The sequence below is a fragment of the Gymnoscopelus braueri genome (genome assembly GCF_963280865.1).
Source record: "Gymnoscopelus braueri genome assembly, contig: SCAFFOLD_99, whole genome shotgun sequence".
Lineage (NCBI taxonomy): Eukaryota > Metazoa > Chordata > Actinopteri > Myctophiformes > Myctophidae > Gymnoscopelus > Gymnoscopelus braueri.
The window spans coordinates 97,239-169,327 of NW_027660693.1; the positions used below are offsets into that span (position 1 = coordinate 97,239).

General features: G+C 42.5%; 1 protein-coding gene across 1 annotated transcript; it reads left to right on the plus strand.

The window, feature by feature from the left end:
• Window positions 1–2,881: 2,881 nt before the first annotated feature.
• On the plus strand, window positions 2,882–56,932 carry LOC308081301 (NACHT, LRR and PYD domains-containing protein 3-like; the record flags this gene model as incomplete). The annotated part of the gene is made up of 11 exons (XM_080457684.1): window positions 2,882–2,955; window positions 4,813–5,092; window positions 5,407–5,487; window positions 7,779–7,862; window positions 30,585–30,674; window positions 31,013–31,253; window positions 35,833–37,584; window positions 41,286–41,459; window positions 44,445–44,603; window positions 46,011–46,060; window positions 56,385–56,932. Exons 1-11 carry the CDS (start codon window positions 2,914–2,916, stop codon window positions 56,930–56,932), a joined length of 3,501 nt encoding a protein of 1,166 aa, XP_080313810.1. The 5' UTR covers window positions 2,882–2,913.
• Between the last annotated feature and the right edge of the window lie 15,157 nt (window positions 56,933–72,089).

Consider the following 72,089-nt stretch of genomic DNA (forward strand, 5'->3'; position numbering starts at 1 on the left):
CTGCTAGCATCCACCTTTTTCTCTAATAACACTTGACTGTTGCTGTTGAACTTGTCTTTACATTGTTCTAAGTTTTACTTAATTCTTCTCAATCTAAAATGACAAAAGTACATATAAATCTAGGAGCTCATGTAATATCTCTCTCTCTCTCTCTCTCTCTCTCTCTCTCTCTCTCTCTCTCTTAAAGGTTGTCTCATTTGAGGAGATCTTTCCTGTCCAGAATGCAGAGTTTACACACAACATTTTGAATTGGTGAGTTCTGAATACAATCCATGCAACTCTGTTTTATATTTTATTTAAAAAAAACAAAATTGCGGTTAATTGGCGGATTGTGTTCGTTTCTTTTTGTTTTTTGGTGACTTTATTTCGGTTGTAGAGTTAGGATTAGGGTTAGGTTAGGGTTATGTTATTTAATTCTTATTTTTGCTTGATTTTACTTTATTTGTTCTACTTTATATTTTATTTTAGGCCAGATAGGTTTACTGTTTAAATAACATTGCAACAGTAATAATAGTGAGTTCTAAATATATATAAAACAAAACGAAAAATATAATTTGTGTTAGTTGTATTTTGATTATTGCTTGTCAAACGTTTTAGCTAGCCTATTTAATCTGATTGTTAATTAGCTCTGCATGGTTGCTGCTTTTGCATCCTGATTAGTTACTAGACCAATTTAAAATGGTAGATGTTTTTCGTTTGTAATAATCCATGCTAATTATTATTGAACCATTGTAGATGTTCATATTTCACGAATATACATAGGAACCTATTCTTTACTATTGCTCCATTTATAGGTCACGTCAGTAGCTCCATTTTACGGCGACCTCGTCACAGTCCATGTTTAATATCATAGCGCTCACTTGTCGATCAAATGATCTACACATTGCCTACATGCATACGATTATTTGTTACACTTAATATACAGCTTCACACTCCACAGAGAAACACGCAAAACCAGCCACCAACAACTGTCTGCTACGGGCAGTGTTGCCAGGTTCTATGAGAGAAACAAACAACCAGGTCTAGGAAAACAAGCCCAAAAGAAGCGACTATGGGCCACATGAGCTCTTTAAACCTACTGTATACATCGGCTATTTGAAAATAGTAGATCTACAAGCTCACAACGCGTCACGAATCACGATGCGACGTGTTGTAGCAGCGGTGCTACAAGTGCTAGCACTGACAGCAGCACTATGGACCGACATTAACACTCTTTTCAGCAGACTGCTGCTGGGCAAACATCTTTGTTATTTTTAAACATTTCCCCGCATCAGCCTCCAGACATTTTCGGTTTTTAGCTCGTACTTTCTTCGCATCAGCCTTTACTTTTTTGTTTAGTTTTCTCTCCATTTCACCTGCCAGTAGAATCCACCTGCTTGCATTCTATTGACGTATTCCCGCCCGGCTTTTTTTTTAAGTGGTTTACGTCAAATGTACGGAGCAAACCACTTGAGCGGGGGTCGGGGGAAAAAATATGACTATGACTTCCTGCAGACCATTTCTTAATAATCATAAGAAATGGAATCCATGAAACATACTTGACTATAGACATGCAGTATATACATAGGATGGGGGCAGGTTTAGAAACTTGAGTATCTTTGGTACTTGCATTCAGGGTGTCTTTGAGTGAACACTTCACAGTTTAAAACAAAACTAATCTACAAGCTATAATAGGCTAGTACCTAAATTATGCTACCACTGCGCCATCCATCCAGCTAATCCTAAAGTTCTTATTCATATTAAAAAAGGAAATGAGAAAAATGCTGCAATTAATTCACATTTAGCCTTTTTTAAAAGTGAAGCTCACAACGTGTCTTCTATTTTAACTATTTGAAACCGGGCTTAAATTGTTAATTCATAAATACACGTTTTCCCTTTTCACTACTGGCTTATACTGTTCCTAACATTAAACAATGACCCAAATGGGTCATGATAGTGCAAATTACACTGTGCAAAGATCTAAAGTGCTCAAACATCATGAATAAGGGTTACAATACATTTGCAAACATATAGTAAGTAACAGAGGATCTCTCTGTTACACTGTAATCATTGCTATAGTTTTTGTTCAGGAACAGGAGTCTCCATGTCTCTCTGCTCTTTAGTAAACACAATCTGAGCACCTGCAAAATTATAAATCAATACTGTAGTTCTATTATTTTATGTCCATCACTATTACACTGGAGTACCATTGCCTGTTGTCTTGGAAGATACAGTTCACAGTTTAAACATTGAGCTATTAATTCACATAGAAAGTGTTTATGGAAGTGAAATGTTGATTCGTAAAGCTTGTTCCAAAATAGCTGATCTACAAGTTCACAACACGTCGCAGTTGTGAGCCTGAGGATTAGCTGTTTTCCTGAAAAAACAAGATGGTACTGTAACAGTAACCTAAAATCAAAATTACTTGAGTAAAAGTTATTATTCATATAAAAAAAGGAAATCATAAAATATGGCGCTATTAATTCACATTTTAGCTCTTATGAAAGTGAAGTAGATTTATATAGATCTACACACATCAGCTCACAACATGTCTTCTATTTTCATTATTTGAAACAGGACTTAAGTGGTTAATTCATAATGCACTTTTACCCTTCCTAGAAATGTAGTATTAAAGAGTCAAAAGTACAATATCTGTCTTTGAAACGTAGTGGAATGACAGTTATAAATATACCAAATACTTGTGTAAGTCCTAAAATTTAAATTACTTGAGTAAAAGCTTGAGGCTGTCTTGGAGATAATAGTCAAAGCAGAATAGCCGATCTACAAGCTCACAACGTGGCACGCTGGATTTTTCCATGATTTTTCCAGGGTGGGATGTCTGCTGTATGAACACAAGTACACAGTTAGTATAAATGTCACTTTTGTTTTGTTGTTGTCTGTCACCAGAACCATTAGAAGAAGCAGCCAGGAAGAATGGGGAACCCGCTATCAGTCACAGGGAGGACACATCAAATGGTATGTTTATTTATACAATAAACTAATTTAAGATCAGAGTTCAGTATTTCATTACATTGTAGACATTCACTGTAAGAACGAAGACATTAGTATTGTTTTTTAATTCAAAGAAACCAGTCCTTAATAGGATACTCTATTGTATCTGACGTTTTAATTTATATGTGCATTTGCACACATGCACGCTCATAGCAGTCCAGCCTCATCTAATGCGGCTGGACTCCCATCTAATGCAAAGTTCTACATTCATACAGTAACAGTATTTAAACTATGAGGGGCTTATCCACAGAGAACGCCTTTTGAGCTGAGGAGCACTTTCCATATCATGACCATAGTGCTCACACACACACACACACACACACACACACACACACACACACACACACACACACACACACACACACACACACACACACACACACACACACACACACACACACACACACACACACACACACACACACACACACGCCCCGTCCCCTCTGTGTTCCTATTGGCAGGTCTTTAAACAGCCATAACTCCAGTTCCCAGCATGCTAAACTTCCCAAACTTAGCAGGTGCTCTTAGACGGCCAAAAGGGAAAGGTTGTAATTGCTTAAGCCCCGCCCCCTCTGTGTTCCTGTTGAGCAGCCTTGAAATGAATGGACAGGGATTTAACATTGTTCCTCTAGTTCATATAACTTTATGAAATTAACTCATTGTACGTTTATCTACCAATTACACCTCCTATCTGATAGATCTCCCTCGCACAGGGTTGTCAAGCAACCAACTTTAGCGGACACGACTCAAACAAGTGCTTTTTCAGATTTATTGATGTTGTCTAAAACACACAACTCACTCACACATCTACACTCTACACTCTATTTGTTAGGTTGTAAACCTGCAAACAAACACAGAAAACAATACAACAACAATTACTGACATGAAATATAATACACACAAACTGTAACATATCAGGAATAAATAAGAAAACGTCGTGTAAACACGCTCATGTTTATACACAACGTTGGTCGGTCGGCTGCTTGCAAACGAATGTCGCAGTTACAACAACATCGGAACTAAAGCCGGAAGTCGTCACACAGACGCATGCGCAGTCCACATCGTTACTGCTGTATATATTGTCAAACTACTAACTTATCCCTCTGAAAATTACACAGTAAACATATAAATCACTCAGTCACTTAGACAACACTTTCCTCATGCAGATACACACGCTAATCCGCCTAAATAAAGAAACTAAATGAAATAAACTTCCGCGAAACCGGAAGTGACGTCGCATTACCCGTAAATCACACAGTCCTGCGCTCAATACTAACACCCACTGGGTGGCGCTAGAACCCTACATAAGCAGGTAATATTCATGCAACAATTGTAATAATAATAATAATAATACTTGGAAGTGTACTGGAAAGTTCTACACTCATCAAAGGCACCACTCACTTCACACTGGGTGTGATTTAAAAAAAAAATCTTGTGCATTATTGTGTATTATGTTGTGCTTTGTTATTATTGTTTTTATATTAGCACAAATAGCTTCACTGAAACAATGTAAACATGGACTGTCTTCATTCTCTGTGGACAAGGCCCCTAATGCTGCTTTCACTGACCTACATGTGCCTATATATATATATATATATATATATATATATATATATATATATATATATATATATATATATATATATATATATGTATTAAATAATTAATCCTAATATGTTTTAGAAACATTGCATGTATAATTGTACATTAATATGTATTTGCTAATGTATATAAAGCATGGTTAAGCTTGTGTTCAGTCTGTTCATAACGAACACATGAAGAGAATGAAGCTGAGATGTTATCATCCTCTGTTTGTACCAGGACTCAACCATTGAGCCACTTGAGAAACACATCTTGAAAACTCTGGATAAGCTGGTATACTTGGAGTTCGAGGCATTCAAGTTACATTTGCGGCACCCTGATGTCCTTGAAGGCCTGGCTCCGATCTCAAAGAGACCCCCGAATGTGGAGGGCAAGAGGACCATCGCTCATCTGATGGTGAGGCGCTACTCCAGTGATGCAGCTCAGAGGATCGTGGTGAATGTTCTGAAGAAGATCCACAGGAATGATCTAGTGGACAAGTTTCCAGACACATCCCAAGGTAGGTGAAGAGAGGCTGCATACAGTAGGTTTACATGATAAACCTACTGAAACTATGTTGTAATTGGATATGAACAGCAGGTGCAATTCATTAATATCCATCACACACACACACACACACACACACACACACACACACACACACACACACACACACACACACACACACACACACACACACACACACACACACACACACACACACACACACACACACACACACACGTACGTGCATAATCAATGTAATTTAATGTAATTACTGCCAGGTAATAGCAGGTTTATTATACAAGTCTGTTGTCTTTTCTGACACAATAGTTGTAACATCAGAGCAGCATGAAGCTACAGACGCTGACCCACCAACAACTTCTACAACGAGGGGAGTCTCTACAACTGAAGGTGAATAGATGTGTTCAATAAACTGATTCAACTGTCTGGTCGGTTTACACTATTTACCTGTAGTCTGTAGAAACACACAGCCAGTGTTGGGCAATAACATGTAACTTAGTAATATATTACCGTTAATATAATTACTTTACCCATGCAGTAACAAGTAGTGTAATATATTATAGCAGCTAAAACAGTAATATTATTACACATTACTGATCCAAGTAATGCTGCTTTACTCATTAAAATGAATGTGATTTGTTTTAGTTTCTGACCGAGATAAAAGCGTTCTCTCTTCTCTGTATCATTGTCTCCGCCAGGCCGAAAGGCATGGCGAGAGAGTATGTTTTCGCCCCTGTCCGTCCGTCCGTCCGTCCGTCCGTCCTGTCTGTGTGTTACCACCAAATCTCCGGCACCGTTGGCCCGGTCGCTGCGAAACTGTGCACACACACTCCCTGGTAGATCTGTTCTTTTTAAGCATGCGCCATCACGCAAAGTTATGATTCATACTATACAGTATGTGCAGGTCTGTGTTCCTCCGTATGTGGCTCTTTTATTATTGTGAGCGGCAGTGGCTCAGGAGGTAGAGCGGCCGTCTTGGAATCCGAATGTATGCGTGTGCGTGTGCGTATGTGTGTGTGTGTGTGTGTGTGTGTGTGTGTGTGTGTGTGTGTGTGTGTGTGTGTGTGTGTGTGTGTGTGTGTGTGTGTGTGTGTGTGTGTGTGCATGTGTGTGAATGTCTGAATGTATGTCTGAATGTGTGTGTGAATAAGTGAATGTGAAGTACATTGTATTGTAAAGTGCTTTGGAGAAAAGCACTTTATAAATGCAGTCCATTTATCATTATTGCTTTTTAGAAGGAATGATAAGTAATTAGTAACATATTACTTATCTAATAGAGTAATATTGCCCAACACCGCACACAGTGTATACAAATGGAACTACTTTAATATCAATACACCTTATATCATGAGATGTTGGTCCTCCACTCACACTTAATGAAATGAAAGACTGTTTATTGTTTTTATAATCTGAAATGTCTAATATTTTGATGTACGTTGTTGGTAAACCATTATTATCATAGTTTAATAATTAATTAGACAGAGGTGACATTCATATTTCTGTTATAGCTGCTGGAACTTGCTTTGACATGAGGGGGAGGCGGGGCCTAGCGTTGACATGAGGGGGAGGCAGGGCCTTGCTTTGACATGGGGGAGGCGGGGCCTTTGAGTTATTTGCAGAGCCCTCTGTAACTAATGTAGTGAGTGTAGGAGTCAGATCATCTGGCTCACAGACGCAACCATTTTTTCGAACAGTGAATAATAGTGGTTATTGTGGTGATTTACAAACATAGGCAGTTTCATTTCATCCATGGTCCTTTTCAATCACTGGAAGGGAAATTGAGGGGAAATGTGAAAGCTAAATAAAAATGTATACATAAAAATGGTACATGCATCTGAGGTGACAGAACACCTCCTACATTTCCTGTAGCGCAGCAGGCAGGCTCTTGAGTCAAGCTCCGGTACAAATGAAGCCCTGAGCATCCAGACGTTATTATAGTTTGTCTCAGATTTTTTACTCATTTCAGTGCCTGGTTATCTTTCCTGCTACTGTACATTTCTCTCAAATAAAATCATTCTAATGTCAAGATAATTACTGGGAGGTAATATCAGGTTTCTTATGTATGTTCTCTTTTCTGACACAATAGTTGTAACAACAGACCAGCATGAAGCTACAGACACTGACCCACCAAATTCAAGATCAACGTCAACAAGTACAAAAGTCTCTACAGCTGAAGGTGAGATGACACTATGAATAGATGTATTCAATAAACCACTTGAACCCCAGAATCCATATTCTAAGGCGAATATTAGCCTAGAATAGCAGTGGCCCTCGCATCTAGAGTTCAGGTTGCTACGAGGCCCTCACATCTAGAGCTCAGGTCACTACGTGGCCCTCACATCTAGAGTTCAGGTCTCTATGAGGCCCTCAGATCTAGAGTTCAGGTCACTACTTGGCCCTCATATCTAGAGTTCAGGTCACTATGTGAGGTGTGAGAACACCTTCTAGATTTACCCGGAACGCAGCACGCAGGTTATGGAGTCGAGCTCCGGCACAAATCAAGCCCTGAGCACCCAGACGTTATTATAGTTTGGTTCAGACGTTTTACTCATTTGAGTGCCTGGTCATCTTTCCTGCTACTGTAAATTGCTAAAACTCAAATAATATCAATCTAATGTCAGGATAATTACTGGGAGGTAATAGCAGATTTCTTATGTCTGTTGTCTTTTCTTACACAATAGTTGTAACATCAGACCAGCATGAAGCTACAGACGCTGACCCACCAAGTTCAACGTCAACAAGTACAAGAGTCTCTACAGCTGAAGGTGAGATGACATTATGAATAGATGTATTCAATAAACCACTTGAACCCCAGAATCCATTTTCTAGGGGAACATTAGCCAAAAATAGCAGCGGCCCTCACATCTAGAGTTCATGTAGCTAGGTGGCCCTCACATCTAGAGTTCAGGCTGCTACGTGGCCCTCAAATCTAGAGTTCAAGCTGCTACGTGGCCCTCACATCTAGAGTTCAGGCTGCTACACGGCCCTCACATCTAGAGTTCAGGTCACTACGTGGCCCTCACATCTAGAGTTCAGGCCTTTATGTAGCCCTCACATTTAGAGTTCAGGTCACTACGTGGCCCTCATATAGAGTTCAAGCTGCTGAGTGGCCCTCACATCTAGAGTTCAGGCTGCTGCGTGGCCCTCAAATCTAGAGTTCAGGCTGAAACGTGTTCCTCACATCTAGAGTTCAGGTCGCTACGTGGCCCTCATATCTAGAGTTCAGGCTGCTACGTGGCCCTCACATCTAGAGTTCAGGTCGCTACGTGGCCCTAACATCTAGAGTTCAGGCTGCTACGTGGCCCTCACATCTAGAGTTCAGGTCGCTACGTGGCCCTCACATCTAGAGTTCAGGCTGCTACGTGGCCCTCACATCTAGAGTTCAGGTCGCTACGTGGCCCTCACATCTAGAGTTCAGGCTGCTACGTGGCCCTCACATCTAGAGTTCAGGCTGCTACGTGGCCCTCACATCTAGAGTTCAGGCTGATATATGGCCCTAACATCTAGAGTTCAGGATGTTACGTTGGGGTGAGAGAACACCTTCTAGATTGCCTGGAGCGCAGCAAGCAGGTTCTGGAGTCGAGCTCCGGCAAAAATTAAGCACCTCCTAGATTTCCCGGAGCGCAACAGAGATAAAGTCACTACGTGGCTCTCACATCTAGAGTTCAAGCTTCTAGATGGTCCAAACACCTAGAGTTCAGGCTGATATGTGTTCCTAACATCTAGAGTTCAGAACGTTACGTGGCCCTCACATCTAGAATTCAGGCTGCTACGTGCTCCTCACATCTAGTGTTTGAGCTGCTACGTGGCCCTCATATCTAGAGTTCAGGTTGCTACGTGGCCCTCACATCTAGAGTTCAGTTCACTATCTGGCCCTCACATCTAGAGTCCAGGTCACTACGTGGCCCTCACATCTAGAGTTCAGGTTGCTACGCGACCCTCACATCTAGAGTTCAGGTTGCTACGCGACCCTCACATCTAGAGTTCAGGTTGCTACGTGGCCCTCACATCTAGAGTTCAGGTCACTGCGTGAGGTGACAGAACACCTCCTAGATTTCCCGGAGCGCAGCAGGCAGGTTCTGGAGTCGAGCTCCGGCACAAATTAAGCCCTGAGCACCTAGAGATAATATAGTTTACATATAAAAAAAGGAATTAAAAAAAATCCAAAAAGGTAGCACATCCAAAAAAATTCAATTAAATGGAGGACAAATTACTCACATTTCCACTTTTTTTATTGGCACACCAATAAATTGAACGCGTAAGCGTTCAATTTATCCAATTTCTTTGGATGTGCTACCTTTTTGGAATTTTTTTAATTCCTTTTTTTATATGTATACTGAGTTTGGGTCTAGCACTCCACTGAGAACCCATTGTTGATGCGCAACCTCTTTTTCTTATTTAGATAATATAGTTTGTTTCAGACTTTTTACTCATTTGAGTGCCTGGTTATCTTTCCTGCTACTGTAAATTGCTAAAACACAAATAATATCGAATAATGAAAATTGGCTATGATGCCATAATGTCACTGCAGAGGCACAGACGCACCTCCAGTTTTCGCTCCGCGGGTATTAATTCATAATACTGTCGGCTAGGCTACTGTATATTGATCACATGAACACCACACACAATAGCCTAATACATCTTACCATATGATGAGAAAACTAGTTTATGAAAGCTGTGTCCAGAAGATCCATTCCCCATTCCGACAGTGATATATTAATCCAAAATTAACTAATTTAATCAATAAGTAATCAATAAGCTCTGGTCCATAATCGGATAGCAGCGTTCCACTTGTATGCCCTGGATTTCAACATCATCTTTTTACCTCGGTAAACATGAGCAATGTTCAGTAGAAAAGGCTTATAAAATATCCTTTCCAGGTTATTATAGTCTATTATTTGCTGGCGGGGTTAAACCTTGTAAACATTACACATTACGTTCAGCTGATCCATCGAGCAATAGTGGGACTCGCTTCCAGACAGATCAGAATGATGTTCAAGTTGTCTGTCAGTGTCAAGGCAATGCGGCCGACATCTGTAAGTTTGGACGAGAAGTTAAAGGAGCATTTCACCCCTGGAAGAAACTGCAATCACTCAATGTTAATAGTATTTGTAGTAGATAACAGTAGAACAATTTAGAATGTGCACCCTATGGCCAGAAAAATAATGAAATATGTGTGTTTGACTAGGATTTGACTGGAACGCTGCAATACTACAATGACCATAATGCTTTGGTGCACTGCACCTCCTTGTGGGGGAGTGGAGGCTGCCTGTGGGCGTGATCTTCAATGACAACACACAACATGTGTGCCAGTGTTCAGTGTTGCCATGTCTGCTTATTATAAGCGGCTTCTTTCTAAAATGTAGTTGATATTTGGGCTTGTATCCTTCCAAATGTTTTGATTGTTGTTTAAACCAGTAGTTCTCAAACATGTTCATGTATTTTTCCACGGACCCCCATCTGAAATTATAATTTGTGCCAAATATGTGTTGTTAAAACGATAAAAAAATACTCCACATTTTGCACTTTTTTCCCCTCAAGATTTTTTGGAAAATAGCAGATCTACAAGCTCACAATGGGTAACATCGCAACGTGTTGTGAGCTTGTAGATCAGCATTTTTTCAAATATATAATATCCCATGTCTAGGTTTAAAGTGCTCTTGGCTTAGTTATCTTCTTTTGGGCTTGTTTTCATAGACCTGGTTTCTTATTTCTTTCACAATATCTGGCAACACTGGAAGTCAAAAGCGTCCATCTCATCCTTCATGTTCAAGGATTCGTTAGTGATGTCACATCACTGACAAATCCTTGGTATCTTTAGCCGTTCTACTTCCGTGTAGTAGCGACATAACTGTCGAATCCTTGATATTATGATCCTAGCCTTTCACAGTGTTTGTTTACCGTCGCGTCGCTCCACGTTGTATTTGGATTCTTTCACGCTTGCGCTTATGAAACACTACACAGGATTATTATTTCATGTCAACATTCAAGTACAACTATCAGAAGATAACTCAGGTAAAGTAATGCCTCACTCTGCAAGGGGGGTTGCCCGCTGGCCGCAGCTAATGGGAGTGGCCGAGTGGGGAAAGAAGGTTGAACAAAGTGTTACGGGGGCTGTCTTTGGAGCTGGTCTGACTGAGACGCGCCGAGACATGTAGTGCGGAAAGGAATGAGACCTAGCTCTCGTGACGTAAATAACGTCACGAAGACGCGAAGATTACGCAAAGATTACTAGATATCTAAAAATACAGATTTTACACACAAAAAAAAACAGGATCTTGTTTCTTGAGTCCTAAACTTCATTAAAAGACCGAAAACTGCTTCCAGGGGTGAAATGCTCCTTTAACTCCTGCAGCACCGGTTGCCAGATTTTGTGAGAGAAATAAGCAACCAGGTCTATGAAAATAAGCCCAAAAGAACTGTAAACCATATGCCATATGAGAACTGTAAACCTATATATACTGTATACATTGAAATGATATACTGTATACATTGGAGATAGCCGATCTACAATCCAATCTACAAGCTCACAGCGCTTCGTGATGCGATGCGTTGTGAGCTTGTAGATCTGCTATTTTCAAAACAAATTGAAATAAAATGTGGAATATTTGGAAGATTTTTTAAACATTCTATCAACACAAATCTGGTAAGGGGCTCCAGCTGGCACAAAACATTTTCAGATGGGGGTTATAGGGGTAAATTAGCCTACATATTAACTTGGGGGTCCATGACATAAAAATATTTGAGAACCACTGGTTAAAATAATTGAACAATTGTGAAGCAAGCCCAAATAATGAACTACACTTTAGAAACAAGCCCAAAAAACTGCACCCCACAGCTACCAATATTTACAACCAACTTTACAGAAAAATACGCCCAAATTTGCTTATAATAAGCGGACATGGCAACACTGTTCAGCACGGTGACGTTGAAGTTGGATGCTGTTGGATGCAGCCTTCCAGATTAATCATGTCCTACACCTGGTCATACGCACATCTCAGGGATATACAAACCCCTTTGAGAATTGCAGGTCAGTTTGTGCTTACTGAAAATACGACCTCCTTTATGAACTTCATTTAAGCACAAACTGACTTGCAATTCACAAAGGGGTGTAGATGCCTCAAACGTGCGGATCAGTGTATATTATGACGGCTGCCAGCTGGTCGTAAAACGTCAAGCGCGTTCCCGAGAAGTTAATTTGCATTGTTCCACTCCCCTTTTCACACCATAAAAGGCAACAGGAAATGAAAATCCAACTTCAACTTCACCGTACCGAGCAGTGTTGCCATGTCCGCTTATTATAAGGGAATTTGGGCTTATTTTTCTGTGAAGTTGCTTGTTAATATTGGTAGTTGCGGGGTGCAGTTTTTTGGGCTTGTTTCTAAAGTGTAGTTGCTTATTTGGGCTTGCTTCACAATTGTTCAATTATTTTAACTGGTGATTCTCAAATATTTATGTCATGGACCCCCAAATTAATGTAGGCTAATTTGTCCCTATAACTCCCATCTGAAAATGTTTTGTGCCAGCTGGAGCCCCGTAGTAGATTTCTGTTGTTAGAATGTTTTAGAAATCTTCCAAATATTCCACATTTTATTTCAAGATTTAAAAAATAAATAGCAGATCTACAAGCTCACAACGCGTCGCGAGCTTGATGAGACTAAATAAGTTTACAGCTAACCCCACCACCAGATAATAAACTATAAACATGGAAAGGATTATATAAGCCTTTTCTACTGAACATTGCTCACCTTGACCGAGTTAAAAAGATGATGTTGACATCCAGGGCATAGCTACAAGTGGAACGCTGCTATCCGATTATGGACTAGAGCTTATTGATTACTTATTGATTAAATTAGTTCATTTTGGAATAATATATCACTGTCCAACGTCGGAATGGGGAATGGCTCTCCTGGACACAGCTTTCATCCACTAGTTTCCTCATCAGATGGTAAATATTAGGCTATTGTGTGTGGTGTTCATGTGATCAATATACAGTAGCCTACAGTAGGCTATTATAAATGAATACCGTGCAGATACTGGAGGTGCGTCTGAGCCTCTGCAGTGACATTAAGGCATCATAGACTATTTTCATTATTATGGATAAAATAAAAGATTGGCTGAGATGGCACGCTTGGGCGACACTAGCCTCGATCTCCAGGCTTTTGTTTTCGTTCTCGTTTTGCTCAAAAATAAGAGCCTGGACCAGCCTGTTGACGTTCCTGGCATAGGAAGTGTTTCATTTCCCCAACCAACCAGAGTGCAGTGGGCGTCGCTCCAAATGTTGTGAAGTCAGGGCTCTCAATGCTGCACATTGGGGGAGGAGGAGGGGCGCGGGGCGGGGCGGGGGCTGATGGACAGATCGGTGAACCAATGGGCACGGCCAGTGATGAGCTGTGGATTTTTGAACTAGGGGGGCTATATTTTCTGACGTCACGTGCACGCGCACGTGCACGCATGTGCACATAGTCAATCAGCTCAGTGCTAGTTGAAATACTGTATTCAACATGTGATTTTTAATGTAATTATATCTTATTATTTAGTTGCATTGTTAATTTGTTGGTTTTATTTTTGTTTCAATTAATTAATTATTTTATTTTCCTTTTAGTTTTATATAAAAGGCTATTGTTTAAACTTTAAAGTGTTAAAGACCGCAGCTGACGGTGACGGTGCATGCTCGCGCGTGCATGTGGAGCTCCCAGCCCCGCAGCCCAGCCAGAACTAAGGGGTCGCCGACCCCCCATAGCACCCCCTACAGCTCATCCCTGCACGGCCATTTTTAGGGGGGGGGGGGCGAAAATAAATGAAAATAAAAGTCTACTGGGAAATCAAACTTTTAATTATTAAGAGTAGCCTACGACTCCACGTGTTGTCTTGATTTTTTATACTGAGATAAAAAATATTTATACATGTCGACGCATAATCTGTAGTAACAGACACCCGTGCAACAGAATGTTGCAAGTTCGCTGAGGTTAAACTTGCATGGATAATGGATTACTTTCTTGACTTCCACAACTGGCTTCTGCTGTCTAGAGATGTCCAAAGTATTTAGCAGACAAACTAATGTGATACCGAAGAACCTTTTCCTAAAACTCAGAATAAAGGTAGAGTAAAACCAGCCATGAAAGGTTTTATATTGAATGAATGAAGGTAGAGTAAAACCAGCCATGAAAGGTTTTATATTGAATGAATGAAGGTAGAGTAAAACCAGCCATGAAAGGTTTTATATTGAATGAATGAAGGTAGAGTAAAACCAGCCATGAAAGGTTTTATATTGAACTAGCCATGAAACATGGCTAGTATTGACCAGTGGTGTAAAGTAAATGAGTACATTTACTCAAGTACTGTACTTAAGTACAATTTTGAGGTATTTGTACTTCACTTGAGTATTTCCAATACTTTAAATTCTACTCCACTACATCTCAGATCCAAATATTGTACTTTTACTCCACTACAATTCTTTTAAAACTTTAGTTACTAGTTACTTTGTAGATTTAGATTACTACAAAACATACATTAACCACTTCAGCCCTATATACAATTTGGCCATTTGAAAATAGCAGATGTACAAGCTCACAACGTGTCGCGATGCGAGATCATGCGACGCATTGTGAGCTTGTAGATCTGCTATTTTCAAAAGGTTTTTATACATTTGAAAACTTGTGAAATGGGACATTCTGTAATTTGCATAATGAGTATTTGAACGCCGACGCCATTGCTGATAGCAGAACGTTTTCGATTTCACACAAGGAATCAATGACAGTCTGAGACCATATTGGAGTACATTGCAGAGCTCCCTAGGTTAACAGAGCATTGTCAGTTTGGGGAGGGGCTATCGGACGCTCTGAGAGACAGATTTGTGTGTGGGATGCACGATAAAGGCATCCAGAAACGTCTCCTGACTGAAGACAAACTAACACTAGCTGGTAAATTGGAAATAGCCATATCAATGGAAACGGCAACAAAGGATGCAAGTGAGTTACAAGGCAAACACAATGAAGCAAGATCAGTGCACAAGTTCCAAACAAACCAACGCAATGAGAAAACACAGCCCTGCTTCAGACACATACAGAAAATGTGTAAATAAGGTGCAGTGATAGACAAGGGAAGAGAACAGGAAAGAGCAGCCAAAAGTGCATGAAGTAACAGAGACAGACTCAGAGGATTCAAATGAAGAGAATTTGTCCTGTCTTGATTTATAGTCCACAGAAGATGATGACAATGAAGTCATATGGCTGACACCTAAAGTTAATGGAGTGCCATTCAAAATGGAACTGGATACTGGATCTGCACTGTCTCTCATATCCTTACAAGACTACAAGGAGCATTTCCCTAAACTGAAACTGAAACACACCAGTGTGAGACTGAAAACATACACAGGTGAGCGGATCACTCCACTGGGAAAACTGAAGGTGAAAGTGACATATGAGGGCCAAAGCGGTAACCTTGAGTTGTATGTACTTAAGTATGGAGCCGTGCCATTTTTCGGACGACAGTGGTTGAGGCACATCCGTCTGAACTGGCATGATATAAAGGCCATGCAAATCGCCACCAAGGAGGAAAATCTGTGTGCAGACGTGCAACTGACACGGATAATGGATAAACATGCTCAAGTGTTCAGAGAGGGCATCGGTACCCTAAAACACATCAAGGCACGGATTGAGCTTGAGAACAATGCAACGCCAACATTTCACAAAGCTCGTCCTGTCCCATATGCCTTACGCCCTAAAGTGGAAGCCGAGCTCCAACAACTAGTGGACAAAGGAATATTATCCAAGGTGGATTGGGCTGAATGGGCAACGCCTATAGTACCTGTGGGCAAAAAGACAACTGACAAAGTAAGGATTTGAGGGGATTTTAAAGTGACATTGAATCCTGTAATACATGCAGAGCAGTACCCACTCCCACGTATAGATGATATTTTTGCATCTTTGTCACACGGTGAGCGTTTCTCAAAGATTGACCTTGCACAGGCCTATCTACAAATGGAAATGGAAGAGTCTTCACGGAAATATTTGACCATAAATACGGGCCTGTACCAGTATATTAGACTAGTGTTTTGCATTACTAGTGCCCCAGCGATTTGGCAGCGGGCCATGGACCAGGTGTTGCAAGGAATACCAAGCACTCAGTGTTACCTAGATGACATTATTGTGACTGGCCCAGATACTACCACTCATTTGGCAAACCTAGAGGCTGTTCTAACAAGGCTGGAGGAGTATGGCCTGAGAGCTAATAAGAAGAAATGTGAGTTCTTCCAAGCCTCCATTGAGTACTGTGGACACAAAATTGACAGACAGGGCCTTCACAAGATCAAATTTCTAGGTTTAATTAACTACTACCATTGCTTCTTGCCAAATCTCTCAACTGTGTTACAGCCACTGAATGCACTGCTGCAAAAGGACACCAAATGGAGGTGGACCAAGGAGTGTGCACAGGCGTTCACAGCAGCAAAGCAACTGATAACCTCCAATGAAGTGTTGACACACTATGACCCATGCCTTCCTCTGCGCCTGGCTTGCGATGTGTCACCATATGGCATAGGGGCTGTATTATCACATAGGATGCCTGATGGCTCAGAGAGACCAATTGCTTTTGCTTCTCGGTCCTTAACATCTGCTGAATGCAATTATGCACAAATTGACAGAGAAGCTTTGAGCTTGGTATGGGGTGTGAAAAAGTGTAATCAGTACCTCTATGGACAACATTTCACTTTGATTACTGATCACCAGCCCCTAGTATACATCTTTAGTCCCCGAAAAGGTGTTCCCGCCATGGCAGTGGCACGCATACAGAGATGGGCTTTATGCTTAGGAACGCACACGTACACAATTGAATATAAAAGTACTAAGCTCCATGGAAATGCTGATGGACTGTCCCGGCTTCCACAAGTGAAGTCTGAAAAAGCTACTGATCCTGCTGTAGTGCTACACATGTCACAGATAGAACCTCTGCCTGTTACTAGCGCACAGGTACAAAGAGAGACAAGAAATTACCCTGTCCTAGCTAAGGTCTATGATTTGACAGTGAATGGATGGTCAGCACACAGGGATGCCCAGCTTCTGGAGTACGCCAAACAACATCAAATCTCTGTGTGCCAAGGTTGCATTATGTGGGGGTCCCGCGTTGTTGTACCTCCAAAGCTACGTTCGAGAGTTCTTGCATCATTGCATGAAGGACACCTTGGTGTAGTTAAAATGAAAAGCCTTGCCAGAAGTTATGTATGGTGGCCTGGCATGGATAGCCAAATTGAAGACCTTGCCAAGTCATGTACAGGTTGTCAACAGACCCAGCGACAACCCCAGCCAGCACCTGTCCACACATGGGAATGGCCCTCCACCCCTAGCAACACATACATGTCGATTATGCTGGGCCGTTTTTGGATCACATGTTTTGTATTGTTGTCGACGCCCATTCAAAGTGGCCCGAAATCTTTATAGTTAAGAAAACTACTGCTGCTAAGACAGTAAACCTCCTGCGAATGCTTTTTGCTCGTGCAGGCTTGCCCCTGCAACTGGTGAGTGACAATGCCAGCTTGTTCATGGGGCAGGAGTTTCAATGTTTCCTCAAGAGCAATGGCATTAAACATATCACGTCGACCCCTCACCACCCAGCCACAAATGGGTTGGCAGAACGTTTTATTCAAACTTTCAAACAGTCAATGAAAGCAAGTAGTAAGGAGGAAGTGCTGCAACAGAAGGTAGCCAACTTTCTTCTGGCCAACAGGAACACTGCACATGCCATCACAGGACAGACACCTGCAATGCTGTTCCTAGGAAGACCCTTGAGGTCACGCTTAGATTTGCTAAAACCAGACATTCGCAAACACGTTCAAGAAAAACAGTGTTCTCCCAGTCAGCTGCAAAGGAAGATGAGAACCTTTGACGTCGGACAGAAATTCCTGGCCAGAGACTATCGCAGTCCCACCCAGAAATAGAAGTCTGGTGAGATACTGTCACAGACAGGACCCTTGTCGGTGTGGAGCCCAACTTGATCTGGCGCCGACACGTCGACCAACTTCTAGATGCATCCACCAGAGAAGTCACCACGGAGCCAGCGAGTTCAGATACTCCTCAGGACGCAGATGACACCTTCATGCCACCAGCTTGTGGCACTGTTCACAATGACACTCAAATTCCAGAGACTGTGGACATTACTCTTCAGAGCGTGGCTGACCCTGTATCCCCAGTATGCCACTACCCTGAAAGAAACCGTAGACCCCCTCAGAGTTTTGAGTTATAGTTAACACTGATATGGACAACAAGACCCTGGAACTTTAGCACGCACACACACACACACACACACACACACACACACACACACACACACACACACACACACACACACACACACACACACACACACACACACACACACACACACACACACACACACACACACACACACACATTATTGGGCCCATTGTCAAAGAAAAGAAACAAAATCAAAGTCAAGTTTCTGTATTCTGTATCACATTCATAACTGTTTGTTATGGGGCCTTAATTTCTGTTTGGTTGAGATTGGCTTAGAGTACATACAAATTAGAAGGGACGAATTGTTATGTATTTGAGTCTTGGCACTACTGTTATATTGGCAGCTCACTGTTCCTTTAAGAGAGGTTGTTACGTCATCATTAGCGGACCGTGTCTGTAGTACAAGCGCGCTGAATAAGTAAACAATGTATACACTCTCTAACCTTGTTTCAGTCGTTATTATGCTGTTTATGTAAGTGGACAAACATAACAGTGACCACCCCCCCATTTTGCCCTGGATTGTCAACAGTAAAGCCTGTATTTCTCCGAACATGTACAAATGCTAAATATAAGGTGTTTACCCGCTTGCCCCAAATGTTAGCTAGGGGTCCGGTGTGTTTGTGTAATGTATTAATCCATATTTGTCAATAAAGAAGTGTTTTAATCCAGTCTATGGCCGATTCTGTCGAAATTTCCTAATCGGCAGTAGTGAGGGAGCGCATCAGGTGAAAGCCGGAATTACACTCAATTAGGCCTGTCCCCGACTAAGGATTTGTCTAGTCGAATCAGTTTGGCGACTAATTGCCAATAGTCGACTCCAACCACCCCCCCCCCCCCCTTTCCCGTTTTTTTTTTTTGCGACTTTGGCTTATTAAAAGAAAAAGGTGAAATACCCATTTAAACAGTATGTCTTCTTGACGTGACATAAGGATGTATTTTTTTAATAGATAACTCATATCTCATAATTCTCATTCATTATTTAAGGTTTGCATTAAGTTAGTTGACCTTATGAGGCAATCAGAGGCATTTAAGCTAGGGTTTACAGTTGTGGTATCTTTAGGTATGGCCTTGGAGAGGAATAGTGGCTGTAAAATGAGTCAGGCAGTCAGGCAAAAGTGGGTAATATTAAAGATAGGGTTTATTGAAGATAAGTTTACATGGTCAGTGTTCTGTCCTCAATGTGCGTGTTGACACAAATAGACAGACAGCTAACAATTGACTTGAAGTGATGGTCAGAGGCAGAGTAAAGTTTTGAGGGTTTTTACTTCTCCAAACCGATGACAAGGCAAATTTTGTAAAACTGAAATGACATAACAAAGGATGGCACTGATTAAACAATGCTCAGTTGTAAAAGGCATACATTCAATAAAATAAAACATTACAATAAGGCCACAAGCAATGTGTTTGTACCACACAGTAGACTGCATTACTCAAAAATGACATGAAATGACTTAAGTAGAATGTAAATAGCTTGTAAATCTCTGTAAATAACGTTTTAACCTATTTATACAGCACTGCACATTACTGTGATATGAATTGGAAAACATGAATTGAACCATGAAATACAATAATGAAATATTCTTTCCTTATGAATTGCTAAGAACCATAACACACACACATGAATTGACATGTCAGAATGCTTCTCTAGTGCTTGCATAAAGCTAATGTTAACCAACAGTGAGACTAGCATAACCAATGTACAGGTAAATGGAAACTAGCTGTAGCTTAGCATAAACAAACAAACATGATGCAACATTAGCAGACCTCTTGCATTGAGGAAATTAAGAAAACCACATGGCTACAAATGCAAATACACATCAGTAATCATTGCAACTAATGTACTCACAGATGATACTTTTCAAAGCACATAAGAAAGGGTGAAGGTACACTGTAGCTGAGCAGCTGCTCTGTGACCGCATGTCATGGTGTCTCACTTGAGAATGGAACGATACATAATATTACCCTATTGTCCACTAGAGGGCGCCAAAACACAAAGTTCAGTTCTGAAAGGAACATGACACTCCTCGCCTGGTATTGTTTTTAAATACCACTAAACATTGAAACAAATGAAAATTACTCTGAGTCCAGTTTCTTGATTGTCATAAGGAGCACTGTCTCAAGACAGAGCTTTTGACCAGGGCGAAAGAGCGTTGAAAGGTACTGTTGCATCAGTCTATTCTAGTAGACGTTGGCGAGATGATGTACCCGTCTCCACCGCTGGCGGTGGAAACCTCCGCCGTCGAATGTTCCTGGAGGAGGCAAGGGGGCACACAACTTGTGTGTCAGGAGTATAGCAGGTGACATGAGAAAGGGGGTGTCCTGGGTCTCATAAGTGAGGTGTGAGGGACCGTGTAATGAGTGGGGAGTTAAATGGGGAGTTGGAGATGCTGTCCTAACGGTAGACAGATACTCTGGCTGGTCGGTAACCTTTCTGGAGAGCTGCAGGAGATTCTTGTCTGCAGGTGGTGGGAGAGTTGGGTGGAAGAGATGATCAGAAGGCTGCGTGGTGTTGCCAGCCGGTCTTCTCTGTGTCGAGGCATAATCCTGAGAGCTTGTCTTAGACAAAGGGTTGTTGCAGACTGAAGTTGACTTTTTGAGAAACGGTGTGGGAGTTGTAGGCGGTAGTCCAAGGAATGACTCAGTGTCGTTTTGAAGGGCAGACGCAGAGTGTGGCAAGGGGCTACAGAGAGGCTGAACATGGGCAGTCATGTTTGGAGGGGTGACTGATTGAGTGGACAGTGATCCAGATGTGCTGCAGACTGTTGTGACCGTTGGTTCCACATTGCTACTGACTGGGTTGACTGTTAAGCCCGCTGTGTAGCTTCGCTGGCTGGAAGTCATGCTGGTCGACGAGGCGTCTGCCTGTTGTCTGTCTGCTGTGGAGCTGAAGGTCTTGTCCTTGACTTGTGCTTTGGCACTGAACGTCTCCTTGTCTTGAAGCTGATTTGAGCATGGAGTTAAGAAGGATGGACACCCGTTTTCTTGTACATTAGTGTGGAAAGAGGTGACAACTGTTGGCCTGTGAGATGAACCCGTGCAAACGTCGCCTATTACGACCCATCCCAGGTCTAATCGTTGGGCGTAGGGGGCGCTGTGAGGACCATTGCGTTGCTCTCTGACTTTATGTACTTGGAGGATGTCACGTCCCAGGAGGAGGAGTATCTGGGCCTCTGGATCCAGGTGTGGTATTTTGTGCGCTATGGGTTTTAGGTGAGTGTGATGCTGTGCGGCCCCTGGGGTTGGAATGTCCTGGCATGAGATTGCACTCGATGAGTGTGGGGAGCATCACACGTGCCGCTCCATCCAATGATTCCACTGTGAACCCTGTAGCTCTTCTCCCGGATGTCTCCGTAACCCCAGAACATGTGCGGAGAGTGTATGGAGAGGCTGTCCCAGTGAGTTTGAAAAGGTCGAATAATTCTGACCTGGCCATTGACCTGTTGCTCTGGTCATCCAGAATAACGTAAACCTTTGTTGCTTTGTCTGGGTGAGCCTTGGGATAGATCTTCACCAGGCAAACTTTAGAACAAGACCTGGCGCCATGGCCTCCGCTATAGACTTTGGTGCATGCCGTGGCGACTGTTGGTGGATTTGTCTCTCCATCACTCTCCCCGCCATTCTCTGTAGGGCCTTCTGCGTTCCAAGGCGGTGGTCCAGGGTGCAGTGCTGCAACGTGTCTGTCGCTGTTGCATTCCCTGCATTTCACCTCTGTTTTACAGTCTTTCGCCATATGAGTGGTAGAGGCACAACACCTAAAGCAGACCCCATTCTCTTTGAGGAAGGTGATGCGCTCTTCATGTGGCATGATCCGGAAACCCCTACACTTTTTCAGAGGATGACACTTCTTATGTATGGGGCACTCTCTGTTTATGTCTGACTCAAGAGCAGAGTAGTTGGTTGCGACCTCTGCCTTGTAATTGGAGACATAGCTTTTGACATTCCCCGATCTACTGACTGCTTCTGGCTTTGATGAGCCTGTAGAGGGTCTGTAGGAGCAGCTTGGACCTGAAGAGGTGGTTGAGGGGGCGAAACTTGGGTCATTTCTTCTGCATGCCTCACTGCAGACAAAGTTTGTGAAATACCCAAATGGGGGAAATTGGACATGGTGCATCTCCTTATACTGTGAGCCTTGAGTCATCCACTTTTCCTGCAGGTTGTAGGGCAATTTGTCTAAGATGGGCTGGATACCCCTGGCGGAGTCTAGACATGAAAGCCCAGTCAGGTAGCCATCCCTTTTAGCTGAATGCAGCTCACTGAGCAAATCTCCCAGTTCCCTGAGCTTTTGTGGGTCCTTTTGATTGATTTTAGGCATCTTCTCCAGTCGCTCAAAGAGAGCCCTTTCAATCACCTCAGAGGCGCCATAACACTCTTCAAGGCGATCCCAGGCCATTCCTAGCCCAGCGGCAGGGTCGTTTACATGCACAGAACGGATTCTCATTACATGTTCAGAAGACTCGCTCCCCAGCCATTTAGATAAGAGATCGAGCTCTTCACTCGCTGTTAAGTCCAGTCCTCCTGTGGCATTAATGAATGAGGACTTCCACGCCCAATAGTTTTCTGGGTGATCGTTGAACTTGATGAGCCCTGTGTTCACGAGCTCACGACGTACCAGGTACCTGGCAATGTCACTCAGGCCAGACCTATCATCCATAGGTGTGTGATGAGAAGCATGTGAATCAGGGAAAGGGCCCTGAGCAGAAGAAGGATGCTTCTGTGTTTGCTTGAAGCCCCTAGATTGGTTCACATCTGTAGGTAAGTGATATGTATGATGGGAGGTGCGAGGATCAGGGAAGGACTGCTTCACATCTGGGGGCATGTTGCTCGTGGTGACCTGTTGGTGAGCTGCAGGCGTTGACATGTTCAGCTGTTGTGCCACATGAACACCATTGCTGTCACGAGCAACTCCGTAGTTGACATGTTGTCTCTGTCTGCTTAAAGATGTAGAGTCTTGTTCTCTTTTTGGTTGTGGGTCTACATTAGGCTGAATGAGAGGCAGTAGTGATGGCGTGTATGGTTGGAGCTGTGGGGGTCCCTTCTCACCAGGAGGCTGCTGAAGATGTTCTGTGCTACTATGAGCCAGCTGAGAGTGATGTGCGACATAATCTTGTGTCCGTTGTCTGGCAGTTTGAGTTGTGTCTTCCATGTCCCTCTTACTGCCCTCTCCATTTTCAGCGTCCGCTGCCGCCTCTAGAACCTCAGCCTCTGCAACAGCTACTGCGACGTCTCTTTCACACTGTAGTGATGATAACTGAGCAGCTATACGAGCCTTTTTGAGTTTTGCTTGTGCCTCTTTGAGTTTTATGTCAGCCTCTTTGAGTTTTATGTCAGCTGATGTTTGTGCCTCATTGACGTTTATGTCAGCTGATGCTTGTGCTTCTTGATACTTTAATTCGTTCTCTCTCTGAACGAAGGCAGCACGCGCTTTGGCTCCTTCAGCTTTAGCACGCGCCCTGGCTGCTACTGCACTGGTAGTAGAGCCTTTACTTCCACTGGAAGTGATGGACTTTCCTTCAACATCATCTGTAATAGATGATGGTTTTTCAGCTGCCTGCCCGTTAGCTGACATGATGAAAGTCTCTCTAGGGTGGTTGTGAGGTGATGATGCAGATCAGAGCGGTGCTTTAGTATCCTGTTTTCCCTTTGATGCAGCGTGCCCGCTGTGAAGACATCTTTTTACTGTTCTGTCCTCAATGTGCGTGTTGACACAAATAGACAGACAGCTAACAATTGACTTGAAGTGATGGTCAGAGGCAGAGTAAAGTTTTGAGGGTTTTTACTTCTCCAAACCGATGACAAGGCAAATTTTGTAAAACTGAAATGACATAACAAAGGATGGCACTGATTAAACAATGCTCAGTTGTAAAAGGCATACATTCAATAAAATAAAACATTACAATAAGGCCACAAGCAATGTGTTTGTACCACACAGTAGACTGCATTACTCAAAAATGACATGAAATGACTTTACTGTAAGTAGAATGTAAATAGCTTGTAAATCTCTGTAAATAACGTTTTAACCTATTTATACAGCACTGCACATTACTGTGATATGAATTGGAAAACATGAATTGAACCATGAAATACAATAATGAAATATTCTTTCCTTATGAATTGCTAAGAACCATAACACACACACATGAATTGACATGTCAGAATGCTTCTCTAGTGCTTGCATAAAGCTAATGTTAACCAACAGTGAGACTAGCATAACCAATGTACAGGTAAATGGAAACTAGCTGTAGCTTAGCATAAACAAACAAACATGATGCAACATTAGCAGACCTCTTGCATTGAGGAAATTAAGAAAACCACATGGCTACAAATGCAAATACACATCAGTAATCATTGCAACTAATGTACTCACAGATGATACTTTTCAAAGCACATAAGAAAGGGTGAAGGTACACTGTAGCTGAGCAGCTGCTCTGTGACCGCATGTCATGGTGTCTCACTTGAGAATGGAACGATACATAATATTACCCTATTGTCCACTAGAGGGCGCCAAAACACAAAGTTCAGTTCTGAAAGGAACATGACAGTCAGTCTAACAGGCTGTTTCTCTCTCTAGTACATCGTAGGAAGGTTCTCGTGGTAGGGCTCTGGGGCTTGGTGGAGATGCGCATACATGTGTGAGTGAGTGTGTGTGTATTAGACAAACGTGCATGGATGGAGATAGCAGTATTTGTCCTTATAAGGCATAGGAGTGAACCTGTGGGTGCGTACATGTATTGTGCATGTATGTAAACCACATGGGGCCAGGTACCGTTTGTCTCTTTTATGAGTATATGTGTGTGTGTGTGTGTGTCCTAACTTATATAAGATACTATGTGTGTGTGATTATGTGGGTGCGTGATACGTGCGCGCGCGCGTGTGTGTGTGTATGTTTAGGGAGTAATAGTCATCAATCTGCCAATAGTCATCAATCTGCCAAGGAATGTGTAGGGGTGTGAGTGCGTGTGTGTGTGTAGAGGAGTGTGGGTGTGAGTGTATGTGTATGTGTTGAGAGATATGGTATTGTGTGTGTGTGTGTGTGTGTGTGTGTGTGTGTGTGTGTGTGTGTGTGTGTGTGTGTGTGTGTGCGAGGGGCCTTGTGTATGTGTGTGTGCGAGGGGCCTTGTGTATGTGTGATCTGTATGACTATGTTGTATGCGTGTCCTCAGATACGACACAGTACAAAAAAAGAGGCCACAGTGAGCAGTTAGTTACTTACTCTGAAGAGCAAACTTTTATTTATTTTTGGTACAGTGCTAGTTACTGTACAAAAAACTCCTTAAACTTCAGTTCAGTTCCGTCCAAATTCCAAAACTTAAACGGGTGACACAACTGACTGTCCGCGTGTGGTGTCCGCAACTCGGCATAATAATCAAAGAAAAAAAACAAGGGCAGCCCTACTTTTAAACTTTTAAACATATAACAACAAACTTAGTCCACAATTTACGGCAAATAAGACAGTTTGGTTAAAGGAGAATTCCGGACAAATTAAGTGTTATCTTTCATGTCTCGTTACTCACCTAGCGACGTAAAAAGTGGCGTTCTTTTTTTCCATATATTCCCCTGTCGTCATTTTTTAAACACCCTCCGTTGTTATAATGGGAGCGCGTGGGTTAGTGAAGTTCGTCTATTATAACCGATGCAATGTTATTTTTTTCTCTACTACGATTCATTGTAGAGTCTCATGATAGTCAAACATGCGCTGAAAATTCCTGCGAGCCTGCCGTTAATGGCGAACGATTTAACACTGGATGCTTGTTTCTTTCCAGAACCTGGCAACTCGTGTTGCCAGATTCTGGAAACAAGCAACCAGTGTTAAATCGTTCGCCATTAACGGCAGGCTCGCAGGAATTTTCAGCGCATGTTTGACTATCATGAGACTCTACAATGAATCGTAGTAGAGAAAAAAATAACATTGCGTCGGTTATAATAGACGAACTTCACTAACCCACGCGCTCCCATTATAACAACGGAGGGTGTTTAAAATATGACGACAGGGGAATATATGGAAAAAAAGAACGCCACTTTTTACGTCGCTAGGTGAGTAACGAGACATGAAAGATAACACTTAATTTGTCCGGAATTCTCCTTTAACTATATGACAGCCCTATTAACCCAGCTGATTGTCGCTGGCCTCGCTGCACATGTCGTGCGGAGCAACATTAAAGCCTGCCAAAAAAACAAAAAACAATAATCAAATAATAATAATAATACAGTAATAATAATAACAAAACGAAATAATAACCCTAATATAAATAAAAGAACGAAATAATATTAGGCTAATTAGGATTAGAACAAAATAAAATAAAAATGTAGCCTAGGTAGAAAGTTTAATCAACACTTAGCATACCTAACCTGCCTGATCACTGATCTTGTGTCAGCTTGTTGAGTCTTTTCAAGTTGTGTGTGAGGAAAATCAACTTGTCCGCGGGTTCAGCCTTCACCCGTCATGTTTGTCTGCAAGTGCTGTGGTTTTCCTGGCACTTTTTTTAAAAGTGAGAAACAAGTCGCCTTGCAGCAGCTTCAGTGCGAGTGACAGTATCTTGCTGCTTGAGCGCAGTGTTGATGCACAGTTGTAAAGTGTGGCCAGCACAACGCACTCCCCTCACTCCCCCCCATGACGGGTCTTCAGCCAGTTGATCAGTGCATTTAACAATATTTGTTGCATTGTCATGTACAATAGAAACAACCTTATTGCGTGGAATGTTCCAATCAGAAATAATCTCTGTCAGCGTTTCTGCAATATGTTCTGCTGTGTGACTTTCTTCCATTTCTTTTGTTTCTAACACAAAACATTCCAATCCTCTGTAATGAAGTGCACTGTAGCTGTCATATATGCCTCCATTGTCAGTGAAGTCCAAATATCTGTGGTCAAGCTGACTGCTTCACTTCTGTTTATTAATTTGGAAACTTCTTCCCTTGTGGAAGTGTATTTCTCATACACAGCATGCATGACTGTCTCCCTTTTTGGACATGTGTATCCTGGCTTCCTGTGTGCGAATTAACTCTTTAAAACCTTCTCCTTCAACAATGTTAATTGATCTCATGTCAAGCGCAACAAAATTGGCAATTTTGTCCGTAATAGCTTTTCTCCTTTTCTCTGAGACTGGTGCCCTAAAATCCAATTTCGTCTGAGTCAACTGTGGGGCCGCAGCCGCTGCACTCGACGTACTGGCACTGTGGCTGAAAGCTGCGGGTGTGCCTAGAAAATAATAAATACAAATAAATCATATAAGCCCCTACATATGACTGATATTCCATTAGAAATATTAAAATAATAAGAAAGGATATAGGATATATATCATAATTTATTGGGAAAAACCAAGCAAGTACATGTTAAATCAGTCATTAAGCAGTATTTTTTTCCCGACTAGATTCGTCTAAGAGACACGCAGTCGACTCGGACCCCCCGCGACTAATTAGTCGACTATTCGACTAGTCGAGGTCAGGCCTACACTCAATGTAAACAGGAAGTAAACGAGGGGGGGAATGGCGTTCGGTCACAGGCGGGATTAAAACACTTCTTTATTGAAAAATATGGACTAATACATTGTACAAATACTCCGGACACATAGTTAACATTTGGGCCAAGCGGATAAGCACCTTATATTTTACCCTATGTAGCGAGGTGGGGGGGCCCCAAAATCGTGCTTTGCCTAGGGCCCATTCTTAAGTTAACACGGCCCTGCCAATGGGAATTTTTCCCCATTGGCAGAATTTTTTAAGATTTTGAACCCGCCCCTCTAGACCAGATATCAGATGCACTAGGGCAGCCTAGGGCGACACTGGCAAATACTCTGAGGGACCTAATAATTCAGCTCTAAATGCAACTGATAGCCTAGAGGGGAAATAAAGTGGTGGAATCTGCATCATGTCTATACCTATGGTCTATTATGCATCGGCTACAAGCAATACATCGCTTGACATATTTTTCATATATATGTGTTGACAAATGTTGGGCACTTACTATTTTATTAGAGGTTTGAACACTGTTGTAATTGATTTTGCATGAAGAATAAAGCATTCTAACGACATACGCACAGCTTAGCTCCCTGGTAAGACAGCCTCGGGGCTGACTTGAGAACGGGTGGACCTCACGCTCAAAACACAGACAAAAAAACATTAATGAATCTGACTGCTAGTGTAGGAATTGTCTTAAATGCCGGTACGATCAAAATATAGTCGTACATTGCTTAGTGAATCGGGGCCAATGTGAGTACGTGTTTAGCCTGACTGACTTTGTGTAGGCCTAGGTACTTTGGATTGATTATAAATCTGAAATATAAAGCTATGGATTTAATACTGTAGACAATAGGTGCTTAGTTCATTAAAGGAGTAGTTCACCCCAAAAAATACTGATTATCTATCAATTACTCACCCAATGAAGCCTTGAATTCATGGAGATCTTTTAGTTGTTATCGCATTCCTGAGCCATTCATTTGATGACCGGTAGGAGACAACGCAAGTCTCCTACCGGGAACTCCTTTAAGAAAGGCTGGCTATAATATTCACCATACATTACATGTGAGCTACAAGCCTATATTTAAATGGTAAAAATGGTAAATGGTGCATTTATATAGCACTTTTATCCAAATCGCTTTACATAGATTGTGCATTACATTCACACATTCACACACACATTCATACACACATTCACACACAGATGGAGGAGGAAACCATGCAAGGCACCAACCTGCTCATCGGGAGCAATTAGGGGTTCAGCGTCTTGCTCAAGGACAGAGGTGGACAGTAACGGAGTACATTTACTTGAATACTGTACTTAAGTACATATTCTGAGGATCTGTACTTTACTTGAGTATTAGATTTCTTTGATACTAATTACTAATTACTCGAGTACATTTCCAAGACAAATATTTTACTTTTACTCGAGTAAATTTATAGGAAGGCTGAAAAGTACCGAGTACTTTTAGGTTGGCCGGTTGTTGTTTTTTTCCCCTAAAATGCAATTGGCGACACGTATTTGTCAAAGAAGGAACCCTATCCAATGTTCCCTGTAGTGTGTGCCCACGCACACACGGCCGAACGTTGATGCGCACACGGCCCGAACGATGAAAAAAAACGCTGAAATCTGTCGCGCACAGAAATAAACATCCACATGTGCTCTAGCTCCACTCAGTTTGTGTCAGTTCAGGCTACAGGCCTTCAATTTTCTTGAAAGGCAAAGCGTGACATGGTTGTTTTTTCGCCTTGAAAACAATGCGTGTGCCTTGAATGGGGAAACGTTTTTTATTTTATTAGGACTCATAGAATCACAAAATGTCCCTGGGCTGGGACCCATTCAAATGACCACTCCTAGGTCCTAGCACCCACTAACTACATTGAAAACCTAACATCACTGCTATAGCCTCGGTCCCAGCCTCACTCATCTGCGAAGAAAAGAGCCTGGTCACGACCTAAAGCAGCGAGTGTCTAGGAAGTCCTGAGTGGACAGGATTTCCGTCGTACGCGTTTCCCCCAGAAACTATATTTTTTGACCAATCACAACACTTGTTTCATTCACAGAGAATATGAACAGATTTGTAAAGCATCAACGTCATTTCCTTGGGCGGTACTTCCACCAAATTCAACCACTTCCTCCCAGACAACCAACAGCCCAGGTCTTGCCCAGAGTGTCACTGCTACTGCTTAGATCAGTGGTTCTCAACCTGTGGGTCGGGTCCCAATTTTGGGGGGGTCCCCAGATGACAGTGAAGTGACAATTTAAGGACTTTTAAGCTTGCGGTTTCCAGTTCACTCTACCCGGCCACTCTACCCCTGAGCCACTACCGCCCCAGTGTATACTGTGTATATGTGTATATTTCATTTGAAGACTGTTTTTTTACTGCAGCCTCTGCGTTATTTGCGGAGCCCTCTGCAACTAATGCAGAGTGTAGGAGTCAGATCACCCGATTCACGGGCAACCAACAGCAAATAATAATGGTTATTGAGGCGATTTACAAACCTAAATCAGTTTCTTTTCATCCATGGTCCTTTTCAATAACTGGAAGGGAAATGGAGGGGAAACGTGAAAGCTAAATAAAAATTTATTGTGTTATATCTGCATCTGAGGTGACGGAACACCTTCTAGATTTCACTGAGTGCAGCAGGCAGGTTCCAGAAAACAGTACAGGAAAACCTTGTGCACTTTATTTGAGACACACAAATGCAATTCATTTAATATCAGTTACCGTCAGGTAATACCAGGTTTCTTATTCAAGTCTGTTGTCTTTTCTAACTCAACAATAGTTGTAACATCAGACCAGCATGAAGCTACAGACACTGACCGACCAATGTCAACTCCAACGTCAACAAGTACAGGAGTCTCTAAAGCTAAAGGTAAGCTGATACTATGAATAGATGTGCTATGAGCTGAGTTAAAACAGGCTCACATACATCATAATGAAACAGATCTAACATTCCATTCACATGATCACTTTCCATCCATATATGTTTATACTGGAAGGCTTGTTGGCTATTCCAATGATTGATGAGCCATTTAAATTCCCCCCCAAAACAGACATAGGTGAATACAAACATTTGCTAATATTCCATTAACAGGGGGATGGAAAGTCTTTGCATTTTCTTTATTTTATGAATGTTCAGAAACGTGTTTAAAATTTAAATTTGGCACAGCGTATCACCAAGAACTACATTTTCATTCCACTTATCTTCAGATAATCACTTCGTCGATGAACACCGGCTTGGCCTGGTTCAGAGTGTGACCATGGTCAAACCCATCCTGGATCTGCTCCTTCAGGAGCGTGTTATCATCAAAGAGGGCTACGCTAATGTGATGGTCAAGCCCACCCATCAGGATCAGATGAGGGAACTCTACACATTCCTGAACTGCAGTAAAGCCAAAGACATTTTCTACAAAGGTCTTGAAACGAATGAGAAGGGTCTTCTTGATGAGCTGTAAGTAATACTCATTTATCAGAATCAGAATCAGAATCAGAATCAGTTTTATTGTCACATCACAGGTTTACAAGGTAAAGAAGTGGGTGAAATTCGTTTTTGTACATCGTTCCCATCGCAACGTTAATTTCCATAGAAAGAAGAGAAGAGGGGGGGGGGGGGGAGAAGAAGAGGGGTGGGGGGCAAGTGGGGAAGGAGATCAGAACAAGAGAGCAACAGAAGGCCAGACAAGTTATCTACATATTTACAAAGTACCTGAGATAATAAAACTAAGGTGCATGAGCATAGCAGCAATGTATGTATACTGTGCATGTTATACTTATACTGTGCATGATATACATATGGACGTTAAGGTGCTTAGAGAAAAAAGAGCACAATAGAAAAGACAAAAAAAGTCAGTGCGTTATACATGGGATTAAGGTGCAAAAGGTCAGTGCGTGTCCACCTAGGGTGGACTGACCCTAGTATAATCCGCAAGTAGCTCCATGAGGGAGTGCAGCAAAAAGTCATTTGTACCTGGTGTAGTCCACAGGTGTGTCCGAGGGGGAGCTAAGTCCAAGTCATTGTCCCTGGTATAATCCACAGGTGTGTTCAGAAAGAGCCAGAAAAGTTTTTGCGCCGCCTGCTGTCAGGCTGCTGAACAAGGCTTATGCCTCGTTCAGCATCCTGACAGCAGCCGGACCAAAACTACACCATAACCTGGTGGTGGAACTCTTGATACTGCGGTAGAGCCCCTTGCCCGGTCGCGGTCGTTGTAGGGGTTTGAACAGTCTGTGACTTGGGTGGTGCTTGTCCTTGATGATGCGCTTGGCTTTGACCACGCACCGCTTTTTGTACAGTTCCTGGAGCGCTGGGAGCTCGATTCCCATTATCCGCTCTGCCGATCGCACTACTCGCTGTAGGCTGATCTTTTCTCGGGCAGTGCAGTTCCCGTACCAGGCCGTGACACAGCCTGTTAGGATGCCTTCAACAGAACTGTTGTAATACAGCCTGAGGATGCGACGTCCTACTCCGAGCTTCTTCAGGCGGCGGAGCCAGTACAGTCGCTGCTGAGCCTTTTTCCTCACGTGTGTGGTGTGCGTCTCCCATTTGAGGTCCTCCTCGATGTGTACTCCGAGGAACTTGAACTCGCTGACCCTTTCCACTGCAGCACCGTCGATGAGGATGGGCGCATGGTCTCTCCGCGGCCTCCTGAAGTCCACGATCAGTTCTTTGGTCTTGTCGACGTTAAGAGAGAGGTTGTTCTCCCGGCACCAGCGTGCCATTGAGTTGATCTCCTCTCTATAGTCAGACTCGTCGTTGTTGACGATTCGGCCTATCACTGTCGTGTCGTCCGCGTACTTTATGATGGTGTTGGAGACATGTGTGGCTGTGCAGTCATACGTGTACAGGGAGTAGAGGAGAGGGCTCAGCACGCATCCCTGGGGTGCTCCGGTGTTGAGGGTCAGGGGGTCGGATGTGATGCTGCCCATTCTCACCACCTGATGTCGGTTGGACAAGAAGTCCTGTATCCAGTCGCACATGCTTGGGTGTAGCCCTAGGTCTCTGAGCTTTTTGTCAAGTATTGCTGGGACAATGGTGTTGAATGCTGAGCTGTAGTCCACGAACAGCATACGTACATATTTGTCCTTCAGCAGCTTGTTGTCCATGTGCGAGAGGACGGTGTGGAGAGCCATGGCAATAGCGTCGTCGGTGGATCTGTTTTTGCGGTATGCATACTGCCACGGATCCAGCGAGGCAGGTAGCGTGGAGCTGATGTATTCCCTCACCAGTTTCTCGAAGCACTTGCTGACGATCGGGGTGAGAGCGACAGGTCTCCAGTCGTTCAGGCATGTCACTTTGGCCTTTTTGGGAATGGGCACAATGGTTGACATTTTGAACCCTGCGGGGACCACAGCCTGGGAGAGGGAGAGGTTAAAGATGTCAGCGAAGACACCCGCCAGCTGGTCTGCACATGCCTTAAGGACCCGGCCTGGAATCCCATCAGGTCCGGCTGCCTTGTGGATGTTGACCCGTGCGAAGGCTGTACGCACTTCTCTCTCCGAGATGGTTAGAGGGTTCTCCTCTGCTGGTGCTGCTGATGGCCCCGCTTGGCTGCCGCGGTTGGGGCTGATCTCAAACCGGCCGTAGAAAGTGTTCAGTTCGTTGGGGAGGGAGGCAGGCGGGTTCACCTCGCTTCTGGTTCTTGTTTTGCAGTCTGTCAAGGTGTGTACCGCCTGCCATGTGCTCCTGATGTCGCCATTGCTGAGTTTGTCTTGCATCTTTTTTGTGTAGGCCTTTTTCGCCTTCCTGATGGCGCTGTTTAGGGCCGCGCGCGTCGTGTTGCGCGTTTCCACGTCGCCAGATTTGAAACCAGCATCCCGTTCATGCAGATGTGCACGTACTCCGCTGTCCATCCATGGTTTCTGATTGGGATAGATCCGAACTGTCTTTTTTGGGACTATGTCATCTATGCACTTACTGATAAAGCCAGTGACTGAGTCTGAGAGTTCGTTGATGTTATTCCCAGCGGCGTTCTTAAACATCCCCCAGTCAGTCTGGTAGAAGCAGGATTGTAGCATAGCGTCTGTGTCCTCAGACCAGATTCGGATTTCCTTCTCAATGACCGGCTCCCTTTTTAGCCTCTGTTTGTAGGCAGGTAGCAGCTGGATGGCGTAGTGGTCAGAGCTTCCTAGCGGTGGGCGGCGGAGAGCTTTGTATCCATCCTTGAAGGGCGTGTAGCAGTGGTCAAGAATATTGTCACCACGGGTGCTGCAGGCGACATGCTGGTGGAATTTGGGAAAAACCTTTTTTAAGTCTGTCCGGTTGAAGTCGCCTAGGCAGATGACTGCGCAGTCCGGGTGGCGATTTTCTTGTGCACTGATCGCCTGGTGTAATTCCCTCATAGCTGTGTCCTTATTAGCTCCAGGATGAATGTAAACAACGGCTACAATCACGATGCTGAAGTCGCGTGGTAGGTAGAAAGGACGGCAGGCTATGATTAAAAGTTCAAGGTCTGGTGAGCAGTGACTATCTAGGATTTTAACATCTTTGCACCAGTTGTTGTTGATCAAGGCACAAACTCCCCCCCCACGTTGCTTACCGCTTAGTACAGTGTCTCTGTCTTTCCTATACACGGTGAAACCAGGGGGAGTGATGGAAGAGTCAGATGCTAACTCCGTTAGCCACGTCTCTGTTAGCACCACAATGGACGTGCTCCCCGTCTCGGCGTTGTATTTAACGCGCGCCAGTAAGTCGTCCATAGTGGTCACTGTTCTTGATTCACACAGGGATCTAACGTTCGCTAGCAGGATTGAAGGCAGTGCAGGTTTATATCCACGTTTTGTTGTTCTTACGAGAAGACCTGCTCTTTTCCCTCGTCGACCTGGTCGCCTTTTTCGTCGCCTAGGGTTTGTTGTTATTGTTCCAGCCGGAACAAAGGGAACCCCTCCTCCCACCCAGCCGAGTGGTAGGTTTTCGGCAAAAAAGTCCGGAATTCTGTGTGTAATCGCTGTGCTGATGTCCATAAGTGCTTGTCTGTCATAACTCCTTAGACACGCGACGGTGTAGGGAAAAAAGAGAAGGCTTAAAAAGACGGAAAAACGTTGCGATGTTACAGAGCGCGTACGAAAGCAGCCGTGCTCCATGGCGCTCCCATTCAAGCGTTGTTCATGTTCATCTTTAGACCAAACATTATATTAATACAAGACAATGTACCTTTTCAGGCCATGATGCTTTCACTATCATGTGTCACTCATTTATCCTCTTTCTATTTCCAAGAGATTCACACTTTAATGCCAGTATATTCATAAGTCTTACAATATTAATTAGAATTGTTTACCCAATATTTTCATATATCTTATGTTTGTCACTGTGGTGTTAACTTTGCATTAGGTGATCTTCAAGAGACAAAATATGTCTTAGTTATAATCAATGAATAGTATAATTAAGTTACTGACAATGTTTGGTTCTATAGTGTAATATATGATTTGTATAGGATGGTAGATTTACTGTATATACAGTATAGTAAGGTAAAAAAATAATGATATTCACAACAGGAACGCTCAGCCCAGTGCAGCACAACCCAAAGGAACAGCTGCTTCTGTCTCAGGTCAGTGCTGTTTAAAGTCATTTCTTTTTCTAATAATGATGGGTCATTCCTACTATTCGGTGCCATTTCAGCCTAGTAACTTTCTTCAAAAAATAATAACATTTTAGTTTTGTTTGATTTTGTTTTCATTGGACATTAAACTTACATTACACTTACACTCAATTACATTACATTGCATTGTATAACAGTTAACATGTTTCTGATAATGGTAGCATGTAGCATGTCATATGCTGGGATAACATGGGTCCTCATGTTTGTACAAAACAGCTGGAGTAAAGTAATGTAAAGTAAAGTAAAGTAAGCAAAGAAAAGTATAAAAGATCTGGACAAAATATAGTAATAATAATGTCAAGCGAAAACATGTTGTTACTCATTATGTTAACACATCATGCCGATCTTATCATTTCCCTCAATATCTAAAGGAATTATTCACTACCAAGACAAGCTTAAAACAAACGTTAACGAACATACTGACAAGACAATCCAAAGGAAGGATAAGAAGGATTTTGAGAGTTACACGCGTCTCACAATCGTACGTGTGGATGACACAGAGATCAGCGACTCAGCGACAGACTCAGATCAGCGACAATCAGCGATTGACCATGAGGTCACACAGGAGAGGAAAAAAGCAGGGCAGGAGATCCAACTCAGTGAAATCTTTACACACCCCTCTGGACAAAACAAATGCATGAGAACAGTGATGTCCATTGGCGAAGCAGGAGTTGGCAAAACCTTTCTCGTACACAAGTTTGTCGACGACTGGGCAAAGAAAAAAGATCAAGATCCCCATCTCACATTCGTGCTCCAATTCCGCCAACTCAATTTGCTCAAGAGGCGAAAGTTGAGTTTGGCTAAGCTAATTCGTGAATGCAACCCGACATATAAATGCATCTCAGAAGAGGCTCTTAATGACATCTTCACCAAAATGCAGACGTCAGAAGAAACGAATTACGACAAGAGTCCCTGCAAAGTTCAGTTTGTCCTGGATGGTCTAGATGAAAGCCACATTAACTTAGACTTCACAACCCAGCATGAATGCTCTGAGGACTTGTCCGAGGCCACATCACTGGAAGTTCTGCTTGTAAACCTCATCGAAGGGAGACTGCTTTGCTGTGCTCGCATCTGGATAACCACACGCCCTGCAGCAGCCAAACAGATCCCGGATCGCTGCGTTGACATGATAACAGAGGTGAAAGGATTCACTGATGAAATGAAGGAGAAGTACATCAGGAAGAGAATCGGAGATGAGAAGCTGGCCAGCAGAATCATCTCACATGTCAAAGCATCAAAGAACCTCCAAATCATGTGTGAAACCCCAGTCTTCTGTTCACTCATTGCCACCGTTCTGCAGGACAAGTTGAAGACAGATGAGAGAGGAGAGCTTCCCAAGACCCTGGCTGAGATTTACAGCCACTTCATCTTTGTCCAGACAAAAAGGAAGTGGTTAAAGCATGGTGAGAGTAAAAAGAAACTTGCAGAGGCTGATAAAGCAGTTCTTCTGAAGCTGGGCAGGCTGGCGTTTGAACATCTGCAGAAAGGCCGCCTCATTTTCTACGAAGAAGACCTGGAGAGATGTGATCTTGATATCAAAGAGGGCGCACAGTACTCAGGACTGTGCACAGAGATCTTCAAACCAGACGACTATTTATTCCATGAATCCGTCTACTGTTTTGTTCATCTGAGCATCCAGGAGTTTCTAGCTGCAGTTTACCTGTTTGACTGTTTTACACAGAAGAACATGGAGGTACTGAAGGCATTCCTGAACAACGACGATTACAAAAGCAACAGTTCCTTGTCTGACTTCCTGAAAGCTGCAATGGAAAAAACCCTGGAGAGCAAAAGTGGCCACCTGGACCTCTTTGTCCGTTTCCTTCATGGTCTCTCACTGAAGTCCAACCAGAGACTGTTAGGAGGCTTGCTGAGTCAGACAGAGAACAGTCCAGAGGAGATCCAGAAAGCCATCAACAACCTGAAGAAGATGGATCCCTGCAGTGGCTCTCCTGACAGATGTATCAACATCTTCCAATGTTTGATGGAGATGAAGGCCCACTCAGTAAGTCAAGGGATCCAACAGTACCTGGAGTCAGGAGAGAAACTCTCTGAGACCCAGTGTTCAGCTCTGGTCAGAATGCTGCAGATGTCAGAGGAGGTTCTGGAGGTGTTGGACCTGCAGAAATGCAAAACTTCAGAGCAGGGGCGATGGAACCTGGTCCCAGCTGTGAGCAACTGCAAAACAGCCAGGTTAGTAGTCATGTGAATATCAACATGTTAGAGCTCCATTCACTCATATACTACTAAATACATTTTAAAAATAAACACACGCATGTGCAACATACGTTTGTATGTTGCACATGCGTGTGCATGTGCACACGCATCTCTCTCTGAGAGAGAGAGAGAGAGAGAGAGAGAGAGAGAGAGAGAGAGAGAGAGAGAGATCGGCTATTTTCAATCTACAAGCTCACAATGTTCTTGTAGATCGGCTATATTTGTGTGTGTGCGCGTGCAGTGTTTTCTTTGTGTGTGCTCTGTACCACTCTGTAGCTTCTCTCATTACTTTCTGCAATATTATTCATATATATATATATATATATATATATATATATATATATACAGATACATATACATATATATATATACACATATACATATATATACATATACATATACATATATATATATATGTATATATATATGTTACAGAGAAATTGGCATTCCAGGGAAATTGAAAAAAGGAGCGCTCGTTTTAAACCCCCCCCCCAGGCAATTCTGTAGAACCAACACTAGAAGGCAATGCAAGCCACACTAGACTAGAGCCCCCCTTTTAACTCTATGCCCACACCACACACACGCGCGCACGCACGCATGCACACGTGCACACACGCACTCGCCATGCTTTCAATTTGGTTTATTGAAAGCATGACTGTTAAGATACTTTTATTGTATTCTGGCTTTTAACATTTGTTTTAGTTTATCCACGACACACACGCACGCGTGGACAATAACCCATGAAAATATCTATTTCCCCCAATCGGTTTACAACTCGGACGGCGCTGATTCGACTAGCAGACCATCGGCCGGTCGGCGCGGGCACTCGCGCCTGGAGGGGCTCGGGCGTGCCTTCTCGGCCTCAAGCTCTGCAGAGTCGGCGCGCCTCCGTCATGGACAATAACTATTATCACGTTGTGTGCGTGTGAACGCGTGTTCAGTGTTCCCCTAGCGTAGCTTCCTCCTCCTCGCGTAAAAAACCCTGTCTCGAAAAGCCCCGCCTCACGCCGAAGTCCCGTGCCTAAAAACGAGCGCTCCTTTTTCAATTTCCCTGGAATGCTAATTTCCCTGTGACATATATATATATGTATGTGTGTATACATGTATAGGTGTATATATGTGTGTGTGTGTATATATATATATATATATATATATATATATATATTATATATAGTATATAATGGTTTTGGTTTTGGTTCAGACAATATCACAACGCCATGGCCAACGCTGCATATATATTAGGACAGTTTCTAATGTGATATCGTCGTCAGATCTCTCACTGGCAGTTTGGATGGAGTGTAAGGGTCCATTTGGTTCCATTTGTACACTCTCAGAGTTACAGACCTGTTATGGTCCATTTGGTTCCATTTCTACACTCAGAGTTACAGACCTGTAAGGGTCCATTTGGTTCCATTTGTGCACTCTCAGAGTTACAGACCTGTAAAGGTCCATTTGGTTCCATGTGTACACTCTCAGTGTTACAGACCTGTAAGGGTCCATTTGGTTCCATGTGTACACTCTCAGAGTTACAGACCTGTTATGGTCCATTTGGTTCCATTTCTACACTCAGAGTTACAGACCTGTAAGGGTCCATTTGGTTCCATTTGTGCACTCTCAGAGTTACAGACCTGTAAAGGTCCATTTGGTTCCATGTGTACACTCTCAGTGTTACAGACCTGTAAGGGTCCATTTGGTTCCATTTGCACACTCTCAGAGTTACATTAACATTGAGGATTGTACTGTGTGATTGGTGGAATATGTTTCTCATGTTGCTTTTGCTTTGTGATTGGAGGAAAACACATCTACTGCAAGGATTTTCATGCTCACTGTAACTATTACTAATACATTGATATATATGTTACAGGGAAATTGGCATTCCAGGGAAATTGAAAAAGGAGCGCTTGTTTTTACCACCCACCCAGGCAATTCTGTATAACCAACGCTAGAGGGCAATGAATGCAAGCCACACGCATGCACACGCATGCACATGCACATGCACATGCGTGTGTGCGTGTGTGCATGCGCACACATGCACACGCACACATGTGTGTCGTCGTGGACACTGGATAGTAACCATAGACTGTAACCCATGAAAAGATCTATTCTCCCCCTATCGGTTCACAACTTGGACGGCGCTGATTCGATTAGCAGACCTTCGGACGGTCGGCGCGGGCACTCAAGCTCTGCTGAGTCGGCGCGTCTCCGTCATGGACAATAACTATTATCACGTGCGTTCAGCGTTCCTCTAGCGTAGCTTCCTGGTTGCTATGTGGGGGGGAACAACAAAAGCCATGTCGTCCTCGCATCAAAGCTCCGCCTCACGCCTCCTCCTCCTCCTCGCGCCGCCTCGTATCAAAGCCCCGCTTCGCGCCTCGTATCAAAGCCCCGCCTCGCGCCGCCTCCTCCTCTTCCTCCTCCTCGTGAGCCTCGCGTAAAAAACCCTGTCTCGAAAAGCCCCGCCTCACGCCTCCTCCTCCTCCTCGCGCCGCCTCGTATCAAAGCCCCGCTTCGCGCCTCGTATCAAAGCCCCGCCTCGCGCCGCCTCCTCCTCTTCCTCCTCCTCGTGAGCCTCGCGTAAAAAAAACCCCGCGCCTAAAAGCGAGCGCTCCTCTTCCAATTTCCCTGTGACATATATACTCTATAGCAGTGGTTCTGAAACTTCTTCCTGTAAAAGACCCCCAAAATCAACATGTATTTGGCTACGGACCCCCTTCTGAAAATATGTTGTGCCAGGGACCCCCATTCATTGTCTTGTTAAAATGGTTTAAAACATATTTTAAATATTTCAAAAATATTTTATAATATATAAGTTTTCCTTAAAATAACAGATCTACATCCTACAACGCATCATATTGTGAAGCGTTGTGAGCTTGTAGATCGACTATTCCAAATAGCCAATGTACAGAATATAGGGTTAAACTGTGATGCCATATTAACTCATTTTGCTGGGGACCCCATTTGTGCGTGCGTGCGTGCGTGCGTGCGTGCGTGCGTGCGTGAACAGAACAAGAAGTCATGTCCTCATCAGCTATTCTACAATGAAAACAAACTATACCAAATAAGAAGGGGTGAAGGGGTGTACAGAGGATTGTCTTTTAAACAATGAGCTTGGTCATTACTTAGGTTTACAAGTTACTTAATACATCAATACAAGTTCCATGCTGTAGTTTAGAGACAACTTTCCATCTGTTCTTACTGACATTGTGTTAATGTCTGAAGAACCAGATAGAAGATTGTTTAGGTGCCTTTCATACCTAAGGTTTGCTTTAAAGGTTCCGATCAAGGACCAAATGTTTACATTGTTGCATTTTGCATTTGGTCTGGTTAGCGTTCACACAGAACTTTAAGAGAACGAAAGTAAGTAAACAAATGACATGCGGTCGTACAGGCTGTTCATCTATTGACAGAACATGTATTCACTTCATTGCTGGAGCAAAAGCAGCGTGTTGTGATTGTTTTTATTATGTAATGGTTGTATCCTTATCAAATGAGAAAAGAGGAAAGTTATGAGCACATTTCAATTAAATATGTGTTAATCACGGCCACTTATTTACTTGGCCAGAAAAGTAGCCAAACATCTGTACATTTCAGGCAGCACCACAGGTAACCTCCTTGACAGTGAACACGCCTGATCTGTTTGGTTCATCTCTGATTTTACATTGAATCTGTAATTACAGACTTGGTGACTGTGACCTCAAAGAGGAACACATTGAGGTTGTGGCTTCAGCTCTCAGGTCTAATCCTTCCCATTTGAGAGAACTGGACCTGAGCGGAAACGCCTTGGAGGTTTCCGGACTAGAACTCATCTGTGCTGGACTGAGGAGTCCACATTGTTGTCTGGACATTCTCAGGTCAGACAAATTTACAATTTGTATTTTGATTTGTATCAGTTCTGTTATAGTAAGTGATTATAATGTAGTTGATGATGGTGGTACTTTATTGGAAGAGTGTGGTTAAGGTTGAAATCATGGTAATCCACACTGACCATAATATTGATAAGATACAGTGACTAATATATGTAGTCTTTATGCTGAGATACCACATTTAAACCACCTCTGGTTACACTATGAGTGGTTGAATGTGTTTTGTCAGACTGTCATCCCCTAGTTTTGAATGGTATTTATATTAATTCTTAATTGGAGTGAGTATTCATTGCAGTAATACAGTTTTCACATAGATGGCCATCCTTGAAAGGTTGTTAAGGTAGAAAGTAAGTAAGTAGTAAGTTTTCCTCCCTAGTGTGTCCATTATGAGTGATTGTGTTTATCTCCTTCCTACATGAACTATCTTTCTGAACTCTGTAGCTCTGAATCAGTGGTGGAAGAAGTACTCATGTTGTTATTATTATTATCATTATTATTATTAAGTGAAAGTAGCAATACCACCATATAAAAAGACGTAATAGGCCTGTATTCAAAATGTTTTAGTTAAATGGTGCATTTATATAGCGTCTTTATTCAAGGCACTTTACAATGATTGTGCATTACATTCACCCATTCATTCATACACTGATGGTGAAGGAAACCATGCAAGGCAACAACTTGCTCATCGGGAGAAATTAGGGGTTCAGTGTCTTGCTCAAGGACACTTCGACACTGACTCTGGGGAACCCGGGATCGAACTGGGAACCTTCCAGTTGCCAAGCGGCCACTCTACCCCTGAACCACTGCCGCCCTAAAGTACAAAAGTATTGGCAGCATATAGTTAAAGTAGAAAAGTATTGGCAGTATATAGTTAAAGTATAAAAGTATTGGCATCAAAATATACTTCAAGTACCAAAGTAAAATAACTCACACATGTTAAAGTTTCATAATTTGTCAAAATGTGTGTAGTCTGGCTATAATGCACAATCTGTGGTACAGCAAGCTTTGTATTTGGAAAAAGCGTTAAATACTGAGATTAAGTCTTATTTTTGCAACACTAACTGGTAGCTCTGCGTCCTTACAGCGTGTGCCTATAGGGAAGAAATGGTTGCAGGGTCCTAGTGCCCAAGGATATGTTGGAACGCAAGGAACAAGTGTCGGAGGCAGAGACCCGCGATTAAAATAGTATTTGATAATGTTTAGCGAAGTTGTCAATCACATTTCTGTGAAATGGTTAATTTTGAAAGATATAGCAGTGAAATATTAAATAGTACATATATTTTATTCAATTGAAAAAAGTTACAGTTGTGTGTGTGTGTGTGTGTGTGTGTGTGTGTGTGTGTGTGTGTGTGTGTGTGTGTGTGTGTGTGCTCAGTGAGAGTGTTGCAGATTGTGACTCATTCAATTAGGGATTTCATTAGAATGATTTTTGTTTTAAGCACATAATACAGAAGCAGTTCAGGCCTAAAGCTCAATTTATTAAAGGAAAAATTAACAATGTTCAGAGAGGGGGTGCATGCATATCATGCAGAAACAAACTTAGGTTCTTCCCACGTCAGGAGTTAGCAGGTTTTAAGGTGAAACAGTGCAGGCTTCATGAACGCTCGTACGTTGCCTACGAATAAAAGAAACACAACATGAGCTTTGTACACTAACACACATTAACAGTGAGAAATGTGAGTGAGTGTATCACTTACCGCCGGACGGTGTTTCCCCCAGAGAGTCAGCAGTGAGTGAGCCAGAGTGAGCACCTTAAGTAAACTCAGCCCAGCTGCCTTCTGATTGCCCCGCACGCAGGTGTCATCACTTCCAACTGATTGAGGATGCAGAGTGGCAAATACCACCCCTCAACCAGTTGCCCTAGGCAACAGGGCTGTCTGAGGTGCTGGACTCTAGGCTACTCACTCTGGCTCCAACTGTATCAAAACTCACCTGACCGCTGGGACTGGAGCGAGACTCCACAGTATCATGTAATGAACCATAGTTATTCATCTTAAAGCAGTGTATTTAATGGACACTAAAGGGAGTATCTCACCTCAGAAAAGAAAGGATGGGTCGAGGGGTGGGAGGATGTTAGGAAATGATTCCATACTGTGTTTGTTCATCTCATTTTTATTGACTAAAACATCATAATTCTGCCCAAGAATATCTCTGATATTGACTCTGGAGGTCTTGTGTGTTCTGAAGCTGCATCTCTTAACCATTAACAAGAAATGTTTTGAAGTAAAATACAATAGCAATTTACTGAGGGAGTGTAAGAGTACCAATTAATACAATAAGAGTTTACTGAGGGGCTGTAAGAGTACCAATTAATACAATAACAGTTTACTGAGGGACTGTAAGAGTACCAATTAATACAATAACAGTTTACTGAGGGAGTGTAAGAGTACCAATTAATACAATAACAGTTTACTGAGGGACTGTAAGAGTACCAATTAATACAATAACAGTTTACTGAGTATACTGTGTTAAAAGTACCACTTACTATAAAATGCACAACTCAACTGATAGTCTTGTGTGTTCACACTATGCATGTCTGGATAAACAGTGTTATTGAATCCAAAATGACTAGATTAAGTGCTTGATGCTAAACAGAAGGTGAAGTGTTAGCCATTAAAATGTTATTTATTGACTGACTAAACATTATTTACATTATTATTATTCTTTTCCAACTTAGGACACTAGTCCAAAACATTGACAGTCGATCAAGACCAGCTCCTCTAAAAGATGGCTGCAAGCACGTTCTCTATCCAGGATTATATTTGTTATCCAGGATTATATTTGTTTTTTTTCTCTCTCTCTCTCTCTCTCTCTCTCTCTCTCTCTCTCTCTCTCTCTCTCTCTCTCTCTCTCTCTCTCTCTCTCTCTCTCTCTCTCTCTCTCTCTCTCTCTCTCTCTCTCTCTCTCTCTCTCTCTCTCTCTCTCTCTCTCTCTCTCTCTCTCTCTCTCTCTCTCACACACACACACACACAGACTGAAGAACTGCTGGTTGTCAGAGAGATGCTGTGAAGTTCTGGCCTCAGCTCTAACTTCTAATCCCTCCCTCCATCTGAGAGAATTGGACGTGAGTCTAAACATGGTTGAGTCGGGAATGAAGAAGCTGCTCTCTCTCTCTGGGCTGAAGGATTTCACGTGAGTAGACATGGGGCCATACTTTCTGGAAGAACCCGCAACCCGCTATTTGTGGGTAATGTTTGCATGTGGGGACATCAGCCATCGCTATTCTATAATTTTCTGTCATGTGCAACACGCAACGCTGCCCCTAAACGCATGCGCTACACGCTATATTATTCACAGGAGTGGTTTGGGCGTTACATTAATCAACCACTATGCACAGAAATGCTGCACACACCAAAGTCCTTGTAGTGGTGCCGGCCACGGCAGAAGAATCAACTAGTCTTCAAGAGACATAAAGGTGGCCGCACACACTTCATGTCTTATGAAGACTAGAGATTGCTGCAATCCGATTAACAGATCGGATATCGGCTCCATATCAACCCAAAAAATGTAATCGCATCAGACTGCAGCGAAAATGACCGATCAAAGCACTCCAAAAAGAGTGAAAAACTCCCAAGAGAGAGCAAGAAGGCAAAAGAAATAACAGAGCACATTTCCCAGTTTTTAGTGCTGGATGACCAGCCACTGTCGGTGGTGAATAATGTCACATTTAAATGCTTAATCGCATGGACTAACACAAAGAAGTGCACAGCACACGTCCCGAATCAAGATTTAATTCAAATATCTCCGTAATCCACACAAGTATGTTTATAAATACCTTGTGTCAGTTAAGTTATATCACCAGCCGATCACAGGAAACAATTTGAAACGCAAGTGACAGATTTTGGTTGAATGAACCACACTCGCTTTGGGACTCGAGCCCCGCTCTCTGGAACAGTGGTGGAAAGTAACTAAGTACATTTACTTAAAGGGGTAGTTCACCCCCAAAATAATTTTGTTTCTATTGATTACTGACCATCTGTAGCCTTGAATTCATAGATATTTTTTTGTTTTTGTCACATTCCTAAGCCAATAATTTGATTATAATAAATGTGTCCCCATTGATTCCGGTAGGAGACACAAATGCATTTGTGTCTCCTACCGGAATCAATGGGGCTAAATTTATTATAATCAAATAATAAAGGAAGGAATGCGACAAAAACAAAAAAATATCCATGAATTCAAGGCTCCATGGGGTGAGTAATCAAAAGAAAAATAGTTATTTGGGGGGTGAACTACCCCTTTAAGTAAAATTTTGAGGTATTTACACTTTACTTGAGTATCTAATTTCCAATACTTTTACTTCTACTCCACTACATCTCGTATCTGAATATTGTAGCCTACTTTTACTCCACTACATTTATTTGAAAGCTACTAATTACTTTGTAGATTTTGATTATTATTACAAAACATACATTAACCAAATAACCATACATTTGAAAATAGCAGATCAACAAGAAAGGAGAAACAATGTAGTGTCAGATAGTGGAGACGTTGTGTTAGACAGACATTGATGCATTGTTGTTGTTCTACTTCCTACAGAGTGAAACATGGTGGAGAAGATCGGTTCAATCCTCATCTCATTAAAGGATGTGAGTATCTGTCAATATTGACATTTTATACATAGTTTTTCAGGGCAGATTCACACCTACTGTATAGTTTGGTAGACTCAGGGGTTCAGGGGTGCAGTTGCAACATTGTTGCATTTGGTTTGGTTTGCTTTCACATTGTACTTTGTCAAGCACACCAAACATTGCTAACAAATGTCACATAGTTGACGGGCGCTTGTTGATTGGACATCAAGAAACTCATCGTCATGTTCTTGTCTTCCATTGGACTGTTGCATGTTGGATTTAGGTAGCCTGGGATCCAGCCTGGGATCCAGCCTGCTTCGCTACGTTCGGCGGATTGTTTTTCTCTCTACGCTTCTCAGTCTGGAAAGCCTCCCATTGGGAGGTTTTGCAGAACTACACTAGAACTACATAATTATGATGATTGGATGTCGTTCCAACGAATGAGAGTAGCGTTAGGCAACCTACGTCATCAGCCAGCGCCACCCTCCATGCTTTTCACACTGTTATTTTTCTGCGCATTGGAATGACGTCTCACTGGTGCTTTGTCCCGCCCCACACCACAGACCAATCAGAAGCCAGGGCAGGACTCAAGCCATTTGGCATGTCCCGCCTCCCTTGGAGATAGGAGGCTTTCCAGACTGAGAAGCAAAGAGAGAAAAAAAATCCGCCGAACGTAGCGAAGCAGGCTGGATCCCAGGCTAGGATTTAGGGGTTAATGAGGTAACTTCAGGTGAAGCCCTGTTTCAGTGTTACAAGTTAGTCGTTCACTTCTTACCGGGTACATCACCATGGTAACATGCTGCATGCATCAGATCAACACATACTGCCGTCTACTGACTAGAGCTGGGGCAGAATGGATTTTTATTTTCCGCTGTAATTAATCCCCGCTTACCGCCGGTACGGTGGTATTTACTGAATACTGTGCAGGCGTGTGCAAAAAAAAAAAAAAACACAGCCGGTTTTATAAAAACACCGGTGGTGGAAAAAGTACTCAATTTGTTTACTTAAGTGAAAGTATCTGCAATGTATCTGCAATACTGCGCAATGTTGAAATACTCTGTTACAAGTAAAAGTCCGGAATTCAAAATGTACTTGAGTAAAAGTACAAAAGTATTGGCATCAAAATGTAATTAAAGTATCAAAAGTAAAAGTACTCATTGTGCGGAATGTCCCATTTCAAGTTTTCAAATGTATAAAAATGTTTTGAAAAAAGCAGATCTACAAGCTCACAATGCGTCACATCGCGACACATTGTGAGCTTGTAGATCTACTATTTTCAAATGGCTGAAATGTATATAGGGCTGAAGTGATTAATGCATGTTTTGAAATAATAATCAAAATCTACAAAGTAACTAATGTTTTCAAATAATTGTAGTGGAGTAAAAGTATAATATTTGCCTATGAGATGTAATAGAGTAAAAGTATTGCAAATTGGAAATACTCCTTTAAAGTAAAAGTACCATGTACTTAGTTACGTTCCAACACTGCCAGCATAAGATTAATTACTCACCTTCTGCAAAAGATGAGGAAAGAGAACACACTTTTGTTCCATAGGCCCACATTGTCTTGGTTTCAGAGAGCATGGTGGTAAATATGAACTTTTGCCCCAAAGTCTTTATATTCCATAATTTCTGTGTTGTTTTTAATGCACAGAGGAATGCAGGCTTGACAAACCGTCAAGGGCATGGAAATCTTTTTCCTTTCAAAACGAATTTCAAAATAAGAGTTTATTTTCATCTATACTTGTTATGTGATGATTCAACACGTTTTATTTTGAAATCGTACTACCGGAAAAAGAAGTAGCCAGGTAGCCTAGTTGAAACTGACGGAAATAGCAGATCTACAAGATCTGTGAATTTGTAGATCTGCTCTTTTTGGCACGTGATGCGAGACACTATCGCACGCCGGGATATATATATATGAGAATGAAATTACACTGGTGATTCCGGCGCAAGCTATTTCAAAACATTTAATCAATTCAACGTAGAATGAACAAACGTGTTAAATGAACACTGTCTGTACTCTAGGCACTTAAAAAACTATGTCAAGATCAGGATCAGAACGCATGCAGCTCCCCCTGGCTTAGTTTTTTAGCCTGTTGTCTCAGTCACTGCTATAACTTTACAAATTGTGTTTATTATTAAGAAGAATGTAATTATTGACTTTCATTATTGGTTATTAGGCTACAGGAAATTGTGAAACATACGATACAATTAAAAATTTTCAGCAATCAAACTCAAACAATAAGGCCTAACTCAGTGTGTTGTCTGTTGTATTGAAGTGACACACTATGCTTTCACAGTCACACCGCTTCATTTGATGTAGCAGGCGGGGCACACAGTCTCACGGGCACCCATGTGCATGCCAGTGCATCTGCGGGCGTGTTGATCTTCTTGCTCTCTATCTGGCGACCGGAGAAGATGATGAAGTTTACAATATTCTCAAATGGGAGCTTCTTTCTGAGCAACAGTTGTTCTCCTCCTGGGGGTAAAACTGTTACGTAGGAGGAATCTAGTAAGCCACCCGGTAGTCGCCTGGGTTGCTAAAAATCGTTATTTGTGGACCTGCCTTGTATTGCTTTAAAGATGAACAGCCGCAGCAGACAGTCTATCTAGAGAAACGGACGCGTTTCGGCACGTCGGCCTTCCTCAGCGTTTTCAAACTAGTCCGGAGTTTGAAACGTTGAGGACGGCTGACGTGCCGAAACGCGGTTACCATTGCTTTGATCAGCGCAATATATCCGTTAATTTAAAAATAGCCAATTTACAAGTTCACAACTTGTCAAAATGTGTGAGGTCAGCCTGATCTCCAAGAATTTAGTATACATTGCATAGTAGCCTAGAAACCCTGAAAATCTGTGCATATGTACGGCGAGTCCCCAGTTGCAACCCGGAAAAACCCGGAAGCAGAGCAGTCCCCACAACAAAATGTACAATTCTCTGCCTATCGGTACATAACTCAAACGGCGCTGAAATCTGTCTGGAGCCGCAAAACCTATTTTAGCCCACTAATACGGTGCCGCGCCAATAAATGTGTTGCAGGCTTTGACGCAAATTTGACAGAAATGTTGAAACTTTTATTTATACTTTTATATTTATTTATTCTACACATCTTTACAGTATTGGAGCACGTACAAATCTATGTCTCATATTACAGCAACGATAAATACAATTTTAAATGTGAAAAACATTGTTAATTTCCATATAATGTTTTCTATAGCTACAGGGAGCCACAAGGGAAAGGCTAAAGAGCCACATGTGGCTCCAGAGCCGCAGGTTGCAGATCCCTGGTTCAAGGGAACGTCGCAACGTTCGGGACGGCATCTCGTTCGCTTTAGCTCACCCGGTGGTCCTTCACGTGTCGACAGTTCCCTTGAAACTGCGCGCCTCCGAAATGGTTTAGTCACAATGGGGGAGATGCGAGGCGGCTATGCACGGATTTTCAGGTTTTCCAGTTGTCTATGCACTGAATGACCACTCCGTGTAATGTATACTAAATTCTTGGAGATCGGGTTGGTGAGGTTGTAAGCTTGTAGTTGGGTTTTAAAAAAAAATTGCTGATCTGCAAGCTCACAACGCCTGACATTGTGACGCATTCTGAGTTGGTAGATTGGCTCGTAGATTGCCTAAACTTTAAACAAAATGCTAAAATAGTAGATATACAAGCTCATGACGTCTCACATTGTGACACATTGTAAGCTTGTAGATTGGCTGTATTAAAAGAATATTTAACTGATAATTTTTTTTAAAGAGATGGTGTTAGAGCATTCCACACTTTGGTGTCAGAGTAGTAGAATGATAGAGTAGTATCTAATGTATATTATCTAGTAGTAGTATCAGAGTAGTAGAATGATAATGTTCTATAAGTGGGTTTTACCAGATCGTTGTCGCTTGCTCTAGTGTTAGGGTTAGGGTGTCACTCACTTTGGGGAGGTAGTTAGTCAGGTAAGAGGGTATGGAGGGTGTTGAGGGCATTGAGGCCTCTTTAATTATTTATTAATTTAGACAATAACTCAGATCTTATGAAATAACTTAATAGTATTTTCATTAGTTAATATGTAGGTACTTTTACTTCTGCTTGAGTCATTATTTAAAGTTACAGTTTTTGATTACTATACTCTGTCTGACCGGGTCCCTCAGGGCTCCTTTTCCCTCTACACCAGGGTTAAAAATTATTTGTATTTACTCCACAGTGCCCTCTACACAGATTTGGTTAATGGTAAGTTCAAATTGTCCAGATCTGTAGAGGGCGCAGTGGAGTAAATAAAAATAACGCTCTGGACCAGGGCTAGGAAGCGGCCAGTATTGCGTTAGTCTTTTTCTGGACAGAATCTAGTTGTATAAACAATATAACATTGTAGCGAACACAGCAGCTAGGTGAGGGCAGCCCCAGCTAAACAAAAGGCAGCTCGACGTTCGTATGGAAGTATTTCACTGAAGATGTGGACAAAACAAAGGTGGAGTAACGAGGCTAGGTTAGCATTGTTAGCTCGCCGCCAAGCGTCATGGCAGAACGTACACCTGGAGTTTGCATTTCTCCATTTACAACTCGTACATCTACATAAACGTTCAGATTTCAAATATAAAGTGCTTATCTCATGGCCACGGGTGTTATAATTACTAGACCATACCCGGTGAAGTGCGCAGGCAAAAGTAGTTGCAAACGTGGGGTTATTGCACGTCCTACTGTGCATACATACATATACATATATGCATATACACACACACACACACACACACACACACACACACACACACACACACACACATACATATATATTCTGTCATGCATTGTACTTATATTAGAATGAATTGATTACTACAGCAAAAATAATTATACAACACTGTTATTACAACTTGTACAACTATTATTTCAACTTAACAACAACAATATAATTATGTGCATGCAGATATGCACGTAAAGGGTGCACATTCAACAGTGGAGAATGTATGGGCGTCCTTAACAAAGAAACGCTCTCCACCATTCGTTGCGATACGGGGCGACCGTGTTTAGGGGCGAGACAATTAGGCGCAGATTGCTCACCCCAGACCGTTCGGTGCGAGCCTGGGCGACCGTGTTTAGGGGCGAGATTGTGGAACGGTCGTATCGTTAGCTTGTACAGATTTTCGGAGAGTCGACATGGTGTAATGGCTAGATGAGATTAACTTTTGTGTCTCTGGTGGAGAGATTTACGTAAACGCGACGTGCTACCACCTTTGCACGAAAAGATTGCATTGCATTGCATTTCATGCACACACTCTCTCTCTCACTCACTCTCACACACAGCTCTCTCTCTCCCCCTCTCTTTCTCTCTCTCTCCCCCCTCTCTCTCTCTCCAGCCATCATAAGCATGGCGAGATTGTCTGATTGAGACTGTGTTTGACATAAAAATGCGAATAAACAGCTGAGATTGTAAATTGGGCAAAGCACGTTCAACACACACACACACGCGCGCGACCCGTTGCGAGCGCTCACACACACACACACACACACACACACACACACACACACACACGGTACTGCGGCCCGTGGCCCGTCGCGAACACACACACAGGCGTCGCGCAAACACAAATAATGTACATTGTGACATGTCACACGTGCCTCCCCAACGTGCATGCGCACGTGCGTGTCCACGCATACACGGGCGCGGACCCAAGTTGTGGTGCGATCATCTCACACACACCACCACGGAGCCACGATGTAGAATGAAATGTGACTCCCTGGCATAGGCATGTTAGTCGCCCGCCCCCTCCCGCCTCCCGCCCCGGCCCAGAGTGGGCGGAGTCTATGGTGTGACAGACTTTGGTGTTGCCATGTTCGCCTATTGTAAGCGGTTTAGGGGCAATATTGGTGGAAGTGTGTTTTTGGCGTTGGTTGTGAAAGTGCAGGTGGGTGTGGGGACGCGTTGTGAGCTTGTAGAGCGGCTGTTTTCCAAGAGGCAATGTATATGTGTGACGGTGCTTCGTTTGGCCTTCTTTTCATAGACCTTGTTGCTTGTAGGGCTCGCTTCGTTTGGCCTTGTTTTCATAGACCTTGCTGCTTGTTTGTCTCGCGAAACCTGGCAACCTTGCGCAGCGTGATCTGCCATTGTTTGACACATAAACGGTAATAATAAGCTGAGATTTGATGTAATGGAAAAACGGGCTTCACAGTTCCATGCACATGGTAATGGTCAATGGCTGTGCGCAATTTGAGATCAATAGCTCCAGGCACTGAGGAGAACCGGGCAGAAACATTTTGGGCTCAGGGCTCAGAGGTTTGGGCTCACAGGTTGGGCTCACAGGGTTGGTCTCAGAGCTTACTGGAATTATAGTTAGATGTACGGGCTCTCATAAGTACCCGTATCTTCCGTATTGTTCAATAAAAAGCATTTTGATCCGATTGATGGCCGTCTCCGTTTTTTTTTCAACTACGCGGCCGTATCGGTTGGGGGGTGTATTGCACTCCTGATACGTTATAACTCTATGAGAAAATGGCCGCCGATCGGATTAAAATGCTTTTTATTGAACAATATGGAAGATACGGGTACTTAGACCCACCCGAAGTGAATGGTAACATCCGTGGTCATGAGGTAAGCACTTTATATTTAAAATCTGAACGTTTATGTAGATGTACGGGTTGTAAATGGAGAGTGCAAACACCAGGTTGGAGTTAATCCAGGACCTAGCTGGTGCGTGTCTGTAAACCTCGACTATAGTCGACTACCAGTGGGTCAAATTTAGTGGTGGAAGAAGCACTTGGTGGTAGCAATACCACAATATAAAAAGTAAAAGGCCTGTGCTCAAAATTTTACTTGAGTTCAATCAAAGTAAAAGTACAAAAGTATTGGCATCAAAATATACTTAAAGTATCTAAAATAAAAGTACTCAAATGTTTGAAAATAGCTGATCTACAAGCTCACAACACGTTGCAATGTGCATTGTGAGCTTGTAGATCGGCTATTTTCAAATAGCCTATGTATAAAATACCTATTTTTTTTTACTTAAGTACAGTACTTGAGTAAATGTACTTAGTTACTTTCCACAGTAAAAATCCGAAAATGGGGGAGTGATTAGAGGAGTGGCTAGGTTGAATAAATTACCCATTGTTCACGCCCATTACCTGGAGCTGAGAGGTGCTAGAAAGTGGAAATTCTTTAGGAGGGATTATCTCAGTTTGGACTATTATAGATTATAAAGCATTGTACCCGCTCACATATGTTAGCTGAAAATAGCTGATCTACAAGCTCACAATGTGTTGCATTGCAACATGTTGTGAGCTTGAAGATCTGCTATTTTAGTATTATTATTACAGAATAGGTCACTAGGGTTCAAGTGGTTAATTAAAGCTGTCATCTGGAATTGATTTTAATTCATAAAACATTTATTTTGTTTGTTAAACACTTAACACCAAGTATGTTCCCTGAATATATCAGATCTACAAGCTCACAACCACAAATAATTCCTCAAAGAACCTTCTTTGGAACCATTAACCACTTAAACCCCTGCATCTCAATGTTGACATATCTTAATACGTGAGGATTCATCAAAAATAGCAGATCTACAAGCTCACAACACATTGCGTTGCGACACGGCTGTGAGCTAGTAGATCTGCTGTTTTCAGTGGTATAAATTAACTGAGTACATTTACTCAAGTACTGTTCTCAAGTACAATTTAAAGGTATTTTTATTTTACTGGAGTATTTCCAGTTTTCTGTACTTTTACTTCTACTCCACTACATCTCAGAGGCAAATATTATACTTTTACTCCACTACAATTATTTAAAAACTTTAGTTTGATACTAGTTACTTTGTAGATTTTTATTATTACAAAACATACATTAACCACTTCAGCCCATATCAAAAATAGCAGATCTACAAGCTCACAATGTGTCGTGATGCGACACATTGTGAGCTTATAGATCTGCTGTTTTGTATACAATTTATACATTTGAAAACTTGTGAAATGGGACATTCTGCATTATGAGTACTTTTACTTTTGGTACTTTAAGTACATTTTGATACCAATACTTTTGCGAGCTTATAGATCTGCTATTCTAGATATGTTTTGAAAAATATTGAAATGTTTGGAAACAAGTTGAATAATTGTGTTTTTAACATAAATCTTCTGGGAAGAAAGATTTATGAAACAAAACATTTTCAGATGGGGGTCCACAGACAAATATATGTAAATGTGGGGGTCCCTGGCACAAAACATTTTCAGATGTGGGTCCACAGACAGATACATATAAATGTGGGGGTCCCTGGCACAACACATTTTCAGATGGGGGTCCACAGACAAATACATATAAATGTGGGGGTCCCTGACACAACACATTTTCAGATGGGGTCCACAGACAAATACATATAAATGTTGGGGTCCCTGACACAACACATTTTCAGATGGGGTCCACAGACAAATACATATAAATGTGGGGGTCCCTGACACAACACATTTTCAGATGGGGTCCACAGACAAATACATATAAATGTGGGGGTCCCTGGAACAAGACATTTTCAGATGGGGTCCACAGACAGATACATATAAATGTGGGGGTCCCTGGAACAAGACATTTTCAGATGGGGGTCCACAGACAAATACAAATAAATGTGGGGGTCCCTGGCACAAAATATTTTCAGATGGGGGTCCACAGACAAATACATATAAATGTGGGGGTCCCTGGAACAAGACATTTTCAGATGGGGGTCCACAGACAAATACAAATAAATGTGGGGGTCCCTGGCACAAAATATTTTCAGATGGGGGTCCACAGACAAATACATATAAATGTGGGGGTCCCTGGCACAACACATTTTTAGATGGGGGTCCACAGACAAATACATATAAATGTGGGGGTCCCTGGCACAAAACATTTTCAGATGGGGGTCCACAGACAAATACATATAAATGTGGGGGTCCTTCACACTAAAAGCTAGAATTACTGCTTTATAGAAGTATTTAAATAGTTAAATAATGATTCTTTAAAGAACGTTTCTTCTACGGCCTCAACAACCGTGTGTGTGTGTGTGTGTGTGTGTGTGTGTGTGTGTGTGTGTGTGTGTGTGTGTGTGTGTGTGTGTGTGTGTGTGCGTGCGTGTCAGCGGTGGAAAGTATTTCCAATTTTCAGTACTTTTACTTCTACTCCACTACATCTCAAAGTCAAATATTGTACTTTTACTCCATTACAATTATGAAAACTTTAGTTACTAGTTACTTTGTAGATTATTATTACAAAACATACATTAACCACTTCAGCCCTAAATACATTTCAGCCATTTGAAAATAGCAGATCTACAAGCTCACAATGCGTCACACTGCGACGCATTGTGAGCTTGTAGATCTGCTATTTTCAAAAGCTTGAAATACTTTTTATACATTTGAAAACTTGTGAAATGGGACATTCTGCATAATGAGTACTTTCTACTTTTGTAATTTAAGTATATTTATTTATAATACTTTTGTACTATTACTCAAGTACATTTTGAATTCCAGACTCTTACTTAATACTTTTACTTAAGTAAAACATTTGAGTACTTTTTCCACCACTGGTGTGTTTGTGTGTGTCTGTGTCTGTGTCTGTGTCTGTGTGTGTGTGTGTGTGTGTGTGTGTCTCTCTCTCAGTGGTGGAAAGTATTTCCAATTTTCAATACTTTTACTTCTACTCCATTACATCTCAGAGTCAAATATTGTACTTTTACTCCACTACAATTAATTGAAAACTTTAGTTACTAGTTACTTTGTAGATTTAGATTATTATTACAAAACATACATTAACGTAAATTAATGAGTACTTTCTACTTTTGTACTTTAAGTATATTTTGATACCAATACTTTTACTTAAGTAAAAAATGTGAGTACCTTTTTCACCACTGGTGTCTGTCTGTCTGTCTGTCTGTCTGTGTGTCTGTGTCTGTGTGTGTGTGTGTGTGTGTGTGTGTGTGTTTTTTATCGGCCTCAGGTCTTAATGGGTTAATAAGAAAAAGCAAAACTTGTGACATTCAGCATAATGAGTACTTTTTACTTTAAGTTTATTTTGATACCAATACTTTTTTACTTTTACTTTACGTACTTTTACTTTACGTGAGTACTTTTTCCACCACTGTGTGCTTGTGTGTCTGTGTCTTCCTACTTTTGTACTTTAAGTATATTTTGATACCAATACTTTTGTACTTTTACTTAAGTAAAAAATTCGAGTACTTTTTCCACCACTGGTCTGTGTTTGTGTGCGTGTGCATGTGTATATGTGTGCCTGTTTCTGTGTCTGTGTGTGTGTGTGTGTGCGCGTGTGCGTGTGCGTGTGCGTGTGCGTGTGTCACTCAGTGAATGGTGTGTTTAATGTTTACTGTGTTGTTTTTCTCATCAGATTATCATCCTCTCACACTGGACACAAACACAACATACAGATTCCTCTCTCTGTCTGAAGACAACAGGAAGGTGACACATGATGGACAGGTTCATCATTATCCTCCTCATGCTGACAGGTTTGATTTACAGAAACAGGTTCTGTGTTCAGAGGGTCTGACTGGACGCTGTTACTGGGAGGTAGAGTGGGAGGGAAGGGTTTCTATAGCAGTGACTGACAGAGGAATCAGCAGGAAAGGAAGGGGTGATGACTGTAGGCTAGGACACAATGACATGTCCTGGAGTCTGGACTTTATGGGAGGTGAGAGTTACTATGTCATACACAATAGTAAGGAGACTGTCCTCCCTGTCAGTCCCTCTAGAGGCTCTAACAGAGTAGCAGTGTATCTAGACTGTTCTGCTGGAACTCTGTCATTCTATCAAATATCAGAGGACATTCTGACACACCTGTTCACCTTCAGGGACACATTCACTGAACCTCTCTATGCTGGGTTCATGTTATACTCCCCCTACCCCTCCTCCTCAGTGTGTCTGTGTGAGCAGAGATAGAGTCTCTATGTGACATCAGGTCGTCATGGTTACTCAACATGTCTGAGTGAGTCCATGTTATCATGGTTACCACAAGTACTTCAACCTGTAGATCAGTGTTTCTCAAACCTTTTCATGTCAAGGACCCCCATGTGAACATATTCTGTTCCAGGGACCCCCATATGAACATATTCTGTTCCAGGGACCCCCATAAGACAAGATGTTTTTTTTAAGTCACATTTTAACGCATTTAGACCGGGAACGCATCTGTGTCACCTTTTAGACTTCTTTAGGCTATTCAAAAAAAGCAGATCTACAAGCTCATAGCGCGGCAGCGCTATGAGCTTGTAGATCTGTAAAATCGTGAACATTTGTAAAAAAAAAATTATCGTCCTCAGGTCTTAATGGGTTAATAACAAAAACTGCAGATCTACAAGCTCACAACGCTTCGCCGCTTGTAGATCTGTAACTGAATCAACTGATTCAATCATTTAGCTGGGGACCCCCTGGAACCCCTGGGGGTCCCCAGACCACACTTTGAGAACCAGTGATCTAGACATTGTTTCTCAACATCAGGTCCGGGGCCCACTAGGGGTCCATATGGACTCTTACAGCAGTGGTTCTCAAACCTGTTCAAGTCAAGGACCCCCATCTGAAAACGTGTTGTGCCAGGGACCCCCATCTGAAAACGTGTTGTGTCAGGGACCCCCATCTGAAAATGTGTTGTGTCAGGGACCCCCATCTGAAAACGTGTTGTGCCAGGGACCCCCATCTGAAAACTTGTTGTGCCAGGGACCCCCATCTGAAAACTTGTTGTGCCAGGGACCCCCATCTGAAAATGTGTTGTGTCAGGGACCCCCATCTGAAAACGTGTTGTGCCAGGGACCCCCATCTGAAAACGTGTTGTGTCAGGGACCCCCATCTGAAAATGTGTTGTGCCAGGGACCCCCATCTGAAAACGTGTTGTGTCAGGGACCCCCATCTGAAAATGTGTTGTGTCAGGGACCCCCATCTGAAAATGTGTTGTGCCAGGGACCCCATCTGAAAACGTGTTGTGCCAGGGACCCCCATCTGAAAATGTGTTGTGTCAGGGACCCCCATCTGAAAACGTGTTGTGTCAGGGACCCCCATCTGAAAATGTGTTGTGCCAGGGACCCCCATCTGAAAATGTGTTGTGTCAGGGACCCCCATCTGAAAACGTGTTGTGTCAGGGACCCCCATCTGAAAACGTGTTGTGTCAGGGACCCCCATCTGAAAATGTGTTGTGCCAGGGACCCCCATCTGAAAATGTGTTGTGCCAGGGACCCCCATCTGAAAATGTATTGTGCCAGGGACCCCCATCTGAAAATGTATTGTGCCAGGGACCCCCATCTGAAAATGTGTTGTGCCAGGGACCCCCATCTGAAAATGTGTTGTGCCAGGGACCCCCATCTGAAAATGTGTTGTGCCAGGGACCCCCATCTGAAAATGTGTTGTGTCAGGGACCCCCATCTGAAAATGTGTTGTGTCAGGGACCCCCAGAGGAGAAGATGTATGTTTACCAGAAAAATCTAAATTATTCAAAATGTTCCAACGATTTTCAATACTTTTCTTTCAGTGCAGCACTTTGTGCCGCGCTGTGAGCTTGTAGATCTGCTGTTTTTGTGTAGCCAATGCATAACATTATAAAGTGGTTAAAATGACCCTTGGGGGTCCCCAGACCTGACATTGAAAAGCGGTGGTCTAGACCAGAGGTTCTCAAAGTGTGGTCCGGGGACCCCCAGGGGTCCTTGAGGGGGTTCCAGGGAGGGTTTAAAGTTAAACATATATAAATTGGCGTTTTGGAAATAGCAGATCTACAAGCTCACAACGTGTGAACTTGTAGATCTGCCATTGTCAAATACATCTTGGAACTCATTTTGGAATATGTTTTGAAACATTTTAATAACACAGATCTTGTATGGGGGTCCCTGGTACAACATGTTTTCAGAGGAGGGGTCAACGGAAATCCTCTCTAACACCAGTTCACTATAGTCTCCTTCTCTTTGATTCAGTCATCACCACAGGGAGATCAGATTACATCAGATTAGATTACAATAGATCAGATCAGATCAGATTAGATTAGATTAGATTAGACAGCGCTGCACAAACCTCCACTCCACAGATGTATAAATATGTATCATATATCATAATACTGATGATGATGATGATGATGATGATAATGTAAATATCAGGGTCATACGTGTGTCTCTCATGTAGAAACACACTCATGTATTTGATGTCTATTTGACACAACAGAGTGAGGAACAGTGTGTGTTTGACTCTGGATTCAAACATCCACTAAATGCATTCATTCATCAATGAAGTCAAATCATTCATTGTTTATCTATTGATTCATTATTAGATCATTGTTTAATTATGTTTTCATTCCATATTATTCTCATTCTTCATAATGTTTCATTTCATGTGTTATTGTACGATCATTAAAGATGACATCATCTTCTCAGAGAGAGAGAGATTATTGTAAGGTCATTTGTAGAAGTAAACTGTAATCGTTTAATAAATGTTTTGAAAGTCTGTCGTTGTTCCTGTGTATTAATATTATTAGGACATTATTTCTGTTGCTTGCAGTGGTGTAAAGTAACTAAGTACATTTACTCAAATACTGTATTTTCTTTTACTTTACTGGAGTATTTCCAATTTATTTTTTGTTTACTACATCTCAAAGGCAGATATTTTTACTCCACTACAATTATTTGAACACTTTAGTTACTTTGTAGATTTTTAGTATTATAACAAAAACACTTCAGACCTATATATACACTTCCACAATTTGAAAGTAGCTGATCTACAAGCTCACAACGCGTCGCTTTGTGACGCGTTGTGAGCTTGTAGATCTGCTATTTTCAAAGGATTTTTATTCATCTATATATACAATTGGGATGCAGGCGCATGCGCGAGTAATTTGAGTAATTTGTTTGTTTGTAAGTTTGTCTAAAGTTTGTCAAAAACTGCGCACGTTTGGCGAGGCAGCGAGAGATCATGTTTCACCGGCGCGGACTGCTTCTGCTATGCGCTCCATTGTCTCACACACACACACACACACACACAGGGAGCTGGGTCTTTGCGAAATCCCGAAGTGTAGTTTTGGTCATTGGAACGGTGCACGTGTGAAGAGGGTATTTTCAAACCCTGGACTGGATTGCAGATGAAGGGAAAACAGTTAGTTACAAAGTGCATGTAAAGCAGAGCAACGTTACATACAAAACAAAAGATGGCATACTTGTCGAACACAGCGGACAACAGTCATGGGTAAAGGAAGCAACGCCTCCTCCAAATTGAGCGGCTTCCTATAATAGCTGATATTGAGCTGTACCTTGCTAATTGTTTAGCCCTCCTTTTGGAGAGGCCGGCCATTTGCAGGCCCCTTACAACCAACTTGTGCACGTGTCCTAGACTACCAAAGATAAAAAACAAAAGTTTACATCTGTAGCCTAGCTGAGAGATGGTCTGCTCTAGCTGATGATATTTTAGCACTTTGGTTAGGAAGGCTTCCTCTAAACTGTAATCAAAAGTACAGCCGACCTCGAGAATGAACACCTCCCTATGGTTTTCATTAACAACAATGACATCAGGGGTGTTAGCTGAAATGTTAGAGAACACAGAATCATCGTTACACAGGCTAAACATGTTGTAATGTTAGAGAACACAGAATCATCATTACACAGGCTAAACATGCTCGGCTTCACAGTAGAATGCTTATACAGCATGATGGAGGACCTGAAAATAGAAGTGATATCTTTAGATATCAAATCCACTATTCATGCCTACTTATGTAGAGTCCCCTGTATACATGGCACCCATTTAAGATGTGGGACATGGTTTCAGCTATTTGTTCATGACCATGATGTATACAGTGAGGAGCATGGTTGCCTGGAAACCAGATGGAGAGGTTAAGTTTAGATGGTAAAACCTGCAACCTCGCTTTCAGAGTAAAGATAACAATGCATTCGTCTAAAGCAAAAAAAATTTAGCACAGAGTGCGAGACAGAATGATCCGCAGCAGGGAGACATGCAGGCTTCCCTTGCAACCTCAGTTCAGTCCAATGCTGCCGCTGCCTTTGCTGTTGTGCCCATAAGAGGCGACCTCGGGCATTAGTCAGTGGGAGTTGGTGTTCTGTTCCACACACAGTCATAGATGCTCTGACAGAGATACTGGAGTCAGATATAAAGTCCTCCGAGACAGCCATCGCCTCTGAGTTAGACCCTACCCACTTCAAGGTAACACAAGTAAGACGCGCGAACGCGGTAAGCGAACGCAAAAAAAGAAAAAAAAGAATGAAAAAAATATTTTAAAAAAAGTAACCAATAAATTTTTTTTTTTTTTTTTTTTTAAATCTGCGTTAAAAGGAGCATCTTAGAAAAATACAAATTCCCAAAAAAAAAACTTGGAATGTTTTTGAACAATTCAACAAAGTGTTTGAAGTGCCTGTTTGACCCACTTCCGGGGGGCGGAGCCAAAATCCGAGCCCGAAGTATTTGTTCGTAGACCCCCACTTAGGGGGGGTAGAAAAAGTTTGGGAGCGATTCGGGCACTTTTCATTTAACATGGGGTTTCAATGGGGAGTTTTTAGGAGCCTTCTCCGGGGCGTGGCTTCCGGGGGAAGGGGCGGGCTTAAACGCAACCTTGACAGGTGTGTTCAGTTTTCAAAGACCTTTCATTTGATGTATGGTACGTCTAAATTGGACATTTACTTATCTCAGAGGAGCTGCACACAGGCAGTGCACACAGAGACACAGAGATACAGAGACACAACCCGAGCACGGTTTCATAGTAAGCTCCACTTGGTCGGAGGCGCGGCTTCGCCGCGCCTCCTCCCGCGTTCGCAATCAGCCCAACAGCACAGATCGTTTAAGTCCGGCCAGTCTAACCACACACCGAAGCCGGGAGAGCGACTGTCTAGCTTTCGACTAGGTTTCCTCCTGAAGCCTAGGAAGCAAGGATCCGAGCCCCCCCCCCCCCCACACACACACACACACACACACACACACACACACACACACACACACACACACACACACACACACACACACACACACACACACACACACACACACACACACACACACACACACACACACACACACACACACACACACACACACACACACACACACACACACACGCCTTCGGAGGTGGGTCTTTGCGAAATCCCGAAGTGGAGTTTTGGTCATTGGAACGGTGCACGTGTCCTTAAACCCTCTGGCTCTGTACTTGGTCTGCTCTTTTTTTACCTTCTAAACCGTTGCCAAAAATATCTGATCTACCAGCTCACAACACACTGTGACGCATTGTGAGCTTGTAGATCTGCTATTTTCTGCAAATGTTCAACTATATGGAATATGGATGCTAGGGTTCAAGTGGTTCATGTAAAAAAACAACAGACCCCCCCTTTAGTAACTCTGAGGACCCCCTTTAGTAACTCTGAGGACCCCCTAGAGGACCCCCTGTAGTAACTCTGAGGACCCCCTGTAGTAACTCTGATAACCCCCTAGAGGACCCCCTTTAGTAACTCTGAGGACCCCCTAGAGGACCCCCTGTAGTAACTCTGGGGACCCCCTAGAGGACCCCCTGTAGTAACTCTGAGGACCCCCTAGAGGACCCCCTGTAGTAACTCTGAGGACCCCCTTTAGTAACTCTGAGGACCCCCTAGAGGACCCCCTGTAGTAACTCTGAGGACCCCCTAGAGGACCCCCTGTAGTAACTCTGAGGACCCTCTTTAGTAACTCTGAGGACCCCCTAGAGGACCCCCTTTAGTAACTCTGAGGACCCCCTTTAGTAACTCTGAGGACCCCCTAGAGGACCCCCTGTAGTAACTCTGAGGACCCCCTTTAGTAACTCTGAGGACCCCCTAGAGGACCCCCTGTAGTAACTCTGAGGACCCCCTTTAGTAACTCTGAGGACCCCCTAGAGGACCCCCTGTAGTAACTCTGAGGACCCCCTTTAGTAACTCTGAGGACCCCCTAGAGGACCCCCTTTAGTAACTCTGAGGACCCCCTTTAGTAACTCTGAGGACCCCCTAGAGGACCCCCTGTAGTAACTCTGAGGACCCCCTAGAGGACCCCCTGTAGTAACTCTGAGGACCCCCTAGAGGACCCCCTGTAGTAACTCTGAGGACCCCCTAGAGGACCCCCTGTAGTAACTCTGAGGACCCCCTGTAGTAACTCTGAGGACCCCCTAGAGGACCCCCTGTAGTAACTCTGAGGACCCCCTAGAGGACCCCCTGTAGTAACTCTGAGGACCCCCTAGAGGACCCCCTGTAGTAACTCTGAGGACCCCCTAGAGGACCCCCTTTTAGCTCTGAGGACCCCCTAGGGGACCCCCTGTAGTAACTCTGAGGACCCCCTAGAGGACCCCCTGTAGTAACTCTGAGGACCCCCTAGAGGACCCCCTGTAGTAACTCTGAGGACCCCCTGTAGTAACTCTGAGGACCCCCTAGAGGTCCCGGACCCCTTGTTGAAGACTTGAACACTTTCTCAAACTTGTTCATGTCAAGGACCCCCAAAATTACAAGTATTTGACCGCGGACCCCCATCTCAAAATATTATTTTGTTCCAGGGACCCCCCCCCCCCCCCCCAGAAAGATTTGAGTTACAAATGTTCCCTTTAAAAATATGTGTATTAAAATATTTGTGTGTAAATATAGTGTTCCTCTGGAGTGAGTGTGTAAATATAGTGTCTCTCTGGAGTGAGTGTGTAAATATAGTGTTCCTCTGGAGTGAGTGTGTAAATATAGTGTTCCTCTGGAGTGAGTGTGTAAATATAGTGTCTCTCTGGAGTGAGTGTGTTAATATAGTGTTCCTCTGGAGTGAGTGTGTAAATATAGTGTTCCTCTGGAGTGAGTGTGTAAATATAGTGTTCCTCTGGAGTGAGTGTGTAAATATAGTGTTCCTCTGGAGTGAGTGTGTAAATATAGTGTTCCTCTGGAGTGAGTGTGTAAATATAGTGTCTCTCTGGAGTGAGTGTGTAAATATAGTGTTCCTCTGGAGTGAGTGTGTAAATATAGTGTTCCTCTGGAGTGAGTGTGTAAATATAGTGTCCCTCTGGAGTGAGTGTGTAAATATAGTGTTCCTCTGGAGTGAGTGTGTAAATATAGTGTTCCTCTGTAGTGAGTGTGTAAATATAGTGTTCCTCTGGAGTGAGTGTGTAAATATAATGTTCCTCTGGAGTGAGTGTGTAAATATAGTGTCTCTCTGGAGTGAGTGTGTAAATATAGTGTCTCTCTGGAGTGAGTGTGTAAATATAGTGTTCCTCTGGAGTGAGTGTGTAAATATAGTGTCTCTCTGGAGTGAGTGTGTAAATATAGTGTCTCTCTGGAGTGAGTGTGTAAATATAATGTTCCTCTGGAGTGAGTGTGTAAATATAGTGTCTCTCTGGAGTGAGTGTGTAAATATAGTGTTACTCTGGAGTGAGTGTGTAAATATAGTGTTCCTCTGGAGTGAGTGTGTAAATATAGTGTCTCTCTGGAGTGAGTGTGTAAATATAGTGTCTCTCTGGAGTGAGTGTGTAAATATAATGTTCCTCTGGAGTGAGTGTGTAAATATAGTGTCTCTCTGGAGTGAGTGTGTAAATATAGTGTTCCTCTGGAGTGAGTGTGTAAATATAGTGTCTCTCTGGAGTGAGTGTGTAAATATAGTGTCCCTCTGGAGTGAGTGTGTAAATATAGTGTCCCTCTGGAGTGAGTGTGTAAATATAGTGTTCCTCTGGAGTGAGTGTGTAAATATAGTGTTCCTCTGGAGTGAGTGTGTAAATATAGTGTTCCTCTGGAGTGAGTGTGTAAATATAGTGTCCCTCTGGAGTGAGGAGCTGGGATGCATGTCCCGCGGTCTCACCAGGTCATGCACTTAGTTCGTGTTGCTGTCAAATCTAGATATTAAAACTTTTGTCAGGTATGTTTATATCACCACCAGTCAGTCAATCAATGCAATTTGAAATGTCCCTCTGGAGTGAGTGTGTAAATATAGTGTCCCTCTATATATCTATATAGCTTTGCTGTTTGCATCTTCAATTAACCAATCTAGAATCCCCATGTCCAAGAGTGTAACATTAGCAGCTTCACCAGCGCTAGTTACGAGGCTGGGCAACGCTAGATAAGTGCGTGTGTGCGCGTTTGTGCGTGCGCGTGCATGCGTGTGTGTGTGCGCGCACGTGTCTGAGAGTGGTTCTGCTGGGGACCAGGGGGTCCCCAGCAGAACCTGCAGCAGAACATGAAATTGCTTTAGGACAAATTGCTTTAGGAAAGACCTGAAATTGCTTTAGGACAACCCAGCTCTTACGTGTCTGCTAAGGTACTGCTCAGCCTGTGTGGAGAGAGTCTCTTACGTGCGTTGTTTGGGAAACGGCACGTAGACCCTTCGTAAGGACCGCACGTAAGTCCCTACGCAGCATCTCTTTGGGAAATGCGGCCAATGAGTGTTCATATGGCTGTGTATGGAAGACATGCAATAATATCCTGCTGTATTGTAACCTTATCAATCACTGGAAAAACAACCCAATGTTCATCTAGAGTACTGCTGATGATTGTAGAGTGGGCAATTAGACTGGAGCAAGCTCAGATAAATTATAAGTTGTAGTTGTAACTATTACAAACTATTCACATCCAACACAAAGGTTTTTGCTAGGCAAAAATACACCCTTTGCCATGCCCTTATTGCCATGCATATAGGCTCACATCTACACCTTTTGTCATTCATATGTATTGATGTTATAACATATGAAATGTAATGTTTTCATATTGGTCAAGGTGCGCTGTCACAATGTTTCTGCATATTTTTATAGTGTGTGCGTGTCCGCGCATTTCACGCACGTGCACAAAAATGCACGTGACTGTGCATGCATGTACGCTCCCCGCTTCTAAAAGTAGCACTAAAACACTGAACACACCCACACTCACATTGGATATGTTATCCAATTAATTCTTGTTCATATTCCATCCTGATTGGCTAAGATTCACATCTAAAGTTTGCTGTAGTGGCTTGTTTGAACAAAATGCCGCAAATCATGAACGCAGCGTCCGATTGCGGTCAAACTTTGCACGCACATTCACACTATGTTGAGGAACAAATGCCACCCTTTTTAACATTGGCCTGTTATAGCGCCACCAGCAGGTCTAATTTTGCAAAACACATTTTTGGAACACATCAACTTTCAATTCCAGAGCCACAAACCAACAGTCACTGAACATGTTTCACTGCCACACCGGGCCCCAACATGACAGCAACATGTTTCACTGCCACACCAGGCCCCAACATGACAGCAACATGTTTCACTGCCACACTGGGCCCCAACATGACAACAACATGTTTCACTGCCACACCAGGCCCCAACATGACAGCAACATGTTTCACTGCCACACCGGGCCCCAACATGACAACAACATGTTTCACTGCCACACCAGGCCCCAACATGACAGCAACATGTTTCACTGCCACACCGGGCCCCAACATGACAGCAACATGTTTCACTGCCACACCCCCAACATGACAGCAACATGTTTCACTGCCACACCGGGCCCCAACATGACAGCAACATGTTTCACTGCCACACCGGGCCCCAACATGACAGCAACATGTTTCACTGCCACACCGGGCCCCAACATGACAACAACATGTTTCACTGCCACACCGGGCCCCAACATGACAGCAACATGTTTCACTGCCACACCGGGCCCCAACATGACAGCAACATGTTTCACTGCCACACCGGGCCCCAACATGACAACAACATGTTTCACTGCCACACCGGGCCCCAACATGACAACAACATGTTTCACTGCCACACCGGGCCCCAACATGACAACAACATGTTTCACTGCCACACCGGGCCCCAACATGACAACAACATGTTTCACTGCCACACCGGGCCCCAACATGACAGCAACATGTTTCACTGCCACACCGGGCCCCAACATGACAACAACATGTTTCACTGCCACACCGGGCCCCAACATGACAGCAACATGTTTCACTGCCACACCCCCAACATGACAGCAACATGTTTCACTGCCACACCCCCAACATGACAGCAACATGTTTCACTGCCACACCCCCAACATGACAGCAACATGTTTCACTGCCACACCGGGCCCCAACATGACAGCAACATGTTTCACTGCCACACCGGGCCCCAACATGACAGCAACAGAGCTACTGTACATCTTGAACCACATCAGCACATGACACGAACAGCATCAAACACAAACATCATACAACACAAACTGCAGCAGCAGCAGCATCATCCAGCAAAGGAAAAGGAAAAATTAGGTCTGTCACAATTATTACATAATCACCTGAGCGCAAGTATTTCAGATAATCACAATACTTTTTTGGATAATCGACATAATCATTTCCATGTTGAAAAATGTTCATATGTTTTCAAACATTTTCAAAAATAGTGGAAATAGCAGACTGCTATTTCTACTACTACTACTACTACTACTACTACTACTACTACTACTACTTTTTTTTAAACTATAAAGTTATTGAGTTATGCAAGTTATTTGTCATATCTGACCTGAGCACCTTTTGTTTACGAAGACAGACACATTTTTATTAATAATGTTACAATGTTCAGTGTACGACGCAATAATTAATTAATTCGGACTAGTTAATCCCAATTATTTGAGCGACAATTAATCGTCAAGTAAAATGTCATAATCGTGACAGTCCTAAAGAGGTTCTTACTTTGAGTCGTCTTCATCAGCCGTCTTCAGGGGAAACCCCCGAGAAGGACGAGGTCTTCGGCCGTTCGACCGTGCGGACCAAGTCTTCGGAGGAATCCCCCATGCAGACAAACCCATGGATAGAGAGAGATCTCCAGATCTCCATCTCTAGGGCAGGGCATCCTCGGATGAGCCTTCCAGCGGGCGTCTCCCATCATCTCCATCCTCCATACTGGTTAGCTTCACCAGTACTTTACATCTCTCTGGTTAGCTTCACCAGTACTTTACATCTCTCTGGTTAGCTTCACCAGTACTTTACATCTCTCTGGTTAGCTTCACCAGTACTTTACATCTCTCTGATTAGCTTCACCAGTACTTTATCAGAGGTGGATGGTCTGGGTTGGTTAAACTGTAGGTGAGAACCCCAGTCTTCTGGGCATTTACGTATGTGTGTGGGGGTGTATGGGTGTGTGTGTGTGTGTGTGTGTGTGTGTGTGTGTGTGTGTGTGTGTGTGTGTGTGTGTGTGTGTGGGGTGTGTTTGTGTGTGTGTTTATAAAATAATTTAAAAAAAGTATCTGAAAGAAAGAAAGAAAAATTAATTCAAGTAACCGATAGCCACGTATACGTATACTTTATCCTGTCACAACATGCAGCCTAGTATACGTATACTGTATCCTGTCACAGCATACACAGCCTAGTATACGTAGAGCTTGTAGATCGGCTATTTTCACAATGTTTGCCTCTTTTTCTTACGTAACATTTGGCCAATTTAGTATTAAAAGTCATAATTGTAACTTTATAAATGTGCAAATACCCTGTATACACTTATAGGGCTTAGCAGTGGCGGCCATTTTGTCACTGATAGAAAACCCATTAATGTTTCCCATGGATATTTCCGAAAATATTTTTTATAAATGATGTTAAGCCTGGAACCAAGCCATCCAGGATCCTGATGAATGTGCCCAGTGGTGCAAAAAGCACTCAAAATCTTTACTCGAGTAAAAGTACCAATACAGCCATTTTCAAATACTCTAGAAGTACAAGTCTGGTATTCAAACTTTACTTCATTAAAAGAACAAAAGTATTGGCATCAAAATATACTTAAAGTACCAAAAGTAAAAGTACTCATTATGCATATCCTAACTAGGCTATAGGGCTGAAGTGGTATGTTTTGTAATAATAATCCAAATCTACAAAAAAAATGGTAACCAAAGTTTTCAAATAATTGTAGTGGAGTAAAATATTTGTCTCTTGGATGGAGTGGAGTAGAAGTAAAAGTATTGAAAATGTAAAATACTCCAGTAAAGTAAAAGCGTCTCAAAATTGTACAGTAGCCTACTTGAGTACATGTACTTAGTTACTTTACACCACTGACTAGGCCTGCAAACACAGCTCAACAATACAACATATTCACTTCACATCACACAACAATGCTTCATCCTGACTAGTTGTTGCTTTACCAAGTAAAATAAAAGTGAAATTAAACACAAATTCCATCAATTCCTTTAATGCTAAGCCGCTAATTAGCTAAGCTAAGTCACCTGCAGAAACTCACCTCAGTTTGGTCAGATGGAGAAAATGTCTCGTCACAAACGTGTTTTAGCAGCTTTCACCACTCTGGTAAACACTGACAACTCTACACAACATTCATGTGGAGTAAAGTTGCATTATGAGTTGTTTATTTTGCTCTTTTACTTCCAAATTTAGCAGAGCTTCTAACAAACTCTGTCTGTCTGTCTGTCTGTGCGTGTGCGTGTGCGTGTGCGTGTGTGTGTGTAAGGGGGGGGGGCGAGGCTGACAATTGGAGGACTTATAAAGCCCGCCCCTCCCTCCCTGCTTCCTAGGGAGTGTGGAGCAATAACTAACTACCTCCCAGGGCAGGGTTTCTCAAAGTGGGTCCCCCGTGGCCAGTGGTGTGAAGTAACTAAGTACATTTACTCAAGTACTGTACTTACGTATTCTCACTTTACTGGAGTATTTCCAAATTTCAATACTTTTACTTCTACTCCACTACATCTCAGAGGAAAATATTGTACTTTTACAATTATTTGAAAACTTTAGTTACTAGTTACTTTGCACTTTAGATTATTACATTATAAAACATACATTAGCCACTTTAGCCCTATTTTATATATAATCTAATTTCAAACATTTTAGTACTTTTACTTTTGGTACTTTAAGTACCTTTTGATACCAATACGTTTGTACTTTTACTCAAGTACATTTTAAATTCCTTTTACTTGTAACAGAGTACTTCTGCATTGCAGTATTGATACTTTTACTAAAAAACATTTGATTACTTTTTCCACCACGGGCCGTGGTAAAATTCCTTTTACTTGTAACAGAGTACTTCTGCATTGCAGTATTGATACTTTTACTAAAAAACATTTGATTACTTTTTCCACCACGGGCCGTGGCACCCTAGGGTGCCGTGACACAAATCCAGGGGTGCCACAGCAGGATGCTTTGATAATATTTGGAATTCATCAATATCACTTCAGTTTAACCACTTAGACTTAGTAAACCGGACCTCACTACGTTCTTTTTTGATCCACAGCAAAAATCTTTGCCAAAAATGACAGATCTACAAGCTCACAACGTGTCGCCCTTGCGACCTGTTTGTGAGCTTGTAGATCGGCTATGTTTGGCTAATGTTCCTCCTAGAATAGGGATGCTGGGGTTTTTTTTTTATTTGATTTGATAAACTTTATTTTGAACTTACAGATAAAATAAAACAAGAACCAAGAACAATGAAAGCCACAATATAGAAATAAAATACAAATGAAATAAACAAAAAACATTTAAAATGCGATCATTGATCATCCCCAACATGTTCAAAAAGGAGTAGGATGAAGCAAAACTTATTTACTCCTACCCCTGTCTTATTTAACATTCATAATCCATATAAACAATTACAAATGTAACATATCATATAAATCATATGATATCTCTATCTATCTATCTATCTATCTATCTACCTACCCATACCCATCCATATACATCTTATCTCTATATAATATATATATCTAATACATATAGCTCTATACATAACCCATATGTACCCATACCCACTTGCTTTTTTATTTTATTTTTTTAAATAAGTTAATTAATGAATACAATCAACCCACCCCTTCCTCCACTCTATAACAGCTAATGATGTCCTTTTTATACATCCTCTTAAATTGTGCTATATTAGTGCTTTGTTTGAGTTCTAAATCCAAACCATTCCATAATCTGACCCCACAGATTGTGATACACTGACTCTTTCTAGTGGTGTGTACAAGAAGTTGCTTTAGGTTAAGCTCCCCTCTTAAATTATAACCCCCCTCTCTGTCGGAAAACATATTCTGTATATTCCCCGGTAGTACATTATTTCTTGCTTTATACATCATTTGAGCTGTTTTGAATTTTACCATGTCCATGAATTTCAAAGCATTTAACTGTAAAAAAAGAGAGTTGGTGTGTTCCTGATATCCTACATTGTTCACAATCCTTATTGCCCTCTTTTGCAGTATGACCAATGGTTGTAAGTTACTTTTGTAGGTATTACCCCAAATCTCCACACAATAATTCAGATACGGCAAAACCAGTGAACAATACAGAATGTACAATGCCCTTTGATTTAGAATGAATCTTGTTTTTCCCAGTATAGAAACGCTTCTTGCCAGGTTCAAGTGGTTAAACGTATAGTAGGCCTATAACGTCAATCTGTCCTAAATCCTAAAGGACACTGATATTCTCTCAAGTTTTCTCTGTGACACGCTGTATCTTAGGGGGAAAGATTGACATATTTGCGTAGCGTAATTTGACATAAATGTAAGGTGCTATAACGTAACGATGTTATTCAGGGGTGCTGTGAATGAAAAGGTTATTTACAGGGATGACCTGAGACATATATATATATAAAATGGTTAAAATGATAGTGACACTATATTAACGGTGCATCTGCACTAATTTAGCTGGTGTGATGCATAGACATATAAAGGTAGACGCCTCCTCCAGCTCTGAAGCGTCTGTATCTCGGGCGCGCTTCCGCACAGCTAGCGGGAAACTTCCGCGTGCATCACAGAAGGGGGCGTTCGGTAGGCCAATCAGAGGCAGGTGGGGGCGGGACGAATAGATTCTGACAAGTCCGGGAAAAGACGCGCTGTGATTGGCCAGTAGTCAATGCACTGTGATTGGCCAGTAGTCACTTTGAGTAGCAGCTTCCCCTGCGGTAGAGCCTTGTATTGGATACAGGTCGCTCCAATGAACTGCAGAGACCAATGAGGTGTCTAGGTTTCTATATTTATGGTGTGATGTCCCACTCTAGGCTACAGTGGGTGTGTGTCAGTTGGGTTGCCTCCTAACTCTGCTTATTCCTAGGTGAGCACATAGACATATAAAGGTAGACGCCTCCTTCGGCTCTGAAGCGTTCGTATCTCGGGCGCGCTTCCTTGTTCCGCAGGGCTAGCCTATCACTTCCTTCCGCTTCAGC